This window comes from Simochromis diagramma, unplaced genomic scaffold, assembly GCF_900408965.1.
Source record: "Simochromis diagramma unplaced genomic scaffold, fSimDia1.1 OVJJ01000781.1, whole genome shotgun sequence".
Taxonomy (NCBI): Eukaryota; Metazoa; Chordata; class Actinopteri; order Cichliformes; family Cichlidae; genus Simochromis; species Simochromis diagramma.
The window spans coordinates 1-71,670 of record NW_024386832.1 but is presented as its reverse complement, the minus strand read 5'-3'; the positions used below and the strand labels follow the sequence as shown (position 1 = coordinate 71,670).

At 41.2% G+C, this 71,670-nt stretch overlaps 3 protein-coding genes, 1 long non-coding RNA gene and 2 pseudogenes across 7 annotated transcripts; 1 reads left to right on the top strand and 5 right to left on the bottom strand.

Annotated features, from left to right (window-relative positions):
- Positions 1-17,436: 17,436 nt before the first annotated feature.
- LOC120731417 (glutathione hydrolase 5 proenzyme-like) lies at positions 17,437-30,241 on the bottom strand. 3 transcript variants are annotated; one of them, XR_005695345.1, is made up of 13 exons: positions 29,556-30,240; positions 27,275-27,402; positions 27,093-27,200; positions 24,212-24,389; positions 23,963-24,123; positions 23,589-23,735; positions 23,326-23,456; positions 21,495-21,679; positions 21,239-21,330; positions 19,019-19,126; positions 18,734-18,843; positions 18,439-18,648; positions 17,437-18,259 (listed from the first exon to the last, which is right to left on the bottom strand). XR_005695345.1 is itself a non-coding variant. In XM_040028411.1 (12 exons), the coding sequence occupies exons 1-12, from the start codon at positions 29,786-29,788 to the stop codon at positions 18,511-18,513; spliced, it is 1,719 nt and encodes a 572-aa protein (XP_039884345.1). In that variant the 5' UTR covers positions 29,789-30,239; the 3' UTR covers positions 17,437-18,510. The 3 variants fall into 3 exon arrangements, 2 of the variants coding, with proteins under 2 accessions (XP_039884345.1, XP_039884346.1); XM_040028411.1 differs by having other exon boundaries at positions 17,437-18,648; positions 29,556-30,239; XM_040028412.1 differs by lacking the exons at positions 17,437-18,259; positions 18,439-18,648; positions 18,734-18,843 and having other exon boundaries at positions 19,025-19,767; positions 29,556-30,241.
- Positions 28,934-39,825, top strand: LOC120731420. Of its 2 annotated transcripts, XM_040028415.1 has the most exons (7): positions 28,934-28,995; positions 37,062-37,195; positions 37,498-37,645; positions 38,014-38,157; positions 38,272-38,367; positions 38,556-38,820; positions 39,185-39,825. In XM_040028415.1, the coding sequence occupies exons 2-7, from the start codon at positions 37,153-37,155 to the stop codon at positions 39,392-39,394; spliced, it is 906 nt and encodes a 301-aa protein (XP_039884349.1). In that variant the 5' UTR covers positions 28,934-28,995; positions 37,062-37,152; the 3' UTR covers positions 39,395-39,825. The 2 variants fall into 2 exon arrangements, with proteins under 2 accessions (XP_039884349.1, XP_039884348.1); XM_040028414.1 differs by lacking the exon at positions 28,934-28,995 and having other exon boundaries at positions 36,877-37,195.
- On the bottom strand, positions 35,195-42,569 carry LOC120731429. The gene is made up of 3 exons (XR_005695358.1): positions 42,557-42,569; positions 36,652-36,654; positions 35,195-35,410 (listed from the first exon to the last, which is right to left on the bottom strand). It is a non-coding gene; the product is annotated as an uncharacterized LOC120731429 (long non-coding RNA).
- Positions 42,570-48,115: 5,546 nt separating this feature from the next.
- On the bottom strand, positions 48,116-58,530 carry LOC120731484 (annotated as a pseudogene).
- Positions 58,531-62,670: 4,140 nt separating this feature from the next.
- On the bottom strand, positions 62,671-64,050 carry LOC120731414 (annotated as a pseudogene).
- A 5,982-nt stretch (positions 64,051-70,032) lies between these two features.
- On the bottom strand, positions 70,033-71,194 carry LOC120731503 (glutathione hydrolase 5 proenzyme-like). Its single transcript, XM_040028540.1, has 3 exons — positions 70,658-71,194; positions 70,372-70,482; positions 70,033-70,284 (listed from the first exon to the last, which is right to left on the bottom strand). The coding sequence occupies exons 1-3, from the start codon at positions 70,742-70,744 to the stop codon at positions 70,147-70,149; spliced, it is 336 nt and encodes a 111-aa protein (XP_039884474.1). The 5' UTR covers positions 70,745-71,194; the 3' UTR covers positions 70,033-70,146.
- Between the last annotated feature and the right edge of the window lie 476 nt (positions 71,195-71,670).

The following is a 71,670-nucleotide window of genomic DNA, read 5'->3' as shown; positions in this document are numbered from 1 at the left end:
AGAGTAGTGATTTACAAGTGTCAGGCCACGCCCCCTTGATTTGCTGATCATTTGGGCTAAGTTAGTTCAGCCCAGAGGCAGGAAGAGACCCTTTTGTGAGTGTCGAGGGTGAAATCAATATGGCTGCAGCGGCAAACATTAGCATGAACGAAGTTGATGAATGAAGCACATTGGAAAATAGTGTAAATCCATCAATGTTTCGTAAAGTTAACATAGCCTGTCAACTGGACGAAGGACACCGCATTGCTTTACAGAGACGCAACGAGCTGGCAAAAAAAGAAAGCAGTCATTCACTATCACGGATTGTGCACTGTCAAATTTTGTGGGGCACATCAGCTAGCTTTACGGGGATCAGGTGAATCTCTGACTTCCCTTCAGCTAGGTGTGTTTCTGGACCTCCGCTTTGCTGGGGGATGCACACTTTCTTTTCTTATCGTTTTTCATTCTACCCTCATGCATGTTGGTAATTTATACAATATTCTTCAAAAACGGACCACAGATCCTCTCAGAACCAGACAGGAGAAGTCTTCCTGCTCCATCGGTGAACTGAAGAATAACCACATGGTCACAACCAGATGCAGATGCAGCTGAAGTTGAAGCAAGGCTGTGCAAGATGCGGCGGGCTGACAACGCATCAATACCAGCACAGTGCTGTGACATGATGATGGAGCAGTCAAAGGTTCGCTTTCCTTTTTTTTTTTTTTTTTTTTTTTTTTTTTTGGCCTGTCCCGTTTGGCTCTTTTGCCATCAGAATTATTGTCTAAAGGCAAAGAAAGATGCCCAACGGATCTACTTTACCAAATGGACCATCCCAGCCTTGCTGTAATGGTCTATTTAATTCACCTTTTATTGTTTATTTTATTTTCACTTGCTAAATACGGGACAGACTTGACTGGGGAAAAGAAAGGGGAGAAAGAAAGAGGGGAAGAAAAACAGCTGAGAAGAGGGACGGGGATAAAGGGCAAAAAACAAAAAACAACAAAATAAGCAGACAAAACATACATATATCAATCACCTGGATCACCTATTGAGAAAGAGAAAACAAGGAAAAGGAAAAAAAAAAGAGCAATATAATAAACAACATCACGATGATCTATGGGAATATAACAATAAATACTAAATATTAAACATTATTGTGCAGCACGTAAGATCGACAGCGCACCGTGTGCTTTGAGGTATGAGCCAAAAAGGGTGTAGTTTGTGTGTGTGTGAGCACCTGTGTGTACACCTGTGAGCATGAACGCGCTTGTTTTTAAAAGGTTCCTTCATGTAATGATCTGCTAGAGGGTGTGGAGGGGCCACAGCCCCGTCCTCCAGGGCATGAAGCAGGTATGGAGGAGATCAAAACTCCAGACATCCAGAGGCCCTCAGAACACAAGAGACCAAGGAAGACCAACAGAGGGGCAGCCGCGCCACTGTCCCAGAAAGAGCTGGGGAGAGCCCCAGATGAGGGGTCACTCAGCAGCCGCGGAGCAGAAGCTGGGGGGGGTTGCAGTGACGCGCCCGTGACCTCTGCCGGCATCCAGCTGTGCCAGAGTGACCGAGCCCCAGGCTGAGAGGCTGAGGCAGGGCTGGACTGGGACAAAAAATCGGCCCGGGCATTTTGACTAGAGACCGGCCCACCAGGTATTTCCATATCTGCGTCTGCAATGAATATTAATAGAGATAAAATACAATCTTTTATCCTACAGCAACTGCAGCTTTTGATGAAGTTGCAACAGCACATTTGTGCATTCTCACACGTAGCCCTACAGGAACACCCACAGTTACAAATACCATAGCGACCAACATCAGTGCTACTACTGCCCACAGTTCATGTAAAGGAAAAATAACGGTGTCATACAATAAACTACAGAATCAGCATTGTTGTCTGTGAAGGCAAGGCAAGGCAAGTTTATTTGTATAGCACAATTCAACAACAAGGTGATTCAAAGTGCTTTACAGAGACATTAGAAACAAGAACAAATAAAAAGCATGATTTAAAATTGATTAAAACAAGCAAATAAACTAACTAACTAATTAACAAACAAACAAACAAACAAACAACAGTATATGAAATCAAAACAGATAAAATCAGAACAGTAGATAAAATCAGTAGTTAAATGTAAGTTTTGAAATTTAAGCTTAAAGTGTGGATTTGGTGCTTTATTCAAATGCAGCTGAGAACAGGTGAGTCTTCAACCTGGATTTAAATAAACTGAGTGTTTCAGCTGATCTGAGGCTTTCTGGGAGTTTGTTCCAGATATTAGGAGCATAAAAGCTGAATGCAGCTTCTCCGTGTCTGGTTCTGACTCTGGGAACTGATAAAAGACCAGATCCAGATGACCTGAGGGATCTGGATGGTTCATACTGGGTCAGGAGGTCATTGATGTATTTTGGTCCTAAACCATTCAGAGCTTTATAGGCCAGCATCAGAACTTTAAAGTCTATCCTCTGACGGACAGGCAGCCAGTGTAAGGACCTCAGAGCTGGACTGATGTGGTCCACTTTTTTGGTCTTAGTGAGGACTCGAGCAGCAGAGTTCTGAATGAGCTGTAGTTGTCTGACTGATTTTTTAGGTAGACCTGTAAAGATGCTGTTACAGTAATCAAGCCTACTAAAGATGAATGCATGGACTAGTTTTTCCAGGTCCTGTTGAGACATCAGATCTTTTATCCTTGATATATTCTTGAGGTGATAGTAAGCTGACTTTGTTATTGTCTTAATGTGTTTTTCTAAGTTTAGGTCTGCATCCATCACTACACCCAAATTTCTCGCCTGGTTTGTGGTTTTTAGATGTATAGATTGAAGTTCTCTGGTGACCTGTAATCGTTTTTCTTTGGCGCCAAAGACTATTACCTCAGTTTTGTTTTTGTTTAGCTGGAGAAAATTGTGGCACAACCAGTCATTGATTTCCTCAATGCATTTACCAAGAGCCTGTACAGGGCCTCGGTCTCCTGGTGACATTGTGATATATATTTGTGTGTCATCTGCATAGCTGTGATAGTTTATTTTGTTGTTGTTTATAATCTGTGCCAGTGGGAGCATGTAGATGTTAAATAGAAGGGGTCCCAAGATGGAACCTTGGGGAACTCCACATGTGATACTTGTCTGCTCAGATGTGAAGTTACCTATTGATACAAAGTATTTCCTGTTTTCTAAGTATGTTTTGAACCAGTTTAGTACAGTTCCTGAAAGACCTGTCCAGTTCTCCAGTCGTTTGAGTAATATGTTGTGGTCAACTGTATCAAATGCTGCACTGAGATCCAGTAAAACTAGGACTGACATTTTTCCACTGTCTGTATTCAGACATATGTCATTAAACACTTTGGTCAGAGCGGTTTCAGTGCTGTGGTTCTGTCTAAAACCTGACTGGAAGGCATCGTAGCAATTATTCTGTTTTAAGAAGTAAGTGAAGGTTCTCAGTCATCCAGGTCATCGTAGTCAAAGGAGCTTGTAAAGAAAAGCGTCTAGACTTCTTTAAGTTGCTTGAAGACGTTTCACCTCTCATCCGAGAAGCTTCTTCACTTCATCAGCATTGTTGCACAACCGTGTATTCAATCTTGTTACCCTTCTTTAAAGTCCACCACCTGTGCTGCAAGTGAAGTTGAGGGCAACCGTGGCTCAGGGAGTTGGGAAGCACATCTGTAACCGGAAGGTTGCCGGTTCGATCCCTGGGCTCTCTGTCCTGGTCGTTGTGTCCTTGGGCAAGACACTTTACCCTACCGCCTGCTGGTGATGGCGCGATATGGCAGCCTCGCTTCTGTCAGTCTGCCCCAGGGCAGCTGTGGCTACAACCGTAGTTGCCTTCACCAGTGACTGAATAGTGGCATTGTAAAGCGCTTTGGGTGCCTTGAAAAGCGCTATATAAATCCAATCCATTATTAACACATTGGAAGTTGTGGCACTTCTCAATATTTGACGTGCACAGCCGCTCTGTGTGAGGGTCAAACATTTGTTTATTCAACACCTGTGAAGGTATCAGAAATCGGCTACTGAGAAAAAATGCATAGATAGCAAGAGAAGTAAGTTAAAGCACTGCAAGTTTCTTGATTAACATTTTTAAGAGTTAAGTTGTAATACTTCTGTGCATTATTAAAACAAATCCTAAAATTCTGTATCACTGTGCTGTTACGAGAAGGTAGCTTGAATGTAGGTATCTGGCCCTGTGTAAATCTTGAGCATGAGTGATGTTGTGGGACAGTGCACCAACTACACAGGTACAACAGCCGGAGAACCAAGAACCAGGAACAGCTACTTGGTGATCCCGACACAGACTCCAGCTTTCCATATCTGCATCTGCAATGAATATTAATAGAGAAAAAATACAATCTTTTATCCTGTCTTCCTTCTCTCAGCCCAACCGGTCGCAGCAGATGGCCCCGCCCCTCCCTGAGCCTGGTTCTGTCAGAGGTTTCTTCCTGTTAAAAGGGAGTTTTTCCTTCCCACTGTCGCTAAAGTGCTTGCTCATAGGGGGTCATATGATTGTTGGGGTTTTCTCTATATCTATGAAGCACCTTGAGGCGACTTTTGTTGTGATTTGGCGCTATATAAATAAAATTGAATTGAATACAATTTGCGCTCTCAGAGTGCTTCTTATTTGTTTTTGTTGTAATCTGACTGTGGATATTGATGTTTTTAAAAGCATAATACAGCAAAAAAAACAAAAAAAACAAAAGCAAAAAAAACCAGAAGGCCTTTTAAATTTCTTTAAATATTGTTCTGCTTTAGTCAAATCATAAGATTGTATATTATTAACTTGAAATTGAATTGTGATTTTAATTTTAGGAATAGAATTTTAAGAATATTAGTTTTTACTGTCTCCAAATGGACAGGTAAAAAGCAGCTTTGAATTGACAGACCTCAAATAATAATATATTTCTTGGATTCTAGGGGGCACCCAAACTCCAACTACACTAATGACCAGGGCTGGACTGGGACAAAAAATCGGCCCGGGCATTTTGACTAGAGACCGGCCCACCAGGTATTATAGGAAAAACCATAAATCCTTTGAATGAAAACAAACGCTGTTGTCACAGTGATGTACGCTGTCTTGTTGGTATATATGTATCAGTCTAATAAACTTAAACCTACACCATCCTCCCTATTCTGGTATTCTAAACAGTACCCGAAAGTAGACTGCTTGGTCGAGTTAGCCTCCTTGACTATCTACAACACTTGGTGAAAACCTGAAATTAAGACAGAGAAGACTAGAGGTGAGACATGATCATTACTGATTACTGATGACAGATTTAGATATATTTTCATAAACCATTCATTTGCCACATCAATAAACAGCATGGCAGGACAAAATATTTTTTCTAACATGGCAAGTGAAAGGAGACAGAAAGACAGGTGAGAAAGAATAAAACTTAATTGACTTTTTGATGGCATTTTACACACAGTACTGGTACAGAATCTAGAAAACGTGGGAAAATACTGGCATCATATACAGTACTTAGCTACTTCTGAAGAAATTATGATGGGACCCTAAAAAAATTACTGTGGACTGTAACAGATTTCTATAAATTTTTACATCAGATGAAAACGTTTGTTGTAAGATTCAGATAATTATTTGTTAAAAGCGAGACATTTTAAATGAGAATAAGAAAGAAAAGTATTTCTTTGTGCCCCCTTTCCCTGTTAATGCCCTACCTGCCCCCCCTGGCAGCACTTTGCTAGACCCGCCCCTGCACAGTTACCAGCTGTCAGCTACATAGAAAAGGATCCTGGTGTTATTTGTCTCTCAGAAACAGTTCATAACTTCCCTTCAACTCATTCATGTCACCTAAAAGGTAAACCTGTTTCTCCATCACCTGTTCAGCTCTGATGATCCAGTAAGGACGTCTCCTGGTTTCACCTTCATGTTTCCCTCTCACCAGATATACAAACCGACATCATGACCAGCAGCTTTTACAGCTGTGGCTCCAGCAAACATCAGCTGATACTAGAAATTAATATTAAATACATTCTAACAACAGCTGAGACTAAACCAAGATGGCGGCGCGTGAACAACGCGAGGCTCAGTGTCTCTCCAGAATCTGCTATTTAGCGGTTTTTTATCTACTTTTAACCGGATTATTCGTCCAGAATTGCTGTGCGTTGCTGACCTACAGCAGACAAGAGCTTCTGGACATCTGGACTCACAACTCCAACAGTTTTATCGCCGATCTCCGACTCATCCCAGAGATCTCCAGAACACCGGAGGCTGCCCACTCTCCCCGGCCGGGCGGAAGTGCACGCAGACGGCGCCGAGATCGTAAACAAAGGCGAGGTAGGCGCGGAGGGCTACGGGCTAAGCTAAAGCTAACACCACACCGGCTGCCTTTACCCAGTATTTTTCTCGCCAATGTCCGTTCTCTGGCAAACAAAATGGATGAGATACGGCTCTCCATCACTAACAACAGACGGATTATGGACTCAAATGTCATGTTTTTCACCGAAACATGGCTGAACAACAGCTGCCCGGACAATGCTATCGAGTTAGCAGGACGCCACACACACCGAGCCGACAGGCTAGCAGATGACTCCGGCAAGACCAGAGGTGGAGGTTTGTGCATTTATATTAACAATGCTTGGTGCATGAACTCCACTACTACTGAGAGTCACTGCTCACCTAATGCGGAGTTTTTAATGGTCAAATGCAGACCTTATTATCTCCCCAGAGAACTCACCTCTATCATACTCACTGCCGTGTATATACCCCCCGACGCTAATGCTAGGTTGGCCATGAAAGAACTTTCTGCAGCCATTAACAAACACCAGAATAAACACCCCGAGGCTGCTTTTATTGTTGCTGGCGACTTCAACCACACCAACTTAAAGACAGTCCTCCCCAGATTCCACCAACATGTCTCCTGCCACACCAGAGGAGACAAGACTTTAGACCATGTGTATTCCAACCTGGCTGGAGCCTACAAAGCCACACCCCTCCCCCACATTGGACAATCGGACCATCTCTCCCTGTTCCTCACACCTCGGTATTCACCACTCATCCAACGTGTGAAACCTGCTGTGAGGACAATTAAAGTGTGGCCAGAGGGGACAGACGCAGTGCTCCAGGACAGATTTAAAAACACAGACTGGAATATGTTCACCCACACAGACCTGGACCAGTACGCCTCATCTGTACTAGATTACATCTCCAAAACCACAGACAGTGTCACCACCCAGAAACGGATCACCATGTACCCCAACCAGAAGCCTTGGATGAACCGGGATGTTCGTCTCCTCCTGAAGGCCCGCAACACTGCCTTTAGGTCAGGAGATGCACACGCCTACAGTACAGCCAGGGCTAATCTAAAGAAGGGCATCAAAAAAGCCAAACACCATTACAAAAAGAAGGTAGAAGAACACTTCTCCAACTCCAACCCCCGACGCATGTGGCAAGGACTCCAGACCATCACAGACTACAGGACCACCAAACCCTCCCCCGCATCCTCTGATGTCTCCTTCCTCAACGAGCTCAACAACTTTTATGCTCGTTTTGAGCGAGGGAACCCCACAACCACAACCAAAGCAGACATGACGCCAGACCACCAACCTCTGTCTCTCTCCCCCACCGATGTAGGAGCGGTGCTGAGCAGGATCAATGTCCACAAGGCTGCAGGCCCTGATGGCATCCCCGGGCGTGTTCTCAGAGCGTGTTCTGGGGAGCTTGCAGGAGTGCTCACAGACATATTCAATCTGTCCTTGGCCCACACTGTGGTACCGGCCTGCTTCAAATCCACCTCCATCGTCCCGATACCCAAAAACTCCAACCCATCTTGCCTCAATGATTACCGCCCAGTAGCACTCACCCCCATCATCACTAAGTGCTTAGAGCGACTGGTCCTAGCACACTTCAAATCCTGTCTCCCCCCCACCCTGGACCCCCACCAATTCGCATACCGCCAGAACAGGAGCACAGAGGATGCAGTCTCCATCGCACTGCACTCTGTCCTCTCACACCTGGACAACAACAACACCTACGCCAGAATGCTGTTTATAGACTTCAGTTCAGCATTCAATACAATCCACCCCTCACAACTCATCAGGAAACTGACAGACCTGGGCATCAGTTCCCTCATCTGCAAATGGTTACTGGACTTCCTGACCAACCGCCCCCAACACGTCCGGCTGGATAACCACTGCTCATCTACCATCACAATGAACACCGGTGTACCACAAGGCTGTGTGATGAGCCCTTTCCTCTACTCCCTCTTCACCCACGACTGCAGACCTGCTGATGGTTCCAACACCATCATTAAGTTTGCAGATGACACCACGGTGATTGGCCTCATCAGTGACAACGATGAGGCCGCCTACAGGGAGGAGGTGGATCGTCTGGCTGAGTGGTGCGACAGAAACAACCTGCTGCTTAACACCGAGAAGACCAAGGAGCTCATCGTGGACTACAGGAGGAATGCTGACCCACATCCACCCATCCACATTAAGGGGACGGCTGTGGAGCGTGTGAGCAGCTTCAAGTTCCTGGGAGTCCACATCTCCGAGGATCTCACCTGGACGACCAACTGCTCCAAGCTGGTCAAGAAGGCTCACCAGCGCCTCTTCTTCTTGAGGACTCTGAGGAAGAACCACCTGTCCTCAGACATCCTGGTGAACTTCTATCGCTGCACCATCGAGAGCATCCTGACCAACTGTATAACAGTCTGGTACGGGAACTGCTCTGCCTCGGACCGGAAGGCGTTGCAGAGGGTCGTGAAAACTGCCCAGCGCATTGCCGGAGCACCACTTCCTGCCATAAAAGACATCTACAGGAAGCGGTGTCTGAAAAGGGCTGGGAAAATCATCAAAGACCCCAGTCACCCATCACATGGACTCTTCACCCTCCTGCCCTCTGGGAGGCGCTACAGGAGCCTCCGGACTAAGACCACCAGGTACCGGAACAGCTTCTTCCCCACAGCTGTCAGACTCCTGAACTCTGCCTCCTGACATCTGACCCACGTTAAACTCATGGACTGAACATACACCCACCCACAATGGACAACTGTACCCTCAAACACACAATAATAACATGGACTGAACCACCACTCACAACCACTAGCACTTTATATAGCCTCTGTAGAAACTATCTACACCCTCACTTATCTTAACTGCACTACTGTATAGCTCTGTGTAAATAATCATTCTGTACATTCGATAATCTTTAATCCTACAACTGTTTACAACTTGCATAGTTCCCATTTCTATATAGCTGTATATCTCAGATTCTGTAAAGTTATTTATTTCATATTCTGTATAGTTTTTCATATTTATATCCTGTTCATATCCTGTACATAGCTTGTACTCACTACAGCCTGTACATACTTATAGTTATAGAATATTCACAACATACTTCATACCGTGTACATTATAACATACCATAATAGACCCATTTCTGTAATATACTCACATATCTATATTATTGCTAATATATATTGTAATATATCTATATCACTAAAGCACTTCTGGATGGATGCAAACTGCATTTCGTTGCCCTGTACCTGTGCATGTGCAATGACAATAAAGTTGAATTCTATTCTATTCTATTCTATTCTATCAAGCTTAAATGTGCTGCTGTTGTTTAGCGCGACATCAGCTGGTTTCCTCTTTCAGGCGCAAAGTGGGCAATAAACAAACAAGAGAGAAAAGCCGATCAGCTGATCATTGATCAGTTTCATGGTTGAAGTAGAAACAGGAGAGGGAGGGGAGAGAATGAGAGAAGAAGAGGCAGCTGTGCAGGAAAGTTCTGAGACAACTACTTAACTCAAGTAAAAGTGAAAAAGTACAGACTAAGTAAGACAGTAAAAAGTAGCGCCATGAAAGACAACTTTACTATTTTTGTACAAAGATGACTGAACCTTATGCTATATTAATATAATATTGAAATAATATTTGCACATGAAAATAAAAATATTCAAATCTGAATTCTAATGAATCAGTACACTTTAATACCTAAGGAAATTGTGTGGTTACAGTTGCTCCAAAACAGTAAGAACAGTAACAGACTGAACTAAATTGAATAATAAAATATATTGTAAAGTTTACAAAATATAAGAAACAGATATAATATATACAAATAATACAAAAAATATCCAGAATATTACAGAGATGATATATATGATTGACATTTTACCCTAAACTGTAAAACTTTGCTATTACAGCGTGTGCAAAAGGGTGTAACTATTGCATTGTGTACCGTACAGCAGAAGGAGTTGCTGTTGTTGCAGAATGTGGCATGGTGGAATAACTGAGAGAATCTCCCACTAAACATTGGGTTGGCATTATTGTTCATTTTAATAATTGCATGCTTTGGTATTTTGTGAGATATAGGCCACGCCCATGTAAGTGTGGAGAATCTGCTCTAGTTCAGCTGCCAGCTATTTGGAGTTGAACACAGAGTAGTTGATTAGTAATGGTGTGAGCACTTCTCTATCTATCTATCTATCTATCTATCTATCTATCTATCTATCTATAAATGGGAGAGAAAACAAGGAGGGAATGTTCGTTTGTTTTTTTGTTTTTCTTTTTCTTCTCAGTAGGACACAGTTGCAGCAGGGAAGCCACTTGAGACTCCAGTGTGAGAAGTGCACTTTTTAAAGGAAAATAGTTTTAACCTGGCCTGAAAGGTTTTGCTTCTAAAATAATGAAATGACACTGAAGGGATTCATGTGGATTTGCTGTGATCAAAAGACTGGATTGGAGACCCTCGGTGTGCTGAGTTCAAGGAGGAAATGCCTACTCTGGAATTAGGAGGTAACCAATGAGAGGAAATTGTTCAAGACTTGGAGAAGAAGAGCTTGAGAGCTGAAGTCCCAGGATCTGGTGTGGAAACCTACTCCTTAATAACAGAAGCCCTGATAAGGTGGATGGAAAGCCTTTCTCAGAAAAATGCAAGATTGATATGTGCTTGGCTACTTGTTCTACTGACTGACCACCTTTTCATGTTTTAAACCAGAATAACTATTCCCACCGTGGTGGCTTTGGACCTTGGATTGCAGGCCAGCACTGTGTCTTCTTTGGAGGAAAATTAAATCTTGTGTACCCCATTTTTATTGTGAGTGTAGTGGTTTCCTCCTGGTCACTATTGGAACTTGTATGGAGGCCAGGACCTCACCCACCTCCAAAAATAGAAATGACGTCCTGTAGAGTGCAATCCAGTTTATTTTGTCGGGGCGACCGTGGCTCAGGGGGTTGGGAATCGCATCTGTAACCGGAAGGTCGCTGGTTCGATCCCTGGGCTCTCTGTCCTGGTTGTTGTGTCCTTGGGCAAGACACTTTACCCTACCGCCTACTGGTGTTGGCCAGAGGGGCCGATGGCGCGATATGGCAGCCTCGCTTCTGTCAGTCTGCCCCAGGGCAGCTGTGGCTACAACTGTAGCTGCCTCCACCAGTGAGTGAATGTGAGAGTGAATGAATAGTGGTATTGTAAAGCGCTTTGGGTGCCTTGAAAAGCGCTATATAAATCCAATCCATTATTATTATTATCTATGTGTACTCCAAGGTATTTATAGTCTTCCACAATTTCCTCAGCAACCTCCTGGATTGAAAAAGCTGTCACAGGTTTCCTGGTCCTCCTACAATCAGTTCTTTGGTCTTTGTCACATTGAGCTGCAAATGATTCTGCTTGCACCACGTGACAAAGGAGTGAATCACAGCCCGGTACTCCATCTCAATCACCCTCACTGATGCATCCAATCACTGCTGAGCAGTGTAGGGACTAACGCGTTATTAAGTAACGAGCTATTATGCTAAAATCAGGAACGCGTTAATCGTTACTGTCATGGTTGGCTGTGTGGCAGGCAGGCAGGAGTGGTGGACCCAAAATGCAGGACTCTTAGGAAACGAGGTTTCAACTGAAAATGCAGCTTTATTGCTGGAACAAAACTTCAACATAAAATAAAACTCACAAAAGCAAACAAAACTCTAAACTGAGGTGCAGGAGGACTGGAAATCATGAAAAGTCATGAACACAAAGCAAGTTGAGGGTACGACGCAACAGGGAGCACAGGAAAACACAGGGCTTAAATACACAGGGGAGTAATTAGGAAATGGGAAACAGGAGGGAGACACAGCTGGGAGAAAATAGGCTAACGAGACAGGAGAAAGGTAAAACTGAACACATTGACATGAGACATGAACTTTCAGAATAAAACAGGAAACTAACAGACACAGAGAACCAGAACGGACACTGAACTTGGCAGGCAGACTCACGAGCAGACACAGTGACACCATGGACAGACAGAGGGAACACAGGCAGGCATGAAACAAACACACTAACACATAGCAAACCTAAACAAAAGACAAGGCAGAATAAACAAGAATATAGAAGAATATAAAGAAACACAAAACACCGAGTCCTCAGACTCAGGACCATGACAGTTACTGGGATTTAGACAGGCTCGTTCTTCGTTACTTCGTGTGGTGGCTATCGCGGAGCTTCCACAGATTCAGTAACATTAGCAAGTGGTGGAGGTCAGCAGGTGGATGAGGGAAAGGGGAGGCAGGAGGAGCAGAGACCCGAGGCGGCCGCCGGTCCGAGTGTCAGGTGAACTGAACTTCAGGTAAGAAGTCATGACCTGCAGTCTATCTGGGTCAGATATCAACCAAGTTGAGTTGGAGTTTATTTTCGTTATGCTGACTTTTTCGTACTGGGTACCAGTAGTGGTTTTTGATATGGGCAACACGGGCGGTTGCCCGGGGTGGCATCACAGGCATCGGCACAAAAAAAAAAATATTCGTACTCATGCTGCCCCAACGTCATGCCAGCGCATATTGGAAATAGCATAGGCACGGATCGGTTTTCTATCACCCATTTGCTGGGAGTAAGGGTGCCCTCCGTTTGTGAGGTGCGCCTGCTGATTGAGGTACAGGGAGAAGAGGGCGGGGCGCGGGGGATTCACTGGCTGGCTGGAGCAGCATCTAATAACCAACTCACAAAATAAAACAAAATACAACCAATGTTCCCTCTAATTTTTCACGTGTCTGAGTGAACACAAACTCCCTGAGCGATCCCTTTGACCACTGTGAGCAACATCAGACGTGTGCACTGTGGTCACGCCGGCATCTTATCTATCCAAGTTACATGGTTTATTAAAATAATCAAATTACAGCGTTTACATTTATGTTAGACTACTTTTAATTAACTGATTTAGCCCACTTACAATAAAAAATTAATAAATAAATCTTGTTCATGAGCTGTGTAGTATGTTAACACAAGTAAAAATAACTTGAAAACACAACTTACTTTTTTTATTTATTTTTTTTATAAAGCTCTGACTTGTATTGTATTTGTTTGGTTTTTGCTTTGTTTTATTATTTTCTTCAAGCCCTGTGTACAGGAGCTGCATACAAAAAGATATTTTGTGAAAAGGGTTGGCGTAATAAGCAAATGCTTCAGCCAATACCTTTTGATTAGCCTTGTCTCATGCTTTCTTTCTTTATGGTAGATTTTTGTTCTGTTTTCACTGTTTTTTGTTTTTTGTTGTTTTTTTTTTTCACTGTTTTCACTGAGATTTGAATTTGAATGCTAATCAATAAAATCAAAAAAAAAAATCAAATATTATGAGTCTGTGGTCTGGGAGAGAGTCCTGTAACTCTCTGTCTGCAAAATATAGTATATAATGACCAATGTTGGGCAATTAATTATATAGTTACTTCTTCAAAAAAGTAACTCAGTTTGGCAAACAACAAAGTTTTTTGCAGCTATTTTTTTTAAACGCAGCCAATTCGTTTTTAAATAAACATTTTTAAACTATTTACAGAACAATCAGCTGTTCTGCATCAAATTTGATGCCACACAAATTATTTGTGCCACTCCAAAAAATAATTTCTGTCCACTATGAGATAAAGGAGAACAACAGCCTGATACCTGCAGGCCTGACAACAGGAGATGTATCACTCCTGTAACACCTGTAACACTCAGCAGTCGCCTCATTGTTCTGACACGCACAACAAAACTACACTACACACTAACTACACAAGATTTGCGCTAAACGTCTCAAATCTCTCACATCTCAAAGCACCGCCGTCACTCCTAAAACTTCCCCCCGTTTCTTAACAACAATTCCGCGTTGCCATATCATTTTTTGATTGGTCGACATGGTACTTTTTTGGACCAATAGGAAAGGAAGAGGGGGGGTGGGCTTTGTTTTTGCTCACAGGCTTTCGAGCCTTTTTCCTTATAAAACGCCGTTTTTACCGTTTCTTCCCGCAGTAAATATAAACAACGACAGTATTCAGGAAGAAAACCAAACATTGCATATATTTTTTATCACAACTCTGGTTTTATGTGGTCTATCAACACAATTTAAAAACTGGTATAAAGTCAACACTTGTTCCGTCAATTGTTCCGTCTGTCCTGCTCACATCTGCAATGGTTGTGCACGTTGTCATTAACTTGGCTTCACTCCACATCAGCCACGCCGCTTTGCTAGCTAATACACCGGTGTCGACACATAAGGACGCTGTAGCCTGTCAATGACGTTGATTGGCTGCGTATATGCGCATCGGCTGAACTATGGGATAAGGTGGCATCGTTCTAATCCCATATGGGAGCAGCCAGTCACTTACTGACTAACACTGCAAAACATGATTGTTGAAGTATTAATTTTAATTTCAATTCAGGTTAGGTTTTTTTTTGTGCGCACGCAGATTTTCTGTGCGCAGAGACCGTGCCAACAGTGCGCACGTGCGCAGCTTAGAGGGAACATTGAATACAACCAACAAACACGAAAACACCAGACATTATGATACAGACTTATAATTTGCATCGATGTTTTTTCGAAATTCTATACGCGAAAAGTGAGCGCGAGAGCCCTCGGTGCACATGCTTGCTGCTGAAGTCAAAGTAAACTTTATTGTCATCTCCGCTACAGTCCAGTACATAGAGAGACGAGACGACGAGGCTCCAGTTACAGCAGTGCAAGTAAACAAACAATACACATAGGAAGAGTAAGAAAATAAATATACACTTTAGGACTGGGGTAAAGGGATCAATAACAATTTGAAATTTATAATTTACAGTTTGATGATTTAAAGTCTCAGACACAATCTGTAGGAAAGGGGAGGGCCAGCTGCTTCAAATAAGAGCACATTTCATTCATAATGTTGTAAATCCAAGCCCATTATGTATTCATGTTTTGAATCCTGGGTTGTGCGAAATCCCAGAAATACACCTTAAACAAAGTGAATCTGTGAGCTAAGGTGTAGGTCTATTAGGTTATGTTGTGGTAATCCTCAGGTTGGGGGATGGGTGTTCATACTGGAGTGCAAAATAAAAACCAATGGAAGATAGACAAGAAAAGTTCAAAACCATCAGGTGCTCAGCTTAGAAAAAATAGAAAAGAAGAGGAGGAGAAACGAGCAAAAGATACGGAAAAGCAGATGTGTCATTGGATAATGGCAGGTCATCCTGAAACAATCAGAATCAGAATACTTTATTAATCCCTAAGGAAATTATGTGAGTTACAGTTGCTCCAAAAAGAAATGGAAAAAATAGTAACAGTAACAGACTAAACTCCAAACAATACATTATGTTACAGATTTTAATATTAATTAGTCATTTTCAAATTTTGACTTGCCCTGTTCTCATTGTATGACGTGTGTGTGTGTGTGTGTGTGTGCGTGTGGGGGGGGAGGGGGCCTGGGGTAGAGGGAATGTTCGCCCAGGGCGCCAAACAGGCTAGGATCGCCACTGCTGGGTACCAGCTAGCATGACGGACTTTCTATACAGCTGGGCGGATGCTATGATGTTACTGATGTTGAACTTTATTTTGTTCATAAGGTTAGTTAGTAGAGTTGCCAACCGTCCCCTAAAAAACGGAATCATCTTGTATTCAGAGAAAAAGAACGCGACTTCAGCTACAATGAAAAAGACACAAAGCTGGAGTTATTCTGTCGTTGCGCTGCAGCTGCCTCTTCTCCTCTCATTCTCTCTCCTGTTTCTACTTCAATCATGAAACTGATCAATGATCAGCTGATCGGCTTTTCTCTCTTGTTTGTTTATCGCCCACTTTGCGCCAGAAAGAGGAAACCAGCGGATGTCGCGCTAAACAACAGCAGCACGTTTAAGCTTGATCAGCTGTTGTTAGAATGTATTAAATATTAATTTCTAGTATCAGCTGATGTTTGCTGGAGCCACAGCTGTAAAAGCTGCTGGTCATGATATCGGTTTGGTTATCTGGTGAGAGGGAAACATGAAGATGAAACCAGGAGATGTCCTTACTGAATCATCAGAGCTGAACAGGTGATGGAGAAACAGGTTTACCTTTTAGGTGACATGAATGAGTTGAAGGGAAGTTATGAACTTTTTCTGAGAGACAAATAACACCAGGATCCTTTTTTTATGTAGCTGACAGCTGGTAACTGTGCAGGGGCGGGTCTAGCAATGTTTTGCCAGGGGGGCCAGTTAGGGCATTAACAGGGAAAGGGGGGCACAGAGAAATACCTTTCTTTCTTATTCTCAATTAAAATGTCTCGCTTTTAACAAATAATTATCTGAATCCTACAACAAACAGTGTACATCACTGTCACAACAGTGTTTGTTTTCATTCAAAGGCTTTATGATTTTTCCTATAATGGTGGGCCAGTCTCTAGTCAAAATGCCAGGGCCGATTTTTTGTCCCAGTCCAGCCCTGTATGCAGCTCATCTGCAGTCTGGTGTTGCCTACATCTTCCTATTCGGAAGGCAGAATTTCCAAGTTCTGAGTACAATCAAAGCACCACGACTGCAGTTTTTGTGTTGGATGTAAAAAGCGCACATGACGCTGTGACGTAGGCTAGAATCATGGCGTCGGTCAACAACGGTCCAGGCGTGGGATTTCTCTTGTGGAAATATGCACATTATTTTTTCCTTTCCGTTGGTAGGTGGCACAGTGCACTTGTGGCAAGTAAGCAAATAGAAGACTGGCACTCTTGCTGGGTATCCAGTTACGGAAGCAACACAAGAGAATTTTGAGTAAAACCAAAGTTACTTTCTCTAGTAACTAGTTACTTTGAAAGTAACGAGTAACTTGAAGTAACTGAGTTACTTTTGATAAAAGTAACTAGTAATGTAACTAAGTTACTAACTGTGTCTTCCACAGCACTGGGATCCTCTGCAGACTCAGGTTCTTCATGAAGAGTTTATGAAAGTCTCCACAAAGCTTTGGGGCACAGGTCTTGAGGACACGGGGACTCGCCCCCATCTGGTTCAGCAGACTTGCCTAAGTGGAGTCTTCTCATCTCATGAATAAAAGCAATAGGTGGGGAAAGGATGTCAGGACGTTTAACGGAGGCTATGGTGTAGCGTGGAGAGAGAGTGTCGTGGCTGTGGATTGCAGGCTGACTATAGGCACCACAGTCACACACAGTGCTTTAATGCACTGGACAAGACTACTCAGTATTTTCATGCAAGATTGGAAACAAAGTTGTTGAATCGTGATTTCCAAAAGGCAGCTTGGATGTAATCCAATAATGAAAACAAGGCAGACATTAAACACTGAAGAAAGGACTTTATTGTACACAAAATTGAGAGTTTCAAAACAAAACATATCCGTTCAAGTCTGGGTTATCTATATCTATCAGTAAAACACATTAAACAACTATAAAGGCAAACTGTTGCTTCGCAAACTGCTTGCCAGATTAACTTTTACCCTGACCATATCAGCAGAATTACCCACACTTTATAACAGCACAACAATAGCAGGATGAACTAATAAAGCAAAAAAAAAAAAAATCTTAATACGCAAACTGAATTAAAAAAAAACAATACTAAAAAGCATTTAAATGTAGCTACTAATATTCAAATAAAAAACTGACCTTTCTATTTGGCTCTAACAGTCTGTGAGTTCCAGCTTTGTTGATGTTGACATCCCTGTAACAGTAACTGCAGGTTATGCTGGTCTTTTTTTTTTTTTTTAATTACAAATCAATTGATAACTTAGGGTACACTTTAGGGCAGCCCTATTTTATCTCCCTTCTGGATAATTCAGTGGGTTAAAAGTTACAAAGTAAACATGAATTTGATAAGACTTGAAAATATGAATTGTTCACTGGTGGAATGGAACATGAAGTCTGTAGCTCTTTTTCCAACAATCTTTTATATAACCAAAGATTTCTGCAGTCAGTCTCGTCCTGCTGGCCTGCTGCTTAGAAAGAATGCAGGTTGAAGGAAAAGGAATGGGCTTCACATTTCAACCTGAAAGCTGTGACCTTGTTTAGCCTATTCTGTGTATCAAAACCCAAAATGAACAAATATTTAAAAGGTCATATTGATTTTTTTTTTTTATTTGAAAAAGACGGATATCAACAGCAACCCCTGAAATTAAAAACAAAACAACAACATCGTTTTTACAATGCTGTCTTTGCACTATTTTGCATGTGACATTGGATTTAAATAATCTGATTATCGCATTATGTTTTCAATATAACAAACTTTTTTAGACACATGTGTAAAGCATGAATGATCTATTAGTTAACAGACGAATATAGATTTACCAATGTTGTAGCTACAGCAGTGTCCATAACCTTAAGACCATGCTGTATAACTGACATCACTGACTCTTGGTCTCAGTAACCAGCTGCTTTGCCTTTTTTCCTTTCATCAGACCATGCAGAGATACAGCTGCCCGCCTTTTCCACAGCGTTAACTGTGTTGTAGAATTTTGCTATTTTATGTCCCTTAGCTTCAAGACCATCAACTACATCCTGCAAGGCAAAGAGGAGAGAGACTCAGATGGAACAAGAGAAATAGAACAAGGCTTTTATCATTTGAATACACTGAATATATTACCTTTTCAAGCTTGGATTCAAGTTTTATTTCACTTCGACAGTCAACAAAAACAACAGGAGTAATAATTGCCTCCTCAAGGCTCTTTCCAAACCAAAGGTGGTTCATGAGCGCCTTGAAGAGAAAAAATAATTCCATGAGATGATAAAGTGATGATTACAGGATAAATTAGTGTGAAGAATCTTGTCACTATGGGCCAAGCTTAAACAGCAAAGACGGGCATCAGTCTGCATCAATTTATTTTATTTAATATGTAATGGCACCTTTGTGTGTACCGTGCATACGTACCTGAGGCCACTGCCGGTGGAATCATTTCAGAACCAGACCCTCCAATCACCAGCGTCTTCGATGGAGACTTCAGCACAGAAGGGGCCATATTGGAGGGAGGCCGCTCCCCTGAGAAATACAACAAAGACCTTGAATTGCAGGACAAAAATAGAAAGCAGTCAGTATCTGGTGTGGCCACCATTTGCCTCACGCAGTGCAACACATCTCCGTTGCATTGATCAGGTTGTTGATTGTGGGCTGTAGAATGTTGGTCCACTCTACAATAGCTGTGCGAAGTTGCACATACACCTGCCCATACCAGAACTCCACCGCCACCATGGGCCGCTCGATCCACAACGTTGACGTCAGCAAACCGGTCACCCACACGAGGCCACACGCGCTGTCTGGAATCTGCCCTGAACAGTGAAAATCGAGACTCATCTGTGAACAGAACGCCACTCCAGCGTGCCAGACGCCATCAAATGTGAGCATTTTTCCACTTAAGTTGGTTACGACAACAAACTGCAGTCAGGTCCAGACCCTGATGAGGACGATGAGCATGCAGATGAGTTTCCCTGAGATGGTTTCTGACAGTTCGTGCAGAAATTCTTCTGTTATGCAAACCGATTGTTGCTGCAGCTGTCCGGGTGGCTGGTGTCAGACCATCCTGGAGGTGAACATGCTGGATGTGGAGGTCCTGGGCTGGTGTGGTTACACATGGTCTACGGTTGTGAAGCCAGTTGGATGTACTGCCAAATTATCTGAAACACCTTTGGAGACGGTTTATGGTAGAGAAATGAACATTAATTTCATGGGCAACAGCTCTGGTAGAGATTCCTGCAGTCAGGATTCCAGTTGCACACTCCCTCAAAGGATGGGACTTCTGTGGCTGTCATGGTCCCCGTGTCTGCCCAGCCGGCCCCGCAAGGCTACATGTGTTTTTGCTTTGAAACGCAGACCTTCTCGTCGCTGGATGATTGTGCGAGACACGTTAGTGATCCTCTCTAGCTCTTGTGAATGTTAGCTTGTGTAAGCTTCGTGACTTTGTGTAACCTGCCTTTCCTATGTGATAGTTTTCCTCCCCGAACCCGTGACCTTCCCGCTGGGTGGACGTGTGTGTGTTGGAGTATAGGAGAAGAGAATGAGTGCAAGAGAGTTTTCCTCTGGACCCTTCCCTTGGACCCTCGGAACCCCGGATTTTTATAGGCTCAAATCATGGTCATAAATATTTTGTACTTGTAAATCAGGATTTGTATGTGTAAAAAGAATTTGTGTGTGTGTAAAAAAGTTTTGTATCTGTAAAAAGAATTTTTGTGTGCGTATGAAAGATTTGTGTGTGTCCAATCAGAGAACCCATCTGTTCTCTGATTGGATTGTTAAATTTGTGATTGACATGACATTGACCAATCAGCTGAAAGGAAGAAAAATAGGGTCAAAATTCATACTTGTAACTTGAAACTTGAGTGCAGAGTTTCACACGTATTTTTTAGCTAAGTCCACACACAAATCTTTTTAACGCACACACAAATTCTTTTTACACATACAAATCTTGTACAAATCAAGTACAAAAGTACAAAAGATTTATGACCACAATTTGAGCCCATAGGATTTTCCCCCACTGTATATATTCTGCACTTGGTGTTTGTAAATAAACCCGCTCTGCATGTGCCAGCTGCATTGTGCTGTGTGATCAAACTGCACATTTTAGAGTGGCCTTTTATTGCAGGCAATCTAAGGCACACCTTTGCAATATTCATACTGTCTAATCAGCACCTTGATATACCTGTGAGGTGGAATGGATTACCTCGGCAAAGGAGAAGCGCTCACTAACACAGATTTAGAGAGCTTATGTAATTTGTGTTTATAGAAGGTCACTCAGAGCTCAACTGTGCCTGTTGTTGAAAACATTTTAGCAGGCTATGACATTAGAAAATGCAATTTTAATCCAAATTTATATTATAATATAATATATATTTGGATTATATTTATATTGTTTTCATGAATGGTCAGATGATGCGTCACAATAAATTACGAAATGCCATTTTCTCTTCTGATTTCCTCAATGGTACTATTTTGCTATTATTAGAAATAACTTAAAAAAAAAAAGTCCTCTCAGGAAAATAATTTCAAGAAAAAAATTAAACTCTTTGTAGTATTAGTTTTTAAATAATCCGCCTTCCTCGTCTGATTACTTGTATTTCATAAAAAATAAATGTAAAAAGCATCCTACTGATCTCTTACCAGGAGAGAAGCTATTAGTTCTATTACAGAAGTCAGTCAGCTGGTTGTTGAGAATGATTCCAGTGCTTGGAGAGAGGACCCCGGAGCCAAATCTGTAAAGAATAAACATTAAATTAACTACAACACCAAGACACTCTTTGCAGTACAAAAATAGTCTAAAAATAAGTTCCTCCATAATCTCTTAAATCTTCAGTTTCAAGAAAAAAAATCTGATAGCTGGTTTCTAGCAGTGAAACAGAATGATGCAGGTACTGACTCGTCGTTGATGCTGCTGGTGACAGACACAGCAGATCCATCTTCAGCCAGCACAGATACATGTGTGGTGCCGATGCTGTCCATATGTGAGGTGTCGCCGTAATACTGGGGATCATGAGTCTTTTCGCTGCTGATCAAGCTCCGTTTGCTGTCTGCAAAGCTATCCTCTATCAAATTCTTTGCCATCTGTGTGAAAAACAGAGAATTAATAAAATGAATTAAAACTAATTAAATAAGCACATCACAGAAATACATTGCCATCAAGAAAATTAACCAGTAACAGGCAAATGTTAACAGAGTTTTGATCATTGATGCATCACTGATGCTGCTGTTGACAGACACAGCAGGAGCATCTTCAGCCAGCACAGACCAATGTGTGGTACTGATGCTGTCCAGATATGAGGTCAAGGTGTAATTAACACTAGGGGTTATGACACTGTTTAGTGATCAAACTCCATATGTAACTGGCAAAGATATATTCTCTGAAATGCTTTGCCGTCTGTGTGAACAACAGAGCATTGGAAAACATCACATTACACAAAACGGACAAATACTAAAATGATAATAATACACATTAAAATACTTAGAGACAAATAATAAAGCAATTTAGGTTTATGTGCTTTGAAAACTTTTATTCATACTTAAATGTTTCAAAAGTTTCATCAGAATTATGCTGAAATGAAAATGCAGAGTTACTGGGAAATTTTTCATAGTACTCTAAACAGACCTGTGAAGGACACCGTTAGTGCTTCTATAAGAACTTTAATTGTAAGTAGCAGCCAGGTACTGATAATCAAATGCCCCTGATTAGCTGATAATTAGGAAGGGTGAACACTTCTGTAAAAGCACTTTGTAAACACATAGTCACAATCTCACTCCAGCAAATTAACCTAAAGTCCAACTGTGCAAAACTCAGAGATATTACAAAAAACTTCAGATCTCTTCTCACCTCAACTCATTATCAATGTGCATAGACTGACTGTGGTGGGGTGAAGTTTGCTGATAACTGCAGGCAAGGGGTGAAGCAGTGGGTTCAGGCAGAGCAGAGGCTCATTATTTTCATCATGTCCCCCCTGTTTTAGTAACACACCAGGGCCTGGATGCAGAGGTGGCAAGTAGAAGTAACTAGTGTTAAAAATTTGAGTGAATCTAAGTGAAGTTGGCTCTCTTTCTTATCTCTCCCTGTGAAAAACAGCTGCTGGACCTTTAGCTAGCAACACACTGTGAGACAAGCTGCACACAAACAGTCTGTGTGTTTGCTGATGTTGAGCAGACAGAAACGTTGCACAGCCTCTTGTGATTAATAAATCAATAGGATTACCTTTCATGTGTTGCTGTTTCGACTTAAATCGGTTTGATGTTTAAAGGCTCGCAGTGACAAAATAATAACTTCCTTCAAATGCTTTAAAGCAAAAGAGCCTATTTTTAAAGTGTAAGGAGATGAAAGGACAGATGTTTGTTTATAAACGTAGGGAGTAAAAGTAAAACAATACATACTCAAAGTACAGATACCTGAAAATTCTGCTTAAGTACAGTAACTAAATATTTGTACTTCGTTACTTCCCACCTCTGCCTGGAGGAGAGGTGCAGCTTGATTTTTCAAATATACTGATAATTATAAATTAAATAGGTACATTTATAATTATAAGTAAATTGAGCTAACAATGCTATATGCTCATATTGAAACCAGGGCATCCCCTTTAAATATTTTGCACTATTTGTTTTGTGTTTTGTGATGTGGTATTGCTACTTTTACTTGTTTAGTCACTTAAATAGAATCATACTATATGCAACAAAGCAGGTGCAAATCTGTAGGATTTTGAGATACTTACTTTATCTGAGCTGAAGTTTGGATCTCGGATATCTTTCTTTAATCCATTGGCAAATTTTAAAGCTTCAATATAACGGTGATAAAACAAAATCTTTTCATCAGTCGTCTTAGGTTCTGAATTCATTTTGTATCCTGAAAATATAAATAATTGTTATTTCTTTTATTTAAAACATCATTTCTTAGTGTATCACATTTGTAAAGATTGATAAGGATCATTGTCCTATATGAATCAAACTCTACATGCTAGAAGCAACAATCAGGAACCTTTCATGATGTTGAGGATGAGGCTGAGGATGGCTCCTCCTGAAGGGGGCGGAGGGAAGTACAGCTTATACTCTCCCAAAGAAATATTCCACGCATCAGTCACATTAGCTTGATACGATGCCAAGTCCTCCAGTGTGAGTGTTCCTCCTGAGCAAAAACAGTGAAACAAATGATTCTGCTGAGCAAAAATGAACACAATGCATTTCATAATCAAGACTTTGAATGGATCGAGACAGATCACAGTGCGGCCTGTGAGGGATCATGTTAGATTTTTCCAAAACCAATAGATTTTTTCATTTGTAATTAGATCACTGTGCCTGGCAGACATAGAAAACGGTCAGAAAGAGAGCAGGATGAAACCCGTCTGATAATACCTGCATCCTGAATGTCACTAATTAAATTCTTTGCTATTGTTCCGTTGTAAAACACATCTGGTCCCTCGTTTGCGATCATCTCCAAAGTGTCAGCCAGTTTCTCAAATTTCACAGTATCACCGGTCTTAAGCAGGTTCCCATTTTTATCTAAATATAACTCCCTAAAAGACAAAGACAGTGAAATAAAGCTGAAACATTCATTGTTTGCTCTTTGTATTTTTGAAATCACATTGTGGGTGTATTTCATACCGTAGTGACGTGTTACCAATGCGTGGGATGTGTTGACCTTGGTAGTAAGGAATAGGGAATCCTTCTCTGGCTAATTTGATGGTCGGCTGAAAGAGGTCGGCCCACGGCAACTTCCCATAAAGCCGGTGTGCCGCTTCATAACCTCGAATTTCCCCAGGAACCCCAATCCATCCGTTACCTGGTTAGATAGATAATGGATAGTCAGTGCTGGAAAGTCACACATACATTTGCTCGTGTTTTGAGTAAATTGTAAGGTCCTGACCTTTAATGATCTGAGATGACATTTGTTATAATTTGGTGCTTTGTAAATACTCTATTCTATTCTGCTCCATTTCAGAGGGAAATGTGTGTCTGTTTGTAACTGATTATGTTAGAGATAACATTTTGCATCTTACAGTTATTTTAAGTTTATTTCACTATATTTACATATTTACACTATTTCTGGCTTAAAGAAGCATTTAGCATATCTTATATTTACTTTTCTTACTGTTTATGCAGCCTGTGTGCAGGAGTGTAGCACAGAACTCTGGGCCATATAAATAAATGGTGTCTGTAGCCCCCTTTCTTTTCTTGATCCATCTTTCTCACACATATTCTAATGTCTATTTTCTTTATTTTTTATATCTGCCACAAGTGAACTGCTCCAAGAAATACTCCCAGTTCTTATTGCGCTCCATCCCATACTCAAAAGACACTTCTTAACAGAGACTATGCTGATGCTATATATGGATCCACAGCTTCGCTTCAAAGTCAAAACACTATAGATGATCAGGAAGTAATGCAGGAGGGTCATTTGTACTCTGCTGACAGCAACATAAGAGACAGGGACATGTGCATCCACAGCAGCCTGTGTCTCTGGCCCCACTTCAGGATCTCACAACATTTCCAGCTTCACCTCCACAGACAGATAATCTGCCACAGAACGAGTGGAGATGAGCCAAAGCAGAAACAATGACTGATAAAGATGGACTTGTGAGGAAATTTAAGATTCGTCCTGGATTTATATTAATTTATATTATCTGGAGACCAGAAAATGGGAAAGATGGGACAGCATTCTGGCAAGCTGTCTATTGTTGAACAGCCCATTCAGAAACTGATCTTTCTCTTAGAATCTGTTTAATGTGACGATTATATTTTTATTGTATGAAGACTTTATGTGTGGACATTCTCTGCAGACTCACATTGATAATTCTATTAGAGGTGGACAGGTCAATCCAAATATCGATAGTATCAATACCATCACTGATATCAGTATCAAATCGATCCATCCATCCATTCTTTGGCGCTTATCCTTTTTCAGGGTTGCAGGGCGGCTGGAGCCCATCCCAGCTCTCTTAGGGCAAGAAGCAGGGTACAGCCTGCACAGGTCGAATTTGGCAAATGTGCAGCTTGTTATCACGGCTCAATTCAAAACCTTTGAAGGTGATTACATTACTGCCTATGGAATTGGCTGCTTGCACATCTGGCAATGCACCATCAGTGCTGAAAAGTGTACACAGGTCTTAGAGCAACTTATGCTTCCATTGAGTTGACATCTATTTCAGCAAGACCACGCTAAACCGCATACTGCATCTATTACAATAGCATCTCTTCACAGAAGAAGTACCTGGGTGTGGAAAAATGGCCTGCCTGCAGTTCAAACCTTTGACAAAGAAAAAAAAAACACATTGGGTGCATCATGAAATGAAAGATATGACAAAAAGGACCCAGGACTGTGGAGCAGCTAGAATCCTTTGGCAAATAAAAATGTGGGTTTTTTGACCCGGTATTTGAATTTCTCTGCACTTGTTGATTATTTCTTTGAAGAAGTATAAGATCATTTATGTTTTTGTTGCTGAGTAAATAATTTTCTTGTATTTTGAGTTTGATTATGTTTTCTTTGCGTCCAGTCTGTCTCTGTCTCATCTGAGGGTCCTGTCTTTAGTGTTTTGTTCTTTTGTCCAATTGTTTTGTCCTAGTTTAAGTGTGTGTGTGTGTGTGTGTGTGTGCGCGTGTGTGTGTGTGTGTGTGTGTGTGTGTGTGTATGCGTGTGTGTCAGTGAAGCTCGTGTCCATGCGATAACGATACTGAGGCGAGTTGTTTAAGATATCCTGAACTTCCATAAATAGGAAACTCAAGCCTGCTTTAATGTTAGCTTATAACCAGCTGTTGATGTTTAGCTGGTTTGTTGTTGACTGCCTGGAGTTGGAAGCGCTGATTGTCCAGTCTCCTTACAGTAACTAAATAATAATGTTTGTGCACTCCTTAGCGTGTTAGGGTCCTGACTTTAATTCAGTAGATGAGGTTTGAGGTGAGGAGGAGGGTGACATTTTAACAAGATACCAGTCATGCTGTCTCTTTCCTTCGCTTCTTTGGTGACCAGAACCCTCTCAGGTGATAAAACAAAGGTATAATCCTTCATATCTTGAGTTTGTCTTGTAGACTAAAGTGCAGAATGTAAAAAATATCTCTACAGATAACTGACTACACCTTTAAAACTTTTGTGTTACATCTTGTGCATGATTTGGAGAAAGACCTGTTAAGACCTGTTTGGAGAAAGATCTAACTACTTCAATCTCTCTGGTTGTTTCTGAAACTAAGGAGCATGTGTTTCATGGTGTTAATTTATGCTAGATTATTCTGATAGTGTCATATACAACACCAACTCATTGTCTTTAATAACTGCCAGTGCCCAAACCCTCTGTAGTGGTTTGCTTGATCTCTTTTTTCTTTTCTTTTTATAATATCCTAGTTTTGCTTTTTTGAGGAAAGAGGAATGACTCACAGTGTGCATTAGCAGTCACCTGTACAGAATAAATTAACTGTGGCATAAAGGTGAGTCCAAGAGCAGATTAGACTAAAACATTATAAATATTAGCATTATGGAAGATAAACAGCCCACCTTCCGGCCACTCCTTGGTCCACTCTGTGGTTTTATGACACAACTTAAACAGGTCAGAGTTCACCTTCCTGGGGACAGTCTCTCTGGAGTTGATGATTTTCACTTTACCTTTGAAAAGATGACATATTATTATGTTATACCCCAGCAGGGTTGAGCAAAGAGGAGCGAGGGTGTTTTGTTACCAGAGCTGTCCATCACAGTGAATATGACCCCGCCTCCGATCCCCGCACTCTGTGGGTTGATGATGGAGGTGCACAGCAGCGCAGCAATGGCAGCATCTACTGCAGAACCACCTTTCCGAAGAATGTCCCTAAAACAGTTCATCGTTATCACTCTAGTGTTATTGTTATCATGTGTGTTAGAGGCGCACAATGAATTTAATTTTAGTGGTGTCCTCGGGATTCCCATATGCTTGTTTGCCATTCACCTAGGGACCATTTTTGATCCGAGGACACCACAAGGGTTACAATTGTAATGTCAAATAAATTGCCTTGACTGAATAACACAACAATGTGTTGTCTTTGTTGTTATTGCATGTGCTAAGGATGCACACTTCATTGAATTTTATTTCTCAATCATGTCCCACAATTAAATTAACCTGATCATTTGCAGACAAACAGGAGGATCTTGAAATCTAAACAGCCACTTTTTCAGGTGTCTGTGAGGAGCCTAGCATCAGGACTGTGGTCAAGCTGGAGACAGGGCAGAGAGGACTGACTGAGACCAGTGTAAGGTCAGTTGCAATCGTCCAAGTGGGAGGAAATGAGAGCATGAATTACAATTTCACCATCTTTCATGGAAAGAAAAGGTCTCAGTTCAATATTTAACCACCAAGTTAAATATGTCAAATATCACACCAAGGTTTTTTGCATAGGGTTTGATGCTGGACAGATGAAGCTGACCGCAAAGCTCTCTACTTAAACCGAGCACTCAAAGTGCTCGGTTTCAGTAGAAAAACAATTTAAACAACTGTTTAAAATTGAAAGCAGTGCTCTGTGGATTTAATCCTGTGTTAGGTTTTGGTAACTGCACTGAATTTAGGTGAATAAGGAGGACCAACTTTATTTTGATCCAAATATTTGTACATTAGTGGGGAAGTTAAAGTTTGTATCCAGCGTAGAAGAAAAGACAGTAGCATTGTGTTTGCAAATTAAAACTTGCAAGTAAAATGGTTACATACTGTTTCAAACAAATAAACTAAGAAAAATATTGAAAGTTGTAGCAAAAAGAGGTAAAATAAGATGGCAGATTACAAGGTTTAAATTAACTGAATTGAACCCTACATGAGAAAAAGCTGAGTAATTAAAAAATAAATGAAAGAATCAGAAAATATTGAATGTAAGCTGACATTCTTTAGGGGACTGGGAAGACTTGATACTAGAACTGTGACTTAAACAAGTCGCTACTTACTAAGGAAAGTATGAATTACATTCCAGGCTCCTTCTATACCAGGTATTGTTATGGTAGGTGCTGATATGCATTTATATGTGAAAGTTTTGGTAATATCTCTTTAAACATTTGTTTTCATGTTGGCTTGAAATACAGTATCACTGTTGTACTGCAACTTAAGTATGCGTTTAAATGTAATGCTTAGGAGAGGCAAAGCGTGATAGCCACATGTTGGACCAGCACATCTATTACATGCTTTACCGTGATACTGGGATATTATTCCCTATAGGGAACATAGAGGCATATATATATGCCTCTATGTTGTCAGACGATGTCAGTAAAAATACTGATTTGTCAGTCGGGAACAAAACAGGTCTTAGATCCGGATCTTTGAAGTGGACGATGGGTTCCGATTCCACACACACAGACACACACACACACACACACACACACACAGAGAGAGAGAGAGAGAGAGAGAGAAGTAGCAGGAAGAGAGACGAGTAAGACAATAGCGGTAAGTGGGTATAAAAAGATTTATTTTTGACATATATGACCTATGAAAGATGTAGGCTAATGCAGATTTTGCTGTGGACAATCTGTTTTGTCAGGATGTCATTTTTAAATGTAAGTTAATTAAGAAGAAAAGCCATCTGAGAATCTAAAGAATAACACATTTCTTAACGAATCAACTAAAAAAAAAAGCGACTAACAAGTGTTTGTTTTATTTCTTTTTAAAATTCATTACATTAGCGTTTTATTTACGATAATGTAATAAGGTTTGTCCGGTAGAATGTCTCGTAAATAGGGAAATGGCGTGAAGATTCTGCATTGACCTGTATTATGCAGATCGGACTGAATTTTGCCTTTTATGAAATGGCATATTGGTTTTGTAAAGAACGAGGAGTTCTGAGTAGTTGTCTTGTAAAAAGATATAGAGAAAAAAAACAACCGCACACCTCCATGATGAGACGCGGGTTACACAGTTCTCAAAGATGTTTGTATTTGGAACAGTGCATAATATTATGTGTAATGTGAAAAACAAAAATTGTGTCAGCAGTTTAAAATGTTACTCACCGTCCAATCTCTGAACATTTCCCGGAGTCTGCGGCCACTGCAGCTTTTGAGAAAGTGCAACTAGGTGGAGGACTATGGTCCTTATCACACTGACATACCAAATAAGCAATAAAAAGAGCAAGTAGAAGACATAGAACACATACACCACACAGAAGATATAGTACTACACGCTTTACGGATACTGGTGTATTGCAGTAGGGAATAATCTTAGCTTCCTCGTTTGACTCAGGCATCGCTGCTTTCTTCTCTGTCTAACCGTCGGCAGTTCACTTCCTCTGAAAGTTTACAGCTTCTTGATTCCCCAGATAGCACAGCGACATATTGCGCACATATATGCGCTGTGTGGGCAATGATAGGCGCAGCGTACCGGAGACGTGTGTTTGTGGTAAGCAGAGGTAGCTGCTTCGACGTTTAACGCTGCAGAAGCCACACAGAGAGGGGTCCGGTAGCGCCTATGTTTTTTTCTTCTTCTCATCTCTGCAAGACACTTGGTGGACCTCAGTTGTTTCCTCCTTGTGTGTGATCCCACCAGGGATAGCGTGGACATCGTTTTCCCACTGAAAAAAAAATGTAGCATCGACAGCCCTTATCGCAGTTTATCGACTTCCTACTGTTCTCTATGCGATGTTCATGAACCTCGCGCTGATCTTCCTCACCTAAACCATAAAGCACTTTGCATCAAGATGGTGACTTTTCGTCTCTCGTCAGTGATGTTGGTCTGACCGAGATCTGTGTAAATCCGTCTGTGGAGGGGAATGAGGGAAGAGACGTTACTACAGCAAATTATGATCTTCAGTTGGACTAATATCAAGTGCAGCAGAATGTTCGGGTGTCTGTCAGAGCTGCTTAAATATGAATTATTTATAGCGATCTAACACTGAACTAAAAACTCAAGTGTGAAAAATCCAGTTAACTGAAATGTAAAACTAAACTTAAGGAAAAATAAAAACTGAAACAATATTTTGTATTTAAATTGAAACCTATGTGTATAGGGCGCCCCATATATGTGAACTGTCTTTAGCTTAAATGTATTTTGTTAGCTTCAGATTTGGACAAATTTGTCAACACAACCTGTGAAGCATTTGTTGAAACTGAAATGTCTGAGTTAACTGTATTCAGAGTGTTTGTATTTTAAAATGTTCTCTTTTTCTTTCAGAACATATTATATCTATATGTGTTGTATAAATAATTCAAATAAGTAACAATATTATAATAATAATTATTCTTATTATATTATAATATTATATAATATAATAATATAATATTAATTATATAATATATAACCCTACTTGCCTACTGGTGTTGGCCAGAGGGGCCGATGGCGCGATATGGCAGCCTCGCTTCTGTCAGTCTGCCCCAGGGCAGCTGTGGCTACAACTGTAGCTGCCTCCACCAGTGTATGAATGTGAGAGTGAATGAATAGTGGTATTGTAAAGCGCTTTGGGTGCCTTGAAAAGCGCTATATAAATCCAATCCATCATTATTATTATTAATATATATTATATATATATTACCGTGCTGCCCCATATGGTGGCACGGTGGTTAGCACTGTTGCCGCACAGCAAAAAGTTCAATTCCAACATCAGGCCGGGGTCTTTCTGTGTGGAGTTTGCATGTTCTCCCCGTGTTTGCGTGGTTTCCCTCCGGGTACTCCGGCTTCCTCCCACCGTCTAAAGACATGCAGCTTGTGGGGATAGGTTAATTGGATAATCCAAAATTGTCACTAGGTGTGAATGTGCGAATGAATGTGAGTGCAAATGGTTGTCTGTCCCTGTGTGTTGGCCCTGCGACAGACTGGCGACCTGTCCAGGGTGTACCCTGCCTTTCGCCCTATGACAGCTGGGATAGGCTCCAGCGCCCCCCGCGACCCTGAAAAAGGATAAGCGGAAGACCCCTGTCTTTCTTGATCCATATCTTTCACATATCTTCTGATTTTTTATTTTTCTTTAATAAGGAGTTGATCCAACAAATGTACAAAACAATTTGTAGTGGTCATTAGGGTATCTGGTATTTCTATATTGTCACGGTCCCCGTGTCTCTCTGGTTGGCCCACGCTGGCTACAGGTTTTGTTGTTGTTCGTTTTGGTTTTCTTTGTCTCTCCTCCTCCTCTCTGCCTGGGTGGAGCTCGTTACGTGCTCTCGCTCTTGGCCCACGCACCCGTGTGATGGTGTCCACCTGCAGCTGATCTGGCTGATTTCCCCAGCTGCTATTTAAGGCAGTGGCACAGAGCAGCTCACCGCTGGAACGTTGAACCACCTGAGTTCGTGCTTGCGGCATATTCAAAGAAGAATCTCTTACATGTATTTTGTTGTGGGACTAACCTTGAACTTCTGTCTGTAGATATCCCTCTTCTGGACCGAATCACCGGACCTGTCCAAGTGGGGCAGTGTGTGGAGTGTTGGAGCGAGTGCGGCTGAAGAGGAGTGTGTGTGTGCGGAGGAGCGGTGGCGGTGACTGAGTGGAAGAGGAAGCGTGTGTGTGGATTCCCCCCCCCCCCTTCTCTCCCTGGAGCCCTGGACCCCCCTCCCAACTCACTGTACATATATTTTGCACTAAGGTGATCCCTATTGTAAATAAATCCCCTTTTGTTTCCTTGAAAAGAACTGTCTGCGCGTGAGTCCGTTCAGTAGCCATGACATATATCACATTTATGCACAGCACTACACTGATGGGTATTTGTAAACACACAACTACTGATGCTTCAGATACTAAACTAACAAAGAATGCCATGCTCCCATTTTTGCCCTTATTAGCATAATAGTTTTCAGTTGAGCAACACAATTGAAAAATGGTTTCCATCTGCAGATGGCTGACAGTTGAGACAAGAGGCCTCTTTGAAGGCCTCCTCCTGAAGGCCCGCAACACTGCCTTTAGGTCAGGAGATGCACACGCCTACAGTACAGCCAGGGCTAATCTAAAGAAGGGCATCAAAAAAGCCAAACACCATTACAAAAAGAAGGTAGAAGAACACTTCTCCAACTCCAACCCCCGACGCATGTGGCAAGGACTCCAGACCATCACAGACTACAGGACCACCAAACCCTCCCCCGCATCCTCTGATGTCTCCTTCCTCAACGAGCTCAACAACTTTTATGCTCGTTTTGAGCGAGGGAACCCCACAACCACAACCAAAGCAGACATGACGCCAGACCACCAACCTCTGACTCTCTCCCCCACCGATGTAGGAGCGGTGCTGAGCAGGATCAATGTCCACAAGGCTGCAGGCCCTGATGGCATCCCCGGGCGTGTTCTCAGAGCGTGTTCTGGGGAACTTGCAGGAGTGCTCACAGACATATTCAATCTGTCCTTGGCCCACGCTGTGGTACCGGCCTGCTTCAAATCCACCTCCATCGTCCCGATACCCAAAAACTCCAACCCATCTTGCCTCAATGATTACCGCCCAGTAGCACTCACCCCCATCATCACTAAGTGCTTAGAGCGACTGGTCCTAGCACACTTCAAATCCTGTCTCCCCCCCACCCTGGACCCCCACCAATTCGCATACCGCCAGAACAGGAGCACAGAGGATGCAGTCTCCATCGCACTGCACTCTGTCCTCTCACACCTGGACAACAACAACACCTACGCCAGAATGCTGTTTATAGACTTCAGTTCAGCATTCAATACAATCCACCCCTCACAACTCATCAGGAAACTGACAGACCTGGGCATCAGTTCCCTCATCTGCAAATGGTTACTGGACTTCCTGACCAACCGCCCCCAACATGTCCGGCTGGATAACCACTGCTCATCTACCATCACAATGAACACCGGTGTACCACAAGGCTGTGTGATGAGCCCTTTCCTCTACTCCCTCTTCACCCACGACTGCAGACCTGCTGATGGTTCCAACACCATCATTAAGTTTGCAGATGACACCACGGTGATTGGCCTCATCAGTGACAACGATGAGGCCGCCTACAGGGAGGAGGTGGATCGTCTGGCTGAGTGGTGCGACAGAAACAACCTGCTGCTTAACACCGAGAAGACCAAGGAGCTCATCGTGGACTACAGGAGGAATGCTGACCCACATCCACCCATCCACATTAAGGGGACGGCTGTGGAGCGTGTGAGCAGCTTCAAGTTCCTGGGAGTCCACATCTCCGAGGATCTCACCTGGACGACCAACTGCTCCAAGCTGGTCAAGAAGGCTCACCAGCGCCTCTTCTTCTTGAGGACTCTGAGGAAGAACCACCTGTCCTCAGACATCCTGGTGAACTTCTATCGCTGCACCATCGAGAGCATCCTGACCAACTGTATAACAGTCTGGTACGGGAACTGCTCTGCCTCGGACCGGAAGGCGTTGCAGAGGGTCGTGAAAACTGCCCAGCGCATCGCCGGAGCACCACTTCCTGCCATAAAAGACATCTACAGGAAGCGGTGTCTGAAAAGGGCTGGGAAAATCATCAAAGACCCCAGTCACCCATCACATGGACTCTTCACCCTCCTGCCCTCTGGGAGGCGCCACAGGAGCCTCCGGACTAAGACCACCAGGTACCGGAACAGCTTCTTCCCCACAGCTGTCAGACTCCTGAACTCTGCCTCCTGACATCTGACCCACGTTAAACTCATGGACTGAACATACACACAATGGACAACTGTACCCTCAAACACACAATAATAACATGGACTGAACCACCACTCACAACCACCAGCACTTTATATAGCCTCTGTAGAAACTATCTACACCCTCACTTATCTTAACTGCACTACTGTATAGCTCTGTGTAAATAATCATTCTGTACATTCGTTAATCTTTAATCCTACAACTGTTTACAACTTGCATAGTTCCCATTTCTGTATAGCTGTATATCTCAGATTCTGTAAAGTTACTTATTTCATATTCTGTATAGTTTTTCATATTTATATCCTGTTCATATCCTGTTCATAGCTTGTACTCACTACAGCCTGTACATACTTATAGTTATAGAATATTCACAACATACTTCATACCGTGTACATTATAACATTCCATAATAGACCCATTTCTGTAATATACTCACATATCTATATTATTGCTAATATATATTGTAATATATCTATATCACTAAAGCACTTCTGGATGGATGCAAACTGCATTTCGTTGCCCTGTACCTGTGCATGTGCAATGACAATAAAGTTGAATTCTATTCTATTCTATTCTCTTTGCAAAAATGTAGATCACTCTGTAAAAATCATCTTTGATCATCAGTCATCATCAATCGTCAGTTTAAAGTGTAGATATAGGTCAAACACTTCTCCTTTCATTAGGGTCGGTTTACATATATATATATATGTGTGTGTGTGTGTGTGTGTGTGTGTGTGTGTGTGTGTGTGTGTGTGTGTGTGTAAACACTACTGGTTAAAGGTTTGGGATCACTAGCAAATTATTTTGTAAAACACATCTGGTCCATGCTCTGCAGTCATCTTCAAAGTGTCAGCCAGTTTCTCAAATTTCACAAAATTACTGGTTTTAAGCAGGTTCCCATTTTTATCTGGATATAACTTCCTAAAAGACAAACAGAGTGAGATAAAGTTAAAACATTCATTGTTTGCTCCTCATATTTTTGAAATCACATTTTGGCTGAATTTTATACCGTAGTGAAATTTAAGCAATGCGTGGGATGTGTTAACCTGGAACTGGAGGAATAGGAAATGGGTGGACCTCCAGGGCAACAGAAAGCTACGTGACTGTGACAGCTCATTATATCACAGCGGAGTGCGATATAATGAGCGGTATGTATTATTGTAGGGTCTACCTTACAATATAAAGCGCCTTGAGGCGACTGTTGTTGTGATTTGGCGCTTTATAAATAAAATTGAATTGAATTGAATTGAGTGGCAGATACAAAGACTGTACTGCCCTATATTGTATCTTTTTTTTTAATAATTGCGTGGAATGAGTCTTGAGTTGAATGCTTTTAACAGGCAAAAAATACTTCAATAAGTAAATAAGTAAATGTTAAATTTTTGTATTTTTTCTTTTTTTGCTGATCCGAAAATTGATCCGATCCGTGACTTATATAGTAATAAAGTGTTCATAAGTCATCTACAATAAAAACAGGTATTCTAAATATATATTTCTTAAATAACTATTATTCCATCAATAAATAGTTCAGGTAGAAATGGAATTTAGAAAAAAAAAAGAATGAATCACAGAAAATCAAAAATGATGCAGCAAGCTATTCCATTTACTTTACATGGTGGTGTCAGATAGATCAAAACACAATACCCCAGAGGTGTTCTATTGCATTTAGGTCAGGTGAGTGTGAGAACTACTCAATGGTAGTGGTGCAATGGATCAAAAATCTCACGGTTCGGATCGGATCATGGTGTACATGTTGGCTAATATAATTTATTCCTTGGAATTAGGATAAATTCTTAACATTTACTTCAGTTAATGACATTTAACTTAAACTGGGCTTTTATTATGATAACCAGAAGGTTAATACATAGTCACAGTGGACGTCTAAGCAACTGAATGGTGTGAGTTGTGTGCATCTCTGACACAACTCACACAACAAACACTGGTATTCCTACCTGGTAGTGATGGGATTTCCGGCTCTTTTGGCTCCGAACCGGCTCTTCAAGTTGTTTTGTTGCTTTAATTAATTTATTATTAACAACAATATAAAATTATGCACAAAAGGAATTACTAATGTTAAAAAAAGTGGTTTTATTTATATATGTTTATATATAAATATATACGGTGGCCCCTAGAGACAAAGCACATACAAACTCCAAAACACATTCCTAGCGTTAACTGAACTTCCAAAACAGAGCTACCTAGATCACATAAATTACACAATTGAAATCATATGTGTATTGTTTGTGTATTTATACACAAGCACTCATATATATTCAAATAATTATAAAAAAAAAAGTTAATTTACCTTTTACTACCACACACAAAATCCAGTCGTTGGTACTTCCTGGCTTGTGTAGCCACTAGTTAACAAAAGCTCAACACTGTGCCCAGCATTCTGGAGCACTTCTGTTGTCTTTTGTATGTGCTTCGGGGTTTGTACGTGCTTTGTCTCTAGGGGCCAACGTAAATATACTTTTATTTATTCACTCCACATAAAATGTAATAAATAAATCATATAATACAAAAACCAACTATTCACGGTTCAACTTTTAACTATTTAAATTTTCTGCTTTTTCCTTTTAAACAAATTTAAAGTGAAACAACACAAAACACTGCAAACCACAACACAATTAAATATAAATTAAAATTTGAAAACAAAAAGAAGATGCACATTCTCTGTCATATGGGCCTGCATGAATAAACTTTCTGAATCCTTTATCATCTGCAACTGAAAATAGTTGTGGATGATTACTAAAGTTGATGTTAAATAGCGAGTTTATTGAAATGGTTTTGTCTATTACAACAGCATTTTAAATATCATACTTTCTCTGGTGTCTTCAGTAAAGCTAAAACAAGAGTACATTTACGTCCTTGGTTCTTTCAGGAAAACTTTTTGTTGAGATTTGCTGTTATACTAAAAAAAAAAATGTATGTGCAGAAAATCTGATGGGTATTCTTCTATTGGAGATGAGGACTTGGATGCAAAAGTGCTGGACATTCAGCGTCATCACCCAAATGCCGGCTGCAGAATGATGATGGGACATCTACGATCCAGAGGCATACACATTCAAAGTAAGCTGATATTGTTTGAATATCCAAACACCAGTTTCTGGCCCAGAAAGCATGTGTCAGTGTGGCCATGATGTGATATTTTAATGTTTCCATCAAAAATGACTAGGCATGTTCTCATCACTGTTATGCAGTTATGTTCCTGTTTGAACCAGTTTGTACACGATTCTCTCTCCTCAGTAAATCTGTACAGCACCTGGATACTTACCTGAAGCAATGAAGATCTGTCTCATAAGCATTACAGTGTTTACAATACAGTCTTTTTGTAGTTGGTAGTACTAAGACATGATCTGTTTGTTAATCAGGATTTCGACTGATGGATTCAATGAGACGAGTCAATCCAGAAGGGGTCATGATGCGACGGTTATCTAGTCAGACTGCAAGACGTCGTCAGTACAGTGTACCAGCACCAAATCACCTTTGGCATATCGATGGAAATCATAAACTAATTCGGTCAGTACTTGCATCACTTTTTCCCTATTCCATTTAAGTAACAGGATGCATGTATAAAATTGTAAAATGAAGCCTTGAGTTTGTAAATGTCATCTTAAATGTACTGTCATATAAGGCAATGTACAGGATGAGCTATAGTCATGTCTGAGGCTTTACATTATGCATGTGATTCCTTGCACTACAGATCTTTCTGTAAAGTGTTTAAGTTTCCCTTCTATTATTTCTTTTTCATTCCTGTTATAACATGTTGTCACTATATGGAACTGAAATATTGGTCTTACATTTTCCTTTAAAGATAGTATTCTTCTGTAAAAATGTAACTGGGGACATGACAATGTTTTTTTTTTTTTTAAATTCTGCCTTGTCAGATGGAGATTTGTTGTCCATGGTGGGAAAGATGTTTTTTCTAGGTTAATTGTCTACCTTAAAGCTGCCACCAACAACAAAGTTACAACAGTTTTTGATGGTTTCTTATCAGCAATCAGACAATATGGCATACCGTCACGAGTCCGGTAAGAGGTGTTTAACAAATACAGTATGCCAAAAAAACTCTGTATTGGACAGTAGTTATATTCAGATTGTTACTCTCACTGACTCGGATCAAACTTCTCTACTCTTTTTTTCAGGTCAGACAAAGGGGGGGAGGTTGCACATTTCATGGTGCAGACAATGGGGGAGAACAGGAACTCTCACATTACAGGCAGAAGTGTTCACAACCAGCGGTAAGGACAAGTAAATTGTCTTACATTTTTTGGCACACATGCAATTGTAATAAAACAAATGGTTTCTGAGCATAATTGACTGGTTTCACAGCACATTAACACTACACTAATAATTGACTTAGAAGGCTGTTGACATAGGAATACCTGAAAAACCCTAAATGAACAATTTCCCTCACTGTGTCTTACAGCACTGAGCGCCTGTGGAGGGATGTATATGAAAACGTCCTTGACTTTATCTACACAATCTTCACCCAGCTGCAGATTCAAGGACTGCTCAACCCTGGTGAAGAAATTGATTTGTTTGCACTGCACAGATGCTTTTTGCATCACATTCAACATCATCTTCAGTCATTCCAGGAAGCATGGAATCAGCACGGACTCAGAACAGCAAACAACCATTCACCTCTGCACGTCTGGTTGCTCCACCTAAAGGAGGGACAAGATTTGTCACAGGTACATGACTATTTGATCCGTATTTGTTCTTGTATGTAAAACTCTGCTATCTGTAGTGGAGATGAGTTTATTTCTACTGTGAAAGTTGGTGTACCAAATATTTCTCCTGTAAGTGGAAATGTCATTGTGTCAAGCCATTCTCTCCTTTTATCTCATCTGTCAGGTATAGATGGCAATACTTTAAACAACGTTAAATTTGTTATACGTGAAGAGAACCAATCCTGACCTAGAATGGGTGAATGAAGTTGGTAGCCAATGCCTAAGAAACTCACATAGGCCCTGACAGACTCAATAAGTCCATCTAGGAACAGCTGCAGGAAAGACCTCTTCAGTTTAGATTTAAAACATGTGCATGCTCTTTCAGGTTGATGAGGATTATGGTGTGGACTGGACAGGACAACATAATCATCGCCCATCAAATGAGATCACCATTCCTGAAATTCAGCTCCCACGTGCACTGAATGAACGAGGGCTTGCTGTGCTACCAAACAACAACATTTCACTCAGTCAAGCTTTGGATGCCTACTGTGAAACTGTTCAGTCACTCAAAGTTATGTTTGATACCACACCTTAACTCTTCAAAGTAAGCAGGTGCAATATGTTTACACCCCTTTTAAGTTTCTACATCTATGGCTTTGTAGCTAATACTGACTCAAAACAGCATAACCAATTTCATTTTCAACAAAACAAAACAGTGAGTGGCTATAAAACAGGATTTGTTTTACACAGCTGTCACTTTAATGATATTCATTTCTTGGATGTACAGTACATGTCAACTCTGAGCAGATTTAATACAATGCACACAGTACAGTAGTATAACATCTTAATGCAAATAATTTTTCCAGTAGCGAGAATAAACTAAACATACTGTGTAATTTATAATGTACAGTAAACAACTGATTTTGTTTAGTGAACTCTGTCAGTTTATATTTTAAAAAAAGCCATAAATGCTCACCTGTACTGTGTATTTTTCACTGTCAAGTGTATTAAAGGAACTAGAACTCACTAGATTGTCAGTTTCTTTGAACACTGAGTACAGTAATGTGATGCAAGAAAGAGAAAAATGGTCTAATCTTACCATGTGGTTATGGATTCAATCCTAAACCAGACCAAAACCTGAGTCAGTAGATTTGAGACACACCTCAATTTCCATCAGAAATGACTCATAGGTACAGTAGTGTGCAGGAAGACCTAGTACTTCAAAACAGATGGAAGACTTTGGAAGACTGCTGTTGACCACTTCCACAGTCATTTCTCTCGGCAAGACTTCCCATCCTGTCCAAAACTTGATGAGGGCTTTTCGTTGTGCACAAGATGCTGCAACAGAAGATTGTTTTAAACTATGATGACATCCTATATTCATTATTTTGAATCTTTTATGGAGAAATACCATAAAAGTTAACCACTTACATATAGGGCATAGGGCTGTGCGATATCACCAAAATCTCATATCCCGATATAAGAATTCTATCGTCCCGATAACGATATAAATCACAAAAATGTAACATTTTCTGTAAATTCTGTGAATCTCGACTTGCGGGAAGTGTTTCCAGCTGCGCGTCATGTAGCTGGAGTCGAGTGTTTTAACCGATGCATGAAACTATACATTTTTAGACATAAGTTGTAAAGGCCGCAGTTTTCTTTGTGAGTATTTATTACATGGCGTGCTGCGGGGAAAAGCCTGTTCTAACGTTTGAGTCTAAGGTTTATTTTTTAGCACCTGGCGGCTCTTTTTTAATTCTCATCCGTAAATAATCTGCTCTTTCACGTGATTCCGTTTATTTTGAAAAATCTCAACAGGATCTTGAGCTTTATTGTGAAAGGTTTATGTGGAACATAAACAAGCGGTGTTCTGGCTCACCGTCAAACAGTCTTGTAAGATCTGTGTTCCCTAAAAAGAGTACAACTAGGTTATGTTGCGTATGACAAATCCAGGCAGTAATTTTAACACAATTAACTCATTTACATAACACATTTTATTTACATGATGAAATATTCTCTTATTTAATCCACTATACATGTGCCCAGTCTAGTTTCATACATACATACATACCAAAATTCAAATGCAAACCAGACTGTACTAGAGAAACTGCCTTTGAGAAGAAGAATCTCTTCACCCCTTCTCCAACAGCAACATCCCCTAAAAGAAAGAAGAAAAAAAAAAACTTGTGAAGTTTCGAATTAGTCAGTCACTGGATTTCTAATGTTTTCCCAATACAGAATCAATACCTTCCAGTTTGCATTTGACAGGGCCCGCCCACTCTACCGTTGGGGCTTTGTAGAGGGAGATAAGTGATCTCTGTTGATCCACAATACGTTCCCGCAAGTCCATTTGCAGGACTACTGCCTTTCTGGTCTTATACTTTGAAAGTAACTCGGACTTGTAGAGCCAGGCTGCTCTGGTTGCATCTTGTTCACATTTCCACTCTGAAAGGTACACATTTGTATGGATCACATAAATCAAAAGAAATACAATATATGTAATTTTTGCCATTTGTCTGGTATGTTCCTAACTTAATTCCTGTCACTACCTGGTTTTTCCCCTAGAAGTGACTTTTCCTCATCTTGATGAGATGCATCTTCCTGCACTACCATATCACCTGACGATTGCTCTGCTCTTGCTGAGGTTAAGGTGGATTCGAAGATGATACCATCTGGTTCCTCTACCCCGCAGGACAGATTCCAGGCATCACTGTTGCTACAGGATGGGACCTCTGACCCTGCTGTTGTACTACAAATCTGCCTAGCCCAGGGGTGGGAAATTCCAGGCCTCGAGGGCCGGTGTCCTGCAGGTTTTAGATCTCACCTTGGGTCAACACACCTGAATCACATGATTAGTTCGTTACCAGGCCTCTGGAGAGCTGCAGGACATGTTGAGGAGCTAATTTAGTCATTTAAATCAGCTGTGTTGGTTCAAGGACACATCTAAAACCTGCAGGGACACCGGCCCTCGAGGCCTGGAGTTGCCCACCCCTGGCCTAGCCTGACTTTCAGTAACAGACTGAGGTTCAGCACCACTCAATGAACTGTGAGAGGGATTGGCAGAGATTTCAGCATCCATCACCAATATATATAAAGTGGATTTACTTAGTTTCCACACTGTATACTAAAATATATAAAAAAAATCAAAGATGTTCCTTACCTTGTGCATTTAGTGATGTGGTTTTTCATTTCATTTAAAGGAATGTTATTGTCACAATTCAGGCATTTTGTGGGGGGTCCTTGTTGCTGGAGCGTTTTCAGGCTCTACAGACAAAATATATACCGGTATGTATATATATATATATATATATATATATATATATATATGACAGGGGATTTCTAAAAATCACCCTGTAATTCTTCAGCTAAGACACCTGAGTTAGAAAACATAGAGACTGCAGTCGTTTTTACACGCGTGGGCAGCAATGAACGCACCTTGCGAACTGCTCTGCTGCTGCCTGCGTACTTTTATTTTATACAGCACATGTTGTGTGTTTGTGTGTGTGTGTGTGTGTGTGTGTGTGTGTGTGTGTGTGTAAGAATAACAACGTCACTCAGAAAAAACAGAATCAGCACATAATAAAAGCACGCTCTGCAAACTTGCAGTTTCCTGTCTACATCTGTTCTCTGAAAAACAGGAAGTGGTTCAGTAGCTGGCACAAAAGTTATTAAGTGAAAAGTCACATAGACATTTAGATCGCTTAGCACATTTCATGAAGCTGATCAAATTATATAAAAACAAAAATCTCTTGACAATATATATATATATATATATATATATATATATATATATACACACACATACATACACACACACTTGGTGCATGCGTGATGAGAAAATATTTTGACAGTTCTGCAATCGCATTTGCCAACGTGAGAAGCAGAAACAAATTGTAAACACAAAATGACATCTCCTTCTAAACCTTTTCTAACAATTGCTTACATACACATTCAGAACCATTATTACTCATATGCAGTCATGTTTCTAACCAGCTGACAGCTAAAGTGATTTGACACATAGTTGAGCTTAGCTAGCCATTTGAACTAGTTTATTAATACATGCAAATAACATATTCTGACCCTAGTCATTACTCACGTCTTCCAAATCATTACTTTTCTGCAGTGGCCTTATATAGATCAAAGCTTGTCCAATTCCACTCAATGGGCTGCGGAGATATCGCACTGTATATCCAGTGTCTGGGCTTGGGATTGTGCACAGGTTACGGCTTCGTGTTGTACCCGAGATTCTCAGCAGTTCAAACCCTCCTGTGTCTTTTAGCTGAGGGAAGGTATCCTCAATCTTTGCCTTGACCACTTCTGGGTCATCATCCTTTCCTGTAAAACACATTACTTACTGTACATTACTACAAAAACGGTACATATAAGAATAAAAAAAATAGTTTAACTAAATCTTGAAATATTAACAAATGACATGTAGCATCACCTTGGAATGAAATCCGGTTCTCTCCAAGTCCAGCTGCTGCTAGGTCAAATTTGACTGCTTTAGCTGGCACTGTGTCTGACATATGATCATGTAAACAGAAGAAGGTGTGTATGTAAATGGAGCGGCATGCTTTCTTGGAAGATTGCGGGGTCAGAGATGAAAGTGGCGCTGAGGAAGGCCTCGCTCTGTAAGGGGCAAACAGTCTTGCGACTTCAGCTTTAAAAAGGGAAAAACAATATTAAAGAAAACATTCTAAAAGATTAGATTAATTGCTACTTAATTTTCAAGCATTATACCCGCTTACAAAATCCCTACATTGAACTAAAATTGCTTTCTTTTCGTTCACATAGATTACTTGACTTCCATATTAGCAGAGAAGATAAGACACTTTAAAACAGTCATGATTAACTATTACCTACAACAATGTAAATAGTGATACAGACATTAACCCACAAGACGATTATCTTCTCTTACCTAATTTGAGTTCTTTGCTATGATTAAAAAAAAAAGTATAAAAAAAATCTGTGACTGAACTTATTCAAAAGCTCATTTTTGGCAGACAGACAGACTAACTGAGCAGTAATGACATATCATTATTTACCCTGAACAGCGTTTTGCTAACGTTAACACTGTGCTGTTTTGATGACAACTTGGACCAGGGACCACTTCATCTCCAGTACACTGCTGCAATACTCTCTCAGACTGAGGTGAAGACGTACAATCTAAGCGGTTAGCAACTTCTCTGAGTAACTCAGAAACGGACTTGTCTCCTGCAGCCATGCCCTTCACAAGCACCTGTAACGTTATTCGCACCCAGTGTTTTACATTTGTCGGTGCCTAGCCGATACTGTTCTTGTTTTGTATTTTGTTTTTGTTTTGTTTTTTCTTCATCTTATATATGGCTGTTCTATTAAGTTCTGTAAATGTTCGAGGCTTAAAAAACAATGTCAAATGTAAAGCCATGTTTCTATTCTGCAAAGAAATTAAGGCAAACATTCTGTTTTTACAAGAAACACATTCTAGTAAGGAAGAGGAAATGTTTTGGAAACATCAATGGGGAGAAAGTATTCTTTATTCACATGGTACTACTCACTCAGCAGGAGTTATGATCTTATTCAACAAATTTGCAGGGAAGGTTATTGATCATAAAAGCGATGGAATGGGACATTGGATCATGGTGTTGGTAGAAGTCTGCGAACAGAAAATTATTCTTATCAACGTGTATGGATACAATAACAGGTCTCTAAATAGAAACATGAGGTTAAACTTAAGTAAATTAATTGCAAATTGGAGTAATACATATGGTTCTACCCAGGTAATAACTGGAGGCAATTTTAACCTGGCACCTAACTCATGGCTTGACAGGCAACCAGAACACGATTGCATTATTTGTGACTCTTTTGTACAAGAACTAATATGATGGATTATTGGAGGATGACAAACCCAAATACGAAGAAATACACTTGGTTTAGTCCAACAAATAAGAACGTATGTTATTGGCTTGTCTCCCAAACAGTATCATCATATGTTACTAAATGTGAAACCCAATCAACCCCACTTACTGATCATTGTCTCATAAGTCTCTCATTATCTCTACGTAAACAACAAAGATCTGAGAACTTATGGAAATTTAACAATAGTTTATTACAAAACAAAGATTTCTGTACACAAGTTTAAAAAATTCAATTAGAAATTAACAATATGATGATAACTAATGTCAGTAAATGGGAATGGTTTAAATATAGTGTCAAACAACTAGCTATAGAAACGGGAAAGAAAGTGTCTGCCCTACGCATATGTGAACAGAAAAATCTAATCGAACAAATACATTTATTATGTGGTAAGCCTTGTATGACTGCAGAAGAGTCAGAATGCTTACAATCTTTACAAAATCAACTACAGGGAGTGCAGAATTATTAGGCAAGTTGTATTTTTGAGGAATAATTTTATTATTGAACAACAACCATGTTCTCAATGAACCCAAAAAACTCATTAATATCAAAGCTGAATGTTTTTGGAAGTAGTTTTTAGTTTTAGCTATTTTAGGGGGATATCTGTGTGTGCAGGTGACTATTACTGTGCATAATTATTAGGCAACTTAACAAAAAACAAATATATACCCATTTCAATTATTCATTTTTACCAGTGAAACCAATATAACATCTCCACATTCACAAATATACATTTCTGACATTCAAAAACAAAACAAAAACAAATCAGCGACCAATATAGCCACCTTTCTTTGCAAGGACACTCAAAAGCCTGCCATCCATGGATTCTGTCAGCGTTTTGATCTGTTCACCATCAACATTGCGTGCAGCAGCAACCACAGCCTCCCAGACACTGTTCAGAGAGGTGTACTGTTTTCCCTCCTTGTAAATCTCACATTTGATGATGGACCACAGGTTCTCAATGGGGTTCAGATCAGGTGAACAAGGAGGCCATGTCATTAGTTTTTCTTCTTTTATACCCTTTCTTGCCAGCCACGCTGTGGAGTACTTGGACGTGTGTGATGGAGCATTGTCCTGCATGAAAATCATGTTTTTCTTGAAGGATGCAGACTTCTTCCTGTACCACTGCTTGAAGAAGGTGTCTTCCAGAAACTGGCAGTAGGACTGGGAGTTGAGCTTGACTACATCCTCAACCCGAAAAGGCCCCACAAGCTCATCTTTGATGATACCAGCCCAAACCAGTACTCCACCTCCACCTTGCTGGCGTCTGAGTCGGACTGGAGCTCTCTGCCCTTTACCAATCCAGCCACGGGCCCATCCATCTGGCCCATCAAGACTCACTCTCATTTCATCAGTCCATAAAACCTTAGAAAAACCAGTCTTGAGATATTTCTTGGCCCAGTCTTGACGTTTCAGCTTGTGTGTCTTGTTCAGTGGTGGTCGTCTTTCAGCCTTTCTTACCTTGGCCATGTCTCTGAGTATTGCACACCTTGTGCTTTTGGGCACTCCAGTGATGTTGCAGCTCTGAAATATGGCCAAACTGGTGGCAAGTGGCATCTTGGCAGCTGCACACTTGACTTTTCTCAGTTCATGGGCAGTTATTTTGCGCCTTGGTTTTTCCACACGCTTCTTGCGACCCTGTTGACTATTTTGAATGAAACGCTTGATTGTTCGATGATCACGCTTCAGAAGCTTTGCAATTTTGAGACTGCTGCATCCCTCTGCAAGATATCTCACTATTTTTGACTTTTCTGAGCCTGTCAAGTCCTTCTTTTGACCCATTTTGCCAAAGGAAAGGACGTTGCCTAATAATTATGCACACCTGATATAGGGTGTTGATGTCATTAGACCACACCCCTTCTCATTACAGAGATGCACATCACCTAATATGCTTAATTGGTAGTAGGCTTTCGAGCCTATACAGCTTGGAGTAAGACAACATGCATGAAGAGGATGATGTGGACAAAATACTCATTTGCCTAATAATTCTGCACTCCCTGTAGATGAGGTGTACTTGATTAAGGCTAAAGGAGCATATGTAAGGTCCAAAGCCAAGTGGATTGAACATGGGGGAAAAAATTCATCTTATTTCTATAGTCTTGAGAAGCGTAGACAAACAAAGAAAAAAAAAAACTAAATTGAGTAAGGATGGCATTATGATAGAGGAACCATTACCATTAGGAAATTAACATATTCTATAGTAATCTGTATAAACCAAGAACCGAAAAAGAGAATGCGGACATCTTTTTTGATATGATTAAAGACCAGGTAAAAAAATTGGAAGAGTAAGATAAAATATGGTTAGAAGAAGATTTGAATATATCTGAATTAGAAACAGCTCTAAAACAAATGAAAAATGGAAAATCACCTGGAATTGACGGCCTAACGATTGAATTCTATAAAACTTTTTGGCAAGACATTAAAGATTTGTTATTTAATGCTTTTTTGGATTGTTTAATAAATGAAGAACTATCCCCAACAATGAAAACAGGATTAATAACCTTATTGCCCAAACCAAACAAAAATTTACAAGTGCTAGACAATTGGAGACCCATAACACTTTTATGTAATGATTATAAATTATTAGCCTTAGCATATGCAAATAGGATTAAGAGCGTCTTAACCAAACTAATTGATGAGTGTCAATCAGCGTTTATTAAAGGAAGGCAGATTCATAATAACATAAGATTAATAGATATGATTGACTACCGATCCTTTATCAATTCAGAAAGTTTGATATTATTTATTGACATTTTTAAAGCATTTGATTCAATAGACCATAATTTTCTATTTCGATCTTTAGAACTTTATGGATTTGGAAACAAATTTTGCAAAGTGATCAAACTGTTGTACAAGCAGATTTATAGTTATGTTTCGCTCAATCCAGGCATAACACCTAGCATAGACGTATTCCGTGGAATTCGACAGAGTTAGCAACATCCCCCAAGAACCCGAAGAGGAGAGTCCTGGCCCCTAGCCCTGCCAGTGTAGCAGAAATTATGACGGATGATGATGGCAGTTCTTCTCTGGGCGAGTAGTTTAATGTTGTTCGTGTGTAATTTACGTTGAGTAGGCTAACCACGTTATTAAATTAATGCATGTAAGGTTAACTAGCAAACACCGTTGTAGTTACATGCGGCTGTCTTCTTGTTTGATGGCAGATACTCCCTGTTTCCAGCTAAACATGAGAGGTTTTTGGACAAAGTTTGTGTTTTTTCCGTTGTTTAAGCACTGCTTCCAGCCAAGAGTGATACCATATATGCCCTATAGCTGCAGAAAAGGCTAACATTGTTGTCTTTTTACAAAAAAACAGCTAAACATGAGAGGCTTTTGGACAAAGTTTGTTTTCTCCATTCTTTAAGCACCGGTTCGAGCACCGTTTAAGCAGCACAGTTTCAAAAGTACCGGTTTGGCACCGGTATTGGATAAAACCGAAACAATACCCATCCCTAGTAACTAGTAACTAATTACTTTTTCAAAAGTAACTTGCCCAACACTGCATATGAGTAAAGAATGAATGTATTATCACGTAACAGATGAATATAGATGGACCAATGTTGTAGCTACAGCAGTGTCCATAACCTTAAGACCATGCTGTATAACTAACATCACTGACTCTTGGTCTCAGTAACCAGCTGCTTTGCCTTTTTTCCTTTCATCAGACCATGCAGAGATACAGCTGCCCGCCTTTTCCACAGCATTAACTGTGTTGTAGAATTTTGCTATTTTATGTCCTTTAGCTTCAAGACCATCAACTACATCCTGCAAGGCAAAGAGGAGAGAGACTCAGATGTAACAAAAGCTGTAGAAATGATTAATTTATCATTTAAATACACTGAATATAATACCTTTTCAAGCTTGGATTCAAGTTTTATTTCACTTTGAGAGTCTACAAGAACAACAGGAGTATCAATTGCCTCCTTAAGGCTCTTTCCAAACCAAAGGTGGTTCATGAGTGCCTTGAAGAGAAAGAAAATTAGATGACAACGTGATGATTACAGGATAAATTAGGGTGAAGAATCTTGTTACTATGATGCAAGCTTTAACAGCTAATTTATTTAATATGTAATGACACTTTTGTGTGTTTACCATGCATACGTACCGAAGCCACTGCCGGTGGAATCATTTCAGCACCAGACCCTCCAATCACCAACATCTTCGACTGAGACTTCAGCACAGATGGGGCCATATTGGAGGGAGGCCGCTCCCCTGAGAAATACAACAAATACCAGGACAACAAAACCATTTTTTCAATGGTTTTGCAGGACAAAACTAGAAAACAGAAATCAGTCTGTACACACATATTTGTGCATAAATCATTAATACAAATGTTTCACACACAAATCAGTGACTGTATTTTTATGCAGTATTTTCATACCTGGATTTTTTATGCTCTACAAACAAATTTAGAAGTGCCTCTGCCCATGCTTATCAACAAATGAAAGTGCATACGCAACAAGTGAGTGCTTTCTACTGAATCTGTATCAAACAAAAGTGAAATGTAGGGGTGGGCGGTATAAACGGTATATGGTAGAAATGATATAAATTTGGCCAACGGTAGAGATTTTGACTATACCGCTCTACCGCGATAGCGCATGTTGATGGTGTCATCAAGCTGCGCCTGTTTTCGTCGAAAGCATTGCAGCTGCAGCGAACAACATCATCTGCAAATTATGCCGGGCAACATTAATAGCAAAGAGACAAAGCACTTTTGGAATATGGGGAAAGCCAAAAACTGCGCTTCCTCCACTTCCGTACCATTGATCCATTAATGCTGAATTCTCTCGCAGTTGCTCTATTCCCATGTTGTTGCAGTATATTAATGACTAACCTCGTATTGTGGATAGATTATCTCAGTTGTTCTCCAAACTGAAGTTTGGTCCGTTTACATCATCCTGCCATGTGATTGTATTTGTCCCTAACCACCAGAAACCCTCACGTTAACTTCTATCAAATGGGAAAAAGTTAGTGGCCATCCTTCAGCTTCACTGTGTTAATGTTATGCTAACATAGCTGCATTGCTAGCGATTACGTAGGACATCATTATTTACCAGCTAGTTCAACTACAAAAGTCACTGCTGTTTAGTTTTCTGTCTTCATTTATGTTGGAAGTGATAGCAGAGCTGTATGTTTTAATTATTTCAGAAATCTCTCAGTCAGAACATGGTATATTATGTTTAGGGGGAAACTACCGAGCTAACTTCCTGCTAACCTCTAACTCTGTTGAATTTAATAAATTCTGTTTTCATGGATGCCTGGATGTTAAACTTAATTGGTACACCTAGTAAAGCAGCAACGCTGATCATTTTGCCTTATAGTGTGTAAAATACGTTATACAGAAGAAAAGACTATATCGCGATATATAGTATATTGTTACCGCACATGCTTCACATTATACCATGATATGGATTTTAGGCCATATCGCCCAGCCCTAGTGAAATGTCTGTCAAAGTGCAGCTATTAACGAGACTGTCACAGTGTGTTAGATTAATAATAATAATAATAATAATAATAATGGATTGCATTTTATATAGCGCTTTTTGGGGCCCTCAAAGCGCTGTACAATTCCACCATTCATTCACTCTCACATTCACACACTGGTGGAGGCAAGCTACAGTTGTAGCCACAGCTGCCCTGGGGCAGACTGACTAATGATTAATGTTTGAATGATGCTATGTACTAGAAAAGAAAAAACTGAACAATATATAAATTTCCCCACATGTCACAGTAACGGTATCTTCATTGAAGCAGGGACTGCTCATGATCTATCAGTTAATAATGTTTGGCGTTCTTCTGTATTTTCATTTCAGGTTAATATTGTGGAATAGTTTGTAATGCTGGTTATTACTAATTACATTTAGTACAAAAATTTGTCCCAATTAGTAAATTTGTCCGCAAGCCAATATAAAATTAATGCATATTATTTTCTCATATTTTCATACTATATGGTGATCCAGTGTAACTCCTTTAAAACTCGTTATTCAGAATCTCAGTAACCAAAGTAAAATTCTTTGCATCCATCAATTATCCCAGCTGACCAGAAGTTAAATTGGAATTACAACAGATATTGATCCCACCACCTGTGTGGTGGTGGGATCAAACTCAGGGCCTCCATGCTATAAGGCAACACCGCACCACTGTGGTGCCCTATGTATATATTTAAATGAGTATAAATATCCATATACTGTTAAATCACAACAGCACATTTATATTATAAGGATAACCCCCTTCAATAGAGACAAAACCAATAAGATGAGCCGCTTATGAGCAAGTACTTGGTGACAGACGGAAGGAAAAACTCCCTTTTAACAGCAAGAAACCTCCAACAGCACCAGGCTCAGAGAGGGCAGTCATCTGCTGTGACTAGCAGAAGAGTGAGGTGAGGAAGACAGGACAGATTTAGAGAGCTTATATAATTTGTGTTAATAGAAGTTCACTCAGAGCTCAACTGTGCCTGTTTTTGAACATTGAAAACATTTTAGCAGGCTATGACATTAAATAGAAAATGCAATTTATTCCATATTTACCTGATGTGCTTTGTTTTGGCAGTTTTGTTGACCATTTTCATGATCAACAACACATGATGCATCACAATGAATTATGAAATGCCATTTTCTCTTCTTATTTCTTCAATGGTGCTTTTTTTTTTGGTACTATTAGATTAAAAATTCATGGTGTGCAGTTTGCCCAGATGTTGTTTTTTTCTTTCAAATTTCTTATATTTGCCTATATATTTGCATGCATATTTATCAAGTATATGTCCTCGGAATTCCCATATGCTCTTTTGCCATTCACCTAGGGACCAGTTTTGATCTGAGGACACCACAAGGGTTACCCATGTGTAACGCATCAGTTTAGCAGATAAAGTAAAACTGCGAATTAGCACTATAAAAATCAGAACTGAAGTCCAGAATATTTGTTAATAAATATTAAATTTAGAAGGAATCCTGCTGATCCCTTACCATGAAAAATGTTATCAGCTCTACCACAGAAGTCAGAGAGCTGGTTGTTGAGGATGATTCCAGTGCTTGAAGAGAGGACATTGGACCCAAATCTGTAAAGAATAAACATTAAATGAACTAGGTCTAAACCCTGTCACACTGTTGTGGAAAAGTCAGCTGGTTTCTAACAGTGAAACAGAATGATGCAGGTACGGACTCATCGTTGATGCTGCTGGTGACAGACACAGCAGATCCATCTTCAGCCAGCACAGATACATGTGTGGTGCCGATGCTGTCCAGATATGAGTTTTTGCTGTAATACTGGGGATCATGAGTCTTGTCGCTGCTGATCAAGCTCCGTATGTGGTTGGCAAAGCTATCCTCTGTCAAATTCTTTGCCATCTGTGTGAAATACAGAGAATTAAGACCCATAATTAAATAAGCACATTACAGAAAATACATTGATATCAAGAAAATTAACAAATTACAGCCAAATATTAACAGAATTTTGATCATTGATGCATCACTGATGCTGCTGGTAACGAACACAGCAGAAGCATCTTCAGCCAGCACAGACCAATGTGTGATACTGATGCTGTCCAGACATGATGAAAAGGTGTAACTAATTATTGTTATAATAAGCCTCTATAAGAACTTTAAGGGTAAGTAGCAGCCATGTAGTGATATGCAAATGCCCTTGATAAACTGATCATTAACACAAAGTCACAATCTCACCGCAGCAAATTAACCCAAAGTCCGACTGTGCAATGCTCAGAGATATTACAAAAAAACTTCAAGCCACAACTCATTATCAGTGTGCATAAACAGACTGTGGTGGGATGTGGTTTGTGGATGAGCTGCAGACAGGGGTGGAGCAGTGGGTTCAGGCAGAGCAGAGACTCATGTGGTATTGCACCTTTTACCCATTTAGTCACTTAAATAGAATCATACTATATGCAACAAAGCAGGTGCAAATCTGTAGGATTTTCAGATACTTACTTTATCTGAGTTGAACTTTGGATCTCTGATATGTTTCTTTAATCCATTGGCAAATTTTAAAGCTTCAATATAACGGTGATAAAACAAAATCTTTTCATCAGTCGTCTTAGGTTCTGAATTCATTTTGTATCCTGAAAATATAAATAATTGTTATTTCTTTTAAAACATCATTTCTTAGTGTATCACATTTGTAAAGATTGAGAAGGATCCTTTTCTTATATGAAACAAACTCTACATGCTAGAAGCAACAATCAGGAACCTTTCATGATGTTGAGGATGAGGCTGATGATGGCTCCCCCTGCAGGAGGCGGAGGGAAGTACATCCGGTACTCTCCCAAAGAAATATTCCACGCATCAGTCACATTAGCTTGATACGATGCCAAGTCCTCCAGTGTGAGTGTTCCTCCTGAGCAAAAACAGTGAAACAAATGATTCTGTTGAAGAAAAATGAACACAATGCATTTCATAATCAAGACTTTGAATGGATCGAGACAGATCACAGTGTGGCCTGTGAGGGATCATGTTAGATTTTTCCAAAACCAATCGATTTTTTAATTTGTAATTAGATCACTGTGCCTGGCAGACATAGAAAATGGTCAGAATAGAGAGCAGGATGAAACCCATCTGATAATACCTGCTTTCTGTATGTCACTGGTTAAATTCTTTGCTATTGTTCCGTTGTAAAACACATCTGGTCCCTCGTTTGCGATCGTCTCCAAAGTGTCAGCCAGTTTCTCAAATTTCACAGTATCACCGGTCTTAAGCAGGTTCCCATTTTTATCTAAATATAACTCCCTAAAAGACAAAGACAGTGAAATAAAGCTGAAACATTCATTGTTTGCTCTTCGTATTTTTGAAATCACATTGTGGGTGTATTTCATACCGTAGTGACGTGTTGCCAATGCGTGGGATGTGTTGACCTTGGTAGTAAGGAATAGGGAATCCTTCTCTGGCTAATTTGATGGCAGGCTGAAAGAGGTCGGCCCACGGCAACTTCCCATAAAGCCGCGGTGTGCCGCTTCATAACCTCGAATTTCCCCAGGAACCCCAATCCATCCGCTATCTGGTTAGATAGATAATGGGTAGTCAGGGCTGGAAAGTCACACATACATTTGCTCGTGTTTTGAGTAAACTGTAAGCAGTGTTGGGGAGTAACGGAATGCATGTACCCCCATTACGTATTTAACATACAAAATATGAGTAACTGTATTCTGTTACAGTTACCGTTTAAAAAGGTGGTATTCAGAATACAGTTACTTTGTTGAAATGAATGGATTACACGGTGGTGTTTTCCTGTTCTCTTTCAGTCGATTCACTCGGTACAACGCATAAGTATGGGATATCACGCCCTCGTGTGTCCTGGCTGAAGAAACCTTTATTCACATCAGATGATGTGTGATGACACGTGCACGGCTGTGCCTGCGACATATAGCCGCTGTCACAGTCATCCCTCAGTTCTTACGCTCTTCACCTCACTGAGAACACCTCTGCTGAGTTGGGCTAGCTAGCTGCTGCTAGTTAGCTCCGTTCTCTGCCGACTTGAACTTAGCTTAACTGCCCCTGTTGGTGTTAGCCTCCACCGCGCAGTTGGTGCTAGGCTGCTGGCGGAGCAGCGTTTTCCTGTGCAGCGTTTCACTTTGCGTTTTGGAATGGACTCCAAACCGAAGCGAGCAATCAATCAAGACTTTAAATGGATCCAGACAGATCACAGTGTAGCCTATGAGGGATCATGGCAGAGATTCACAGAGCTAATTGATTTGTTTATTTGTAATTAGCGCATTGTGTCTGGCAGACATAGAAAATGGTCAGACAAGAGAGGAGGATAAAACCTCTCTGACAATACCTGCTTTCTGTATGTCACTGATTAAATTCTTTGCTATTGTTCCGTTGTAAAACACATCTGGTCCCTCGTTTGCGATCATCTCCAAAGTGTCAGCCAGTTTCTCAAATTTCACAGTATCACCGGTCTTAAGCAGGTTCCCATTTTTATCTAAATATAACTCCCTAAAAGACAAAGAGTGAACCATTCATTTGTTTGCTCCTCATATTTTTGAATTCACATTGTGGGTGTATTTCATACCTTATTGATGTATTAGCAATGCGTGGGATGTCTAATTATTGAATTTTTTATTACACTGTCAAGTTGAGCTATGCGGCAGGCAGAAGTTGAACACAAATGCTGGACTCGAATGTAGAGGGATAAACTAAGGGAGGCAGCTCTATTTTGTTGTGACAAAATTCAAATACAGGATATAGGAAAACATGACCTGACCTGCAAACTAGGAAACGAAGTACTAAAAAACTGAAAGCAACTGAAAAGAGCACGGAGAAAACACAGCTACTGGGACGACACGACAACAAGCAGAGGAAGACAGAGGGCTTAAATATACAGAGTGGAGACGAGATATGTGGAAACACGGGGAACACTGCTGGGAGAGATAATATATAACGAGATGGGAGGACGGAAATCTGAACACACTAAAATGGGATGCGAGAGAAACATGTAACGCACACTACAACGTGGGCCTGTCACTGGGCATGAGACATGAGAACATAGCCGACTGGGGAGACTGAATGGAATCACAGAAAATGGACAAAGGAGATAAATGAACATGAAAACAATGTGGAATAGACATGAAATGTGGAAAACAGGGGAGGCACAGTAACAGAACTAGAAATTATCAAATAAAACACAAGCAGAAAAACAACCAAGAGCCTAATTTGCCTAATTGCCGGTTGTTAAATCTTGTTCTTTGAGTTATAACACACTACAACACACACAAATCTCAGCATATTTGTTTTCGGGAGGAACCCAAACTTAATAAAACATGCCTTCAATGTCAGACATGAAGAGAATCAGCTGACTGTGATACAGTCTTTCCCAGCAATAATGATCATGTCAGCCAAAGGCAGAGGAAACGTGGGCGGGACAAACTCGCATTTATGTCATGCAGGCCCCAAGTACATTTTTCATGAGCTGAACTCAAAGATCTTAAACATTTTCTATATACAAGGACCCATTACTATCAAATATTGTTCACAAATCTGTCTAAATCTGTGTAAGTGAGAACTTCTCATTTGCCAAGATAATCCATCCCACCTCACAGGTGTGGCATGTCAAGGTGCTGATTAGACAGCATGAATATTGCACAGGTGTGCCTTAGACTGCCCACAATAAAAGGCTACTCTGAAATATGCAGTTTGATCACACATCACAATGCTACAGATGCCGCAGCTTTTGAGGGAGCGTGCAGTTGGCGTGCTGACTGCAGGAATGTCTACCAGAACTGTTGCCTGTGAAATAAATGTTCATTTCTCTGCCATAAGCCATCTACAAAGGTGTTTCAGAGAATTTGGCAGTACATCCAACCGGCCTCATATGTTACTACACCAGCTCAGGACCTCCACATCCAGCATATTCACCTCCAGGATCGCCTGAGACCAGCCACCCGGACAGCTGCAGCAACAATTTGTTTGCATAACCAAAGAATTTCTGCAAAAACTGTCAGAAACTGTCTCAGGGAAGCTCATCTGCATGCTCGCCGTCCTCATCAGGGTCTGGACCTGACTGCACGAGTGCATTGCAGATCCTGAGGACCATTGTTGTGCCATTTATCTATGACCATAACCTCATGTTACAGCATGATAATGCACGGCCCCATATTGCAAGGATCTGTACACAATTTCTGGAAGCTGAAAACATCCCAGTTCTTGCGTGGCCAGCATACTCACCAGACATGTCACCCATTGAGCATGTTTGGGACGCTCGGCTCGGCGTATATGACAGCATGTTCCAGTTCCTGGAAATTTTCAGCAACTTTGCACAAGTATTGAAGAGGAGTGGACCAACATTCCACATCGCACAATCAACAACCTGAACAACTCTATGCCCAATGCACACCATTTGCCTCACACTGTGTGAGGTAAATGGTGGCCACACCAGATACTGACTGGTTTTGGGACATCTGTAGCATTGTGCTGTGTGATCAAACTGCATATTTCAGAGTGGCCTTTTATTGTGGGCAGTCTAAGGCACACTTGTGCAATATTCATGCTGTCTAATCAGCACCTTGTATGCCACATATGCCATATGCCACACCTGTGAGGTGGAATGGATTATCTCGGCAAACGAGAAGTTCTCACTAACACAGATTTAGACAGATTTGTGAACAATATTTGATAGTAATGGGTCCTTTGTGTATGTAGAAAATGTTTAATATCTTTGAGTTCAGCTCATGAAAAATGGGAGCAAAAACAAAAGTGTTGCGTTTATATTTTTGTTCAGTGTAGATGTGCCTCCCTAGCACTTTTGCCCTTTTGGGCAAGTGTAAAAAAGGGCTATGGACTACCCACACTAAGCACACTAAATGCTCTACATTTCACCTGGTACAGTAGCTCACAGTGGCCTGCCTATAGTAGCGCCCCCCCTCCCCTTACAGTCAGCAGTTGTGTTATGAGCTGGCTACTTTACAGTTAGCATTTTAAGTTTTACACTGGCAGAAGCAATAGGTGCTTGCAGTTGCGGTTTTAAGATTTTCACATCATCAAACGCAAAAGATAGAATTGTTATCAATGGCAGCCTGGAAGTCTTTCAAATGTACTAGGCTGTTAGTGAAACATGAAAACTGTGAAGTTGGTGTGATGCTTGATGGTATTTCCTAAAGCTGCTTCTGATGAGCTCACCTCATATCACCTGTTACTACTTCACTCTTTTTGGCTGTTTCAGAAATTAAGGACAATGTGTCTGAAAATGAATTTGTTAACAGATGCTTTGCCTCCCTCCTCTTTCTTTCTTTTCTTTTTGTGATTCTGATGTTCTTTACAGCCACAGCTGTTCTTACTTTTCTTTTCTTGCTTGTGCAAGGATTTCTCCAGAAAAATGTGCTGATCACAGTTATTGATAGTGTTGTGTGTGTGATAGTAATATGCAGGGCTTGTCTGAGTCATTCACAGAATGGCATTATCAAATGTGGAAATAGTCTAATTGGACAGCAGGTGGCACTGTGGAGATGGTTTCAGATTGTTTGGCCAAAAAAACCACCCCAAAACAAACTACAAGCTAACTGACTAAAAAAAAAAAAAGGAAAAATTGAAACTACAAGCAAAACACAAAACAAACACTCCAGAACACAGGGGAACACACAGCATGAGCATACGACACAACAAAAAGTGGAGGGAGACTGAGGACTTAAATATAAACAGGAGGTTATTAGTGTGATGGAACACAGCTGGGGAAACCAAAACTGACAAAGTAAACACAACCTAAGATAAGTAAACATAATATTTAAATAGAAAACAACAACAAAGTCAAACAGAATATAACAAACAGATTCCAAAGCAAAAATAGGGGCTTCCTTTTCTTGTTCACTTCAGCACTGTGGTAAGCATAAGAGTATGATGCAAATATATTCATCCTAATGTAACCAGGTGCCTGTAAAGCAGAATAAATCAGTATGCTGATCAATATTTCATTTGCCAACAGGGACCTTATTTTTAAGAACCCACAATTAACTGTCTCGTGCCCTTTGATGCAGGTCTTTAAATAATGGTATTATGTTATCCTACCTTGCTTCCAGTCTGTGGTGTCAGCACATGACATAGGCAGATTAGGGGTCACGTTTCTGGGGAAAGTCTCTCTGGAGTTGATTATTATTACTTTACCTTTGAAAAGATTAGATATAATTACTTGATTCTCCAGTAAAGCTGAGCTGCTGCATTAGAATGTGGGGAATGTGGGTGTTTTTTTACCAGAGACGTCCATAATTGTGAATATGGACCCTCCTCTGATTCCCGCACTCTGTGGGTTGATGATGGAGGTGCACAGCAGCGCAGCAATGGCAGCATCTACTGCAGAGCCGTTTTTCCTTAGTATTTCCCTAAAAGAGTTCACCATTATAACTTTAGTACATTTTTCCTTTGTTTGGATATGCATGATGTCATGGGTTAATGAGCTTCCAGAGATATTTTAGTGCTTAGGTTTGCTCTTAGAAAACTACATGTGTCGTATAAAGCCTTTGTTAGTACATATAAACAGAACAAAGTGTGTCAAAAAATAAATGTCACCCACTGTCCAGTGAACATTTTAAAGAGTTTGCAGCCAGTGCAGAGTATAGGCACTTGGGCCTCTGATGTACAACAAAGAAAATTATAGCAACCAGGCAGAGCAATATGATTGTAAACGTTTTTTGAAAATTAAAGGAACACTTTTTCTAATCAGAGTATAGCTTCAAGCAGTGTCAACAATGACAAAACCCTGAAAACAGGACTAGATTTACAGGTGGAGGCCACTGGCATTTTCCCTCATAATATTTTCTGACTGTATGAGAGGTGGGAAGTAACAAAGTACAAATACTTCATTACTGTACTGTATTACTGTAGAATTTTCATGTATCTGTACTTTACTTAAGTATACATATTTTTAAAGTGTTTACTTTTACTCCCTACATAAATAGAAGTAGCTCCCTACATTTAAATAAAAAGTACAGAAGAGTACAGAAAAAAATACCATTTTCAAAACAGACCCATTACTTTAGCTTCATCTAGTGCAGTGGTTAGCAACCCGTGACTCTGGAGCTGCATGCACGCATTTCACACCTAAGCTGTGGCTCCCCCAAGCTTAAAAAATAAAAAAAAAGTTTAAATGTTACATTTAAACTTTTCTTATTTCCATTTAAGAAGGTAGCCTCATGTGTAATGCATTACCTGCTAAAGGCTAAATGTTGTGGGGAAGACAGGGACCTCTCTCTGCAGTGTGTGTGTCTATGGAATAATATTCATGTCATAAGAAACAACAGTGGAAATACAGACAACTGTCACTGGATTAGTTCAATGTTAAAGAAATAGTTTAAACCAGAAGATTCTATGTTAAGTTGCTTTATTTGTTAATGTGCAGGGCTTATGTTTGTGTTTTTGTTGTTCTTTATTCATATTCTTTGTTTTGGCTAAAATCTTGTCATATCTTTTGGAATTTCTAGTTCTTTGGTTCTTTGCCTCCATGCCTCCCCTGTGTTTCACCCCCCTTGTCTAGTTTCCTGTGTAGCTCCTCCTGTGTCTCCCCAGTCAGCTGTCTCCCCTTGTCAAGTCTGCGTCTCTGTTCCTGTCTCCTGTTTCCTGTGTTTTGAGTTTTAATTCCCACCCTCAATACATCTGATTAGTCCCAGCTGTGTTTCCACGTGTTCCCCATCCTCTCATTATCCTGCCTGTGTATGTTAGTCCTTAGTCTTCCCCGGTTTGTTGTTGTGTTATACCATCAAACCTCCTCAGTGCTGTGTATGTTTCTCTGTGCCCCTAGTATTTTCCTAGTTCTCTCTCCTAGTTTAGTTCCCTAGTTTCCATGTTTCTAGTTTCTTGTTTTGTTTTCCTGTATTCAGTGTGGAGTTTTTCCAGCAAATGCTGTTTTAAGTTTACTTTTCCATGTTCCGAGTCCTGCGTTTGGGTCCTCATCCTGCCTGCCGCACAGCAAATCAGGACAGAACAACGCGACCACAGCATGGACCCAGCGGACTCAGCCTGAAAGAAGGATCATCTTCGCGTACAGAGGCTTGTGAAGCAAATTACCCATGCCACGGACTCGCGGACAATTTCTGTAGCACTTAACACCATCGCAGCAATCCTTGAACAAAGTCCCTACCTGTGCTAGCTCTCCGGGTTTTTTGGACTTTGTCCATGATCTGAGCCAGGCATAGGAAGCAATCCAAGCCCAGGAGCTTGCCAATCTCGTCCGCTCCCTGGGTTCCACGCACCGGCAGCAGACAGAGCCCTCTGCGCCGATGCAGCAGAAATGTGCTTCCATATCGCAACAGCAGCAACAGAGGAAGCTCTCCACATCACCTCACCCACAGCAGAGCAAGGGTCTTTTTTTTTGTTTTCAAGCTGTGGCTCTAGGATCTCTCCTCCTCCATGTTCCGGTCTGACCACCGTCTCCTGCTTCCTTCCTGGCAGCAATATGGTCAGAGGATAAAGAATTTTCCACAACACCGCCATCATTACTGGCCTCCTCTGACATTCGCGGACATTCATTCCAATGTTATGGACTTAAGAGCCTGTGCCTCTCCACCTCTTTCCGAGCCAGGAATTATAAAGACAGAGACTGCTAACCTCTCCTCACAGGGATTCGAGTCTGCCTCTTCCTTTTCTGTATCTGAATGCTTTGATTATGATGTAAGTTATTCTGTTTATTGTAACGCAAAGCTGGCTCGCAAAGACACTGTACTGTGTGTTTCCCAGCTCTCTGAAGCTGCATTTTGTGTTCCTCCAACAATACATTCTAAGACAATTCTAAGTCAGCTCATCCCAAGACAGAATACTGTGTTACTGCAATTGCTGAGTTTGTCTGTGTCCCTGGATGGTCTGACTCTGAGTTTAGTGAGCTGCCTCCAAAGACTTCTAAAACCATGGCTGTTTCTCCCAAATGTACTGTTTCCACTTCTCCAGCAGACATGGTAAATATTCTCACAACGGCTCATCCCAAGACTGTTTTATTTAATAAGCTTTCACCTTGAAGAGACTGTGCAATGTGCACCAGTGTTTTGTTTATGGGACTGCTAACAATAACTCAAAGAACTTAAAGACTAGTTGTAATACTGCAATACAAATAATACAATTTCAGTGTTTCACAAAGCCTTGCTTTGTTCATTAGTGCCCAAAAATATAGGACTCTGCAACACAGAACTGAACTAAAAATCACAGCTTTAATGATGGAAAAAACAGGCAAGAAAAGGCAAAAGACCCAGCTAAAAAGCCACAAACATAAAATAAACTGACTCACTGTAAGTAAGACAAACAGACAGCTGGATCCAATACCTACAATGAGGAAGAACACGACAGAGAACAGAGGGGAACACAGACAATAGACTCCTCCAAATGCAGCCGACAAATGCGTCCTTCTTTTCCCCAGATTTAAAGGATGGGTCGGATGTATCCTTCGTGGCCCACCATATCCCAGCCAATTCTAGTTTCCAACAATGGTGGCAGCTACTTAGTTTTAATATTACTCTTATTACTCTTTCTGGGTCACAAAATAAACTTTTAAGTTATTTTCAAGCGAGAATGTAGCTGTGTAAACTTCAAATATCTGCTCGATTTATCAAGATATCATATATTTCCAAACACGCTCCGACGTTTTTGGAGACGTCTGTGACCCGCCAGCTCCATAGCAGACAGCGAGGTCAGGATCACTAGACCGGCACATCATTTTCAACCCACCCGCGGTCTTTTTGCTACTCAGGTTAAACAAATCCCAAACCCCAGCAGCTGTTCTAATGGGCTTCTCACATAAGGTGTGTAACTATGCCAGTGTGCTCTAGGCAACCAGGAACTCCTGGGATCCCCCCCTTCTGAACTGATGGATCAATGTAATTGTTTCTAAGGAGAAACTCGGTCAATCTCCGGGAGACAACACTAAAAAACACCTTCCCCTCCACGCTCAATAGCGAGATGCTCCGAAACTGATTTATGTTTTTCGAGTCCTCCTCTTTGGGAATCCAGACTCCCTCTGCGCACCTCCACTGATCAGCAACTCTCCCTCTCCGCCATATCACCTTTAACCCTTTAAGACCTACAATAGAACCAAGTCCGCCAGAGCTTACTTTATATTTTTACATGCTGTAGTGCCATTTTTGGGAGCATTTCAAGTTGCTATACATCAATACAACTGTTATAGCCCATATTTTAATAATATGTATGCATTAAGTCCATAGTAACTACATTAATTGCAAAAAAGTGCAATAAACTACAAAAAAATTGAAAATCTTTTTTGTTTTTTTTACATAAATTTCTACTTGAAGAAATTTAAGAGGCTTATCCCTCAAAACTTTAAATACAAAAAAGTTGCAAAGAATAGTTTACAACAACAGGAAATTTATTTTGAGTGTCTTCATAGTTTTATTTTTGAGATACACCAATTTTTATATACTGCAGGAAAAACGAAAAACAATCCTATGATGCAAATTTGCAAAGAAAACAGCATGTGCATCAAAATAAACTATTTCCAGCAGTGCAATTCGAGTTCTAAGCATCCCAGAAACTATTCAGAAAAGCATGGAGTCAAACATGACTTATAAAAACACCAGTATAGGCTTTTAAGGCCTACAAATAAAAAACTACATTTTCCGCGAAAATGACGTCACTTCCGGTTTCGGGCAGGAAATAGCGGACATGCGATCGTTCGTGCTGACTTCTGTTTCAATGTGAGAAGTGTTACGAACAGCTGATCGTAACACTGTTTCTGGAATATTATGTTTTTGTTCCTGCAAGCGCTTTTTATGCAATATTTGCAAAGCTATGTGTGGAAGGAAACCGGGACCTAGGACAAGCTGATGGCATAAGATGTAAGTACAACTCCTCCGGTTTCATATGCAAAAAAAATTATTGCGATAGCTTACGCAGTTCCGGTTCTACAGTGATTTAAAAATAGTTACGCAAAACGGAGCGTGCCTGCTCCGATTGGCTTTAAAGGGTTAAGATCTTCCACAGGTGGCGAAGCAGCTCTGGGCAGCGCTTATAAACAAGGTAGGGTACGCCACTGGGTCCTGGGGAGGATGCTGAGCGGGTTGCCTTGATGACCTCACACACCTCCTTCAAACTTGGCTCCGTCAACTTGAACTCTAGTGATGGTGGGGCAGGGTTGATGAGAGCTTCGTTCGGTCCCAAGTCTTGCTCCCTCAGTGGGTCACTCATGGTCTCATGAAGGAAGTTATTCACCTCCTTTGCTGAGAAACTCCAACTGGCCGCTTCGCTTAACCCCAAGCAATTGTTTGGAAAAGCGAAAGGGATCAGCAATAAAAGCTGCACGTTTCCTGGCTCTCTCTCTTCCCCGCCTCCTGTTCCATTCTGCTCTACAGAGGGTAATCAGCTTCTTCTGCAAGATGTTATGCAGTTCCTCTAACGCTTGCTTATCCTCCGCATCAGCGTTCTTGAACTGCTTCTTAAGGCTCCTAAGCTCCTGGCACAGTCGATGAATCTTCATGGCCCTGCGGTTCATGGTGTAAGGGGTCTTGTTGTTACACTTCTCGGTCAGGCCGAACCTTTCTGAGGCGTAGCTGACTATGATGGTGGTCATTGTTTTAAGCCTGCTGTAAGCATCTCTTTTGGCCACAGCTTGTATGATGTTGGAGACATCCTCATCAAACTTCTGCCACTCGTTCCGGCTGCTGGCTGGGGGCCACTTAATCCACTGTTGTGGAACTACACTGCTTGGATTGGAAGAGTCCGGTGCGTGGAGGGACTGGGCTCTGTGGGGTGCCTCCTGGCCGGGCTCCTCCTGCGTCTCACCAGGTTCAGGACCTGTACGTTGCACCTCACTCTCCCGCTCCAAACATTTCATTCTGGCCTGATGGACCTTTAGGCCACGCTGGTTCTTACACAGCTTGCCGCAGATATGTCTTACTCGTAGTCCTTTCCATTGCGTTGGTCGTTAACCTTGAGTCCGTCCAATTGGAGACCTCATCCTCCCCCCCTCTCGGGATCTCCTGGGGGTATCTTTCTTTAGGGCTTTCCGTAGCTTTTTGGGGTGCTTTCTCATGAAAACTGCAGACCGGGATGCTAGCCCACCCTGCCCCTGGAGCCGTCTTTCCGAGCTGTCATCTGTCTCTCCATTGGTCACCAAACATTTCTTGGTTGTCACCTAGTCTCTTCCTAGGTGTTACTGGCACATCTATAATCCAGTTTTGAGTTCCCTCCCCAGACGCCTTAACGCCCACTTACATCCTGGGCCATCTGACCTCAGGAATTCGCATGATAAGGTGGGGCCAGGTTTCACAACGAGCTCATCCGAAACCCTGGCTGATTGGGACCCACACCCAGTTTCACACCTTGGCTCAGGCGATTAGAGGATCATCAGGGGGTCCTTTTGTCCCTCTGCAGGGGGATACTCCCACTAGGTTTAAATCTGGGACTCCCCACCATTTGACCTTAGAACTGAAGAAGCTGGTCTCTAATCCATGATCATTTACAAAATGTTTTTTCATTTGTTTTTCCTTCAACTTTTGAGACCATATTTTTGTGCAATGCACCAGTGGATAAACTGAATTCCAATGACAGAAGACTCCTGTATATCCTTCTGGCCGCAAGTAAAAAGCCTCTTACGAGAAGATGGCTTAAGCCTGAACCACCAATGATAGAAGAATGGATACATTCTGTACAAGAGATCTATACGATGGAAAAAGTGTCATTTTCGCAATGGGAGGTCTTACAAATGGAAGGAGCATGTAATTGCTGCTTGATTGTGGTATATGTAACATATGATAAAGTGGAATTACCACTCTTTTTTTCTGCAGTGTTAGTGAAACTTAATGGGGAAAAAGGCTGCAGTAAACAAATCCTCAGAGCGTTGTTTGATTGTTACATTATAGGGCTATTTGTTTAAAGTGGGGCAGGTGAGTTAGGGGACAGTGCATCCAGGACAAACTAAGAAGGATGATAATCAAGCTTGGGCTTCGGGGGATAAAAATAATGTTGTTACCCATGAGACTGTGGGTTTCATTTGGAATAACTCCAGCTCCAACTTACAGCTACAAGGCCAATAACATAGAGCTGGGAATACATTAACTGGATTTAATATAAGAAAAGATCAGTATTGTTCTTTTTTATTACGGGGCACCAAAGTCATCAGCACTGCATCTGCTTTAAGAATCGTGGAACTGGGCCGCAAAAGGTTACAATGAACCATTGAAGTCACCCCTGGTGAAAAAAATGTTTTGTTCTAATGCCAGTTTGGCCCATTGGGGTAAAGAGTTTAGTCTAGCAGTTGATCTCAATTCAGTCTTAACGAATGGGGTATGTGGAACTTTGTGAAGCCGAATGTCCCAACTTTTAGGCAGCTTTGAGAGGAATTAAGAGTTCATACAAACAACTAAACTGTGCCGTCTTTTACATTTTTATATTTTTATAAACATTTTAAGCCCAGTCAACACTAATTCACAGTGTCACTTTTTTATTTAAATGACCACTTCCGTTTTTGTTTGGTGCCATTTTAAAGCGTCTCCTTTAAAAAACCTGAACTGCACTGCTGAAAATGAAGTTTCCCTCCTCGACTCTGAATGATAGCGGGCCTCTATCATCACGGCTCTGTGTGCTCAGCCACTGGAAAAGGATTTTCAACTGCACCATTCAGCCGGGGCCCAAGAAGCCTGCAGCCTTTATCAGACCGGTTGATTGATGTGTTGTGGGCCCTGCTGTGGTTAACAGCAATTTTTATCTGTTGCTAGCGGCAACAGCCCAGGTCCCTGGTGCGTAGAGAGCAGCAGGGCCCAGGATCTGAAGCCGGACCGCACACGGGGATAAACAAATAGATTTTTTAAGGCGGACAGCCCTCATAGAGCGACCACTGACAGGCAGCGCCCCACCCCAAGGCCAATAGAATGTCAGGGCCCCAGCCCACTCCTGCTGGGCTCTTGGTTTCCTTCACTAATTTTCACCATGTGCAGAGCCAGTGGTATGGAGAGACCTGCACACCCCACTGGAAAGAGGCGCGATGAGAAAGAGAGTGAGGGAGGGAGAGTTATGTACAAAGAGACAGATAAGATGCTCCATCTACTGCAGGTGAAGACGCCAGAGTATATTAACAAAAAAATCTTGTTTCAAAAATTAAATTCAAGCTATAATTTACATCCAATTTCCTTTGAGTTGCTGTGTTTAGCATTAAATCCAGCAAATCTGTTTTACTCTGTTAAATAAAGCATGGAGCTTTTAATGGCTCCTACTATAATTAAGTGACATAATCCTTGTATTTTGATAGAGATCTTGTGATAAGCTCTCGTCACTCAGACAAACAAGTGCATTTGTCACAACGTGGAGGTCGTGAATGCCAAATCAATTAAAACAAGCTTGTTTAAGACTGCACACATGACTGGGACTGCTCTGTTTAGAGTGTACTCATTTAGCGTTAAATATGAATATGACAACCTGAGCATGGGGAAATGAAGAACGGGTGTGTCTGAGAGCTCCAAATACTCTTATTCGACACAAACACTTCAGCTAAGGTTTGACTCTCTGACGTAGCAGAGATAAACCCTCCCAATACAGACTAGTTAGATTATACTGTCACAGACAAAACCTGCATGGATTTATCGTCAAAGAAAACATGAGCCATGGCTTGGCCTTGGGTGGTTTCAAAAGTCGTGGGGTGGGTGACTGGCGCTTAATCACTTCATCTGGAAGAAAAGAGCGGCATGTTGTCTTCTTGGGCTTAGCTACAACATCTCCCCCTCCAGACAATATATGTAACCCAGGGGTAATGACATCCTGGGCGGATCGTTGAAGTGAGATTTTTTTGACATTTTCCCATTTCTTGCAGCACGTATCTCTCAGGTGCAGATGTTGGACTCTTTATCGAGGAGCCCCTGAGAGGATGATAAATTGCCAGAGCCCAGACCCATCTCCACTGGAACAACAATCAGGTAGCAGCACAGGAAACAAGGAACTTGTTCTTACCGTTCAGCTGACTCCTCAGGACTTGCCTGACCCTCTGCAGGTACTTGGTGGTTGCAGCTTTCCTAGCGGCCTCTTCATGGTTCCCATTCGCCTGCGGGATCCCCAGGTACTTGTAACTGTCCTCTATGTCTGCAATGTTGCCTTCTGGTAGTTCGAGCCCCTCAGTTCTGACTACCTTCCCTCTCTTTGTTACCATCCGACTACACTTCTCCAGTCCGAACGACATTCCGATGTCAGTGCTGTATATCCTGGTGGTGTGGATCAGTGAATCGATGTCTCGTTCACTCTTGGCATACAGCTTGATGTCATCCATGTACAGTGGCTGACAACTGCTCCATTCCGTAGTCTGTATCCGTAGCCAGTCTTGTCAATGATCTCACTGAGGGGGTTAAGGCCTATGCAGAACAGCAGTGGGGACAGAGCATCTCCTTGGTAGATCCCACACTTGATGGTGACTTGTGCTATGGGCTTGGAGTTGGCCTCTAGTGTTGTACGCCACATCCCCATTGAGTTCCTGATGAAGGCTCTTAGGGTCCCATTGATCTTGTACAATTCTAGGCATCCCAGTATCCAGCTGTGGGGCATTCAGTCATAGGCCGTCTTGTAATCAATCCAGGCAGTGCACAGGTTGGTCAGTCTGGTCTTGCAGTCTCGGCTGACTGCTTGGTCTACCAGTAGCTGGTGTTTTGCACCTCTGGTATTCTTGCCACTCATGTATTGACCCATGTGCCTGTTCATCTTAGCTGCTATGATGCCTGACAGGAGCTTCCACGTGGTCCTGAGGCAGGTTATTGGTCGAAGGGGACCGGTCCCTTCTTGGGGTCCTTGAGGATCAGTACTAGCCATTCTGTGTCTCTGGTGTCTCTCGTCAACTAGCAGCTGGTTCATATGTGCTGCCAGGCTCTCGTGGAGTGCAGTAGGCGTGAACCATATCAGGGCCTGGTGCTGTCCAAATCTTCATACTGGAGACCCTTTCTTGTATATCTGCCACTATCTGCCACTGTGATGGTTACTGGACCCTGTTAGGGAGGTCGCTGTAGTCTGCCTTCAGATCCACTAGCCACTGAGCATTGCCATTATGGGTTGCGTCCTTCTCCCATATGTCCCATCTGTCTCCAGCCTTGGTGGTGCTGTTCCCCTGCCACTGAGAGGACACCTTGGCTAGTTCTATCTCTCTGGTGTACCTCCTCAAGCGGCTGGCCAAGGTTGTGAGTCGTTGCTCCGCAGGTATGGACTGCTTCCTGTACTTCTTGGGCACCTGAATGTGTGTGAATGTGTGTGTGAATGGGTGAATGACTGAATGTAGTGTGAAGCGCTTTGGGGTCCTTAGGGACTAGAAAAGCGCTATACAAATGCAGGCCATTTACCATTTACCTTCTTCATCGTGCCTTTCTGCAACTCCGACAGTTGGCTAACCTCCCTCCGTGCTACCTTGATCTTAGCCTCTAGCCTCCTTCTCCATGGAGGGTTACTGTTCAACTTCACTGATCACTGCTGCCGTATTGTAGATCAGCATGTTAGGCTCCGTATTTGTGGCTGTAGGTATCATCCGTAGTGCTGCATTAACATCATCTAGCAGACCTTCTAGTCTTGGTAACCGGCTACGAGGGATCCAGGTTTCAAGCTTGGCCATGAGCCTATCTTTCAGGTCAGTTCCTCTTGCACTCAATGATCCTTCTCCTATCGCACTTGGGGCTTGGTACCCAATCTCGGGTGGGGGTGATGATATCTACCTCGTCAATCTCTAGCTGCTTCTTTCAAATGTTGGAACACTGAGCTACTAGTTGTTTCGCCGTCATTGTGGATGATGGGTATCGAAGAATCCATAGGTCCCTCATCCTACTCATGTAACCCCTTCCGCCAGTAGCATTCCAACAAAGCCCTGTTTTCGTCTTGCCCACCGATGCCTTCTTGTTCCAGTAGAAACTTCTCGTCAGGGTGCCCTGGTCCCTCAACGCGGACCTTGTTGATCCAGGTGACATCCGAGCCGGCATGCCTTCATATTTATCTGTCTCGCTCATGTCTGCGGTAGGCTCGCTTAGCATAGGGGGTCTAGCCTTAGGACCCTTACTGGATACAGACGCCCCAGGCGGGAATCGAACTTGCGATCCTCTGCTCCAAAGGCGTGTAGTCTAACTGCTAAATGCTATCTCTATCTCTCTCTCTAATGCTATCTCTAAATTAATTAATTAATTAAAAAAAAGCAGACTGGTGGTGTACATGTTGCTGTTTGACTCCTTTGCAAAGGAAAATTAAAATCTCAGAAAGACAACTAACTTTGTGTAGATTGATTTATTTCAGATTTGCAAAACAGAAGTCACCCACTGACCTCAGTATTTTGACAGTTACCGTTTTTTTTTTCTGTTTTCTTTTTTAAAACCCAAACTCAGGATATAGACAGATAAGGCAGGCCATCCTAAAGCGTACCCTGCTTTGTGCCTCTGGAAAGTCAAAATGACTATAATGTGTAATAAAATAATATATAATTAATACTTGAAAAATAGAACTAAACTTATAAACTCGTCAGGAAGGTGTTTACAATGAGAATGAAGCAAGGAGTGCTTAGCTTATCTTGCCATATACTTTTATACAACTGGAGATATATAAATTTAGAACAATCCCCTCCTGCTGGCCTGCTGCTTAGAAAGAATGCAGATTTAAGGGACCACCTGGACTCTACATGCTTCTTTTATTTGCAATGTAAGTATATTTTTTTATAGCATTACATAAATTTTCAGTCTTTTGGTCCCTCCTGTTCGCATGATTATGAAATTCAAACCAATTTCAACATTTAAGATGAGAATTTGGCTGATAGCCGATGACTATTATACTTTGTTTCTGAAGTTCAGTTATTATATTGAAGTATACCTAAAGTTTTAAAATAGAAAACTAACAAATTAAAGAACAGAGATCAAAATGTGTATATAACAATAAACCGAACATAGGACTCACTCACAGATAAAGGCTGTTTTGTTTGATTTTAATGATCTTCACTGATGATGCAAATTTTGTGGTTTTGTGGAAGGAGGAGTCTCTGTTAACGCTAGACAATACTGCATAACATCACCAATTCCTGATCTCAGTAACCAGCAGCTTTGCCTTTTTTCCTTTCATCAGACCATGCAGAGATACAGCTGTCCACCTTTTCTACAGCGTTAACTGTGTTGTAGAATTTTACTATTTCATGTCCCTTAGCTTCAAGATTATCTACTACATCCTAAAGGGTAAAGATAAGAATAGATTCATGTGTAACAAAAGCAGTATCATTTTTTATTTCATCATATAAATGTACTGAATATATTACCTTTTCAAGCTTGGATTCAAGCCTTAATTTATTTTCAGAATCAACGTAAACAATTGGAGTATCAATTGCCTCCTTAAGGCTCTTTCGAAACCAAAGGTGGTTCATGAGTGCCTAAAAGAGAAATAGAAGAATAAATAGCAATCGTTGAGAAAGGAAAATGATGATTACAGGATGGATGAGGGTGAAGATACTCGTAACTATGATATGAGCTATAAACAAAAAGAGGGGCACCAGTCTGCATCTGTTTATCTTAATGGCATTTTGTGTGTTTACCAAGGATACGTACTGAGGACAGTGCAGTTGTGATCATACCCCCACCAGACCCTCCAATCACCAGCGTCTTTGACTGAGACTTCAGCACTGCTGGGGCCATATTGGAAGGAGGCTGCTCTCCTAAGAAATACAACAAAAGCTTTGAATGACAGAAGAAAATGACAGTCCACACTCATCTGAGAGGAACAAGAAAAAATGACTGGGCCTTATGCAAGAGGTGTGTACGCACAAATCTGTGTGTAAATCAGGGTGAAAGCCGAGTGAATGCCAACCCCAACCAGCCAGACAGATCCTGAACTTCAACGGGTAACAAACTGATGAGCATGTTTACCATGGTGTAGCATATCCTTTTTATTTAAAACACTTTGAAAACATCTGAGCATTGAGGTTATGAGTTTTGGGAGTTTTGGTGTTGGAATTTGGCCCTTTATTGCCTGATATAGGTGACACAATCATGCCAATGAAGACCACAAGCATCCAATAAAGGTCTTGTCCCTTATGCAGAGAGACAGAGTTTCTCTGAATCTTTTCATGACGTTATGCACTGTAGATCAGCGGTCCCCAACCCCCGGGCCTCGGGCCGGTACCGGTCCGTGAGTCATTTGGTACCGGGCCGCGAGAGTTGAGACTCAGGTGTGAAATGTATAGTTTTCAGGGTTTTCATCAGTTTTCAGCGTTATTTTGTCATCGTTTTTATCGTTTACTCGGTTTTCCTGGGTCCTTTCACGTGTGTTATGAATAAATCTTCTTTTTTTCGGTACCGGTACTAGTTTTATTTTGTTGTATTTATCCGCGACACCTCAAAGGCCGGTCCATGAAAATATTGTCGGGCATAAACCGGTCCGTGGCACAAAAAGGTTGGGGACCGCTGCTGTAGATGATGAGAGTTGCAAACCCTTTGCAATTTGATGTTTAGGAAAATTGTTTTTGAAATATTCCACAATCTTTTTACGAATTCTTTCACAGATTAGAAGAATGTACCAACTTTTCTGGAATTTGAGTTATACTACATTTTATATTCTACCG

Bases quoted from the DNA above. Each gene is read 5' to 3' on its own strand.
- LOC120731503 (XM_040028540.1), bottom strand. From the start codon at position 70,744: ATGGCCCCAGCAGTGCTGAAGTCTCAGTCAAAGACGCTGGTGATTGGA. The intron at 70,483-70,657 runs GTACGTATCCTT...TTTCTCTTTTAG, and splicing joins TCACAACTGCACTGTCCTCA to GCACTCATGAACCACCTTTG. The intron at 70,285-70,371 runs GTAATATATTCA...TTTACCCTTTAG, and splicing joins TTGAATCCAAGCTTGAAAAG to GATGTAGTAGATAATCTTGA.
- LOC120731417 (XM_040028411.1), bottom strand. From the start codon at position 29,788: ATGCCTGAGTCAAACGAGGAAGCTAAGATTATTCCCTACTGCAATACA. The intron at 23,736-23,962 runs GTATTATCAGAC...GTTTTTGCTCAG, and splicing joins TAGTGACATTCAGGATGCAG to GAGGAACACTCACACTGGAG. The intron at 21,331-21,494 runs GTCAGTACCTGC...TATTCTTTACAG, and splicing joins ACCAGCAGCATCAACGACGA to ATTTGGCTCCGGGGTCCTCT.
- LOC120731420 (XM_040028414.1), top strand. From the start codon at position 37,054: ATGTGCAGAAAATCTGATGGGTATTCTTCTATTGGAGATGAGGACTTG. The intron at 38,368-38,555 runs GTAAGGACAAGT...TGTGTCTTACAG, and splicing joins AGAAGTGTTCACAACCAGCG to CACTGAGCGCCTGTGGAGGG. The intron at 38,821-39,184 runs GTACATGACTAT...ATGCTCTTTCAG, and splicing joins AGGGACAAGATTTGTCACAG to GTTGATGAGGATTATGGTGT.